The following is a 72,089-nucleotide window of genomic DNA, read 5'->3' on the forward strand; positions in this document are numbered from 1 at the left end:
CTTGACATTAAAAAGCAGTAAAAACACCTTAAATGACATTCCTTCAGCTGGAAATTTTTTTACCTTAAATGAAAAAAAACTGAGAAACTGAGGTATTTCCAGCTGCTGCGCTTTTCATATGTAGACACTGTCACGTGTTTATGTATTTTTCAGGTCATCAGATGGGTCAAAGTAAGGTTCATGCTGTACTTTAGCACTTGTGTGTAATTTTATTATTTACTGAAGTAGTGGGAATTGGGTTTAAGGGGTTTAATGAGTTTCTGTGTCTGGCCATAATGTTACTTTTGTATTGCCTTCCATTGGGGAACTATTACTGTAAGAAAACAGAAAACCCCCGGACTGCAAAACAAACACAACTTCTCCCATTTGTCAAAAAGCCAGAGACTATTTTGTATTTTGTACTTTGGTTTTTGTTGCAAACTATAAAGTTAATGTTTTATGTTGTACAAATATTTTTGTACAAAAAGAAAAAAAAGCAATTTTTGTACAACGCAATTAGAGCTAAAGGATAGAAAGTGTGGTACACTGAGCACTAAGGACATTTTTGCCAGGCCTGGAGCACTTGTTTTAATCACTCATACATGAAAACATAGATGTGTATGTTATCTTATCATGTTATTATTTTTATCCTTATTATGTCATTGGCTCCCTGTTAAATCCAGAATTGAATTCAAAATCCTGCTCCTCACACAGGGAGGCAGAGCCTTCAGCTTTCAGGCCCCTCTTCTATGGAACCAGCTTCCAGTTTGGATTCTGGAGACAGACACTATCTCTACTTTTAAGATTAGGCTTAAAACTTTATTTTTTGTTAAAGCATATAGTTTGGGCTGGATCAGGTGACCCTGAATCCTCCCTTAGTTATGCTGCAATAGGTGTAGGCTTCTGGGGGATTCCCATGATGCATTGTGTCTGTGAAGGTTCTCAGTCATCCAGGTCATCGTAGTCAAAGGAGCTTGTAAAGAAAAGCGTCTGGACTTCTTTAAGTTGCTTGAAGACGTTTCACCTCTCATCCGAGAAGCTTCTTCATTTCAGTTCAGTTCAGTTCAGAACTGAAGAAGCTTCTCGGATGAGAGGTGAAACGTCTTCAAGCAACTTACAGAAGCCCAGACGCTTTTCTTTACAAGCTCCTTTGACCCCCATGATGCATTGAGTATTTCTTCTTCAGTCACCTTTCTTATGTGTTAATAGACCTCTCTGCATTGAATCAAACTTGTTATTATCTCTGTCTCTCTTCCACAGCTTTTTTTAATCCTGTCTTCCTCCTCTGTCCCCAACCAGTGACAGATGGCCGCCCCTCCCTGAGCCTGGTTTTGCTGGAAGATTCTTCCTGTTAAAAGGGAGTTTTTCCTTCCCACTGTCGCCAAAGTGCTTGCTCACAGGGGTCGTATGATTGATGGCTTTTTCTCTGTATGTATTATTGTAGGATCTACGCCACAATATAAAGCACCTTGATGTGACTGTTGTTGTTATTTGGCGCTGTATGAATAAAACTGAATCGAACTGAATATACATATTGATAGGTAGGTAGTATTAGCAGCACTGTTTAATAAATACTTACTTAAAGAAATGCAAGGCAGCAGATTCCAGTGATGCCAAAGTGCCACTTCACTAAAATGCATTTAGCAAAATGTATTTACAACGCACATGTAACGTACACGTAAACCTGACACCTTACACGTAACGTAAGCGTAATGTCACTGTTCATTTTGAGATCAGCTGTTACACATAATATATATAATTTGTGAGGAAGTGAGTGTTATAAAATAATTCCCGAAAGCTGTATAGATGTTGATAACCCCTGGTGCTCTTGGCAGTATATATAGTAAGTTTTATCCAGATTGAAAATATGTGTAGGAGGAATTAGGGAGCAGACATACAACATATGCAACAATCATTATAGTACAATAACGATCTCTTTCTTTTTATATACTCGTTTCTTTCATCATGTGACCGTATAAATCTGAATGCACGTCAATGTCATGTTTAAATGGATCCAGTTTAAAGTTTAACAGTTTATGCAGTTGTCATGCTGTTAACCATCTGAGGTGTAAATCATCATGGGAGATAAACTTTACTCTAAATCAACCCTAACTGTGTATATACTGGAAAAAGGGAAAGCAAAATTATTGGAAAAAATGTGAATATTTTTTGATGTATGTCAATTAGAAAGATTATTTTTGTTGTTCCCTGGTTGCCAAGACTTGGGAGAACAATGTAATAAAAACAAAAATGACATATTCTGATTTCTCAATGCAGTTGCTGACAGAAACGGACAAAATTTGATGGCAATATAATGACAGGTTTGCAAAATACGTGGTTTTGTTAAACTCAACTTGCACAACTGGGGAAAAAAAAACAATTTGACCATCTGAAATAAATGTCACCACGACCTCCCAGAAAGGACACGTTTCCACTGCGTGTACTTACAAATATCTACTGTGGCTACTGGGCTTAACCTCCTAGGACCTGGCGTTCACATATGTGGACATCACATTTTGGGTTATTTAGACCAAAATATTCAATTTTGCTCTACAAGGGTCTAATATCCACTTACGAGGACATTGTACTGCTACTGTTCTATCGAAATGTAAAACGAACATCCTCATATGTGGCTCTCATTTTTCTTAGAAACAAAAATAGGGTAAAAAAAAAAAATCTGGTGATTCTTTGTTTTTACATTCATCAGGTCCCAATCAGCCCAAATATCAAAGAGAAACTAGAAAAATTTGCATTTCCTGCGAAAATGCTGTGTGGATGCTTTAAAGCTGAAGCTGTCTGCAAAAACTAGCTGAAAAAGCTGAAAAGTTGCAGAAATTGTAAAAACTTTGCAGAAGCAAAGGAACTTTGCTAAAATGGAATAACTTAGCAGAACTGCAATATCTTAGAGGAAACATAATACTTGGCAGAAATACAATAGCATAGCAGAACTTGTTGTAACTTACCAGAAACATGATAACTTCTCAAAAATACAATAATTTAGGAGAAATAGTATAAGATAACAGAAAGAATATATTTAGCCAAAAATACTTAAGCATTACAGAAACACTATGATTTAGAAAAATAGTACAACAGAGCAGAAATACTGTGATTTACCAGAGACACTGTGATGAACTATGAATATTGTAATTTTAAATCAATACTATGTTTTAGCACAAATACTCTGGTTTAGCACAAATATTATAACATAGCAGAAATACAATTATATAGCAGAAATGCTGTATTTAGAAAGAAAAATATAATATAGTAGAAATAGTGTGATTTAGCAGAAATACTCCAATATAGCATAATAACAATGATTTAGAACAAATACTATGATTGTGTCATGATCCTGGGTCCTTTTGACCCAGCGTTTTGTGTTTTCTCTTCGATTTTGGTTCTGTTCTTCCTCTGGTTAGTGTTTACTCTGTTCTGCCCGTGTGTTCCTGTATCTAGTCCGCGTTTCTTAGTTTGTGTCCTTCATGTGTAAGTTCCTGTTTTATTGTGAAGGTCTGTGTCTTATGTGAGTGTTTTCAGTTTGCCTCCCTAGTCTCGTCATGTTAATTACTCCCAGCTGTGTCCCCACCTGTATGTAATCCCCCTGTGTTCTCTGAGTGTATTTAAGTTGTGTCTTCTGTCATAGTAGTTGCTGGTTCGTCTGTGTTGTTTCCCCTCGGTCTCCCTGTATGTATTTCCCCGGACCTCCCTGCACCGTCATTCTTGGTTTATGTTGTTAGTTTACCCAGTTTAGGTTTCAGTTTCATGTTCCTAGCGCCTTTGTTGTTTGCATTTTTGTTGTTAATAAACACTCACCTGCACCAGAGCTGCCGCCTTTTGGTCCTATATATATTCCACACGGCTTGCCCCCGCAAACCGTGACAGATTGAGCAGAATAGTAATAACTTAAGTGAAAATACTAGAAAAGTAAGATGACAAGCTGAAAAAAAAAAACGGAACATGGTTAAGTTCCCTCAAAACTAATTATTGTTCACCTGTGAAAAAAAAAAAAAGAAATAAAAATAAATTTAAAAAACAAGAAGGAACAGCCAACAGATACACACAAAATCAAATATGTATACACAAATGCACAGAGAGAGAGACACACGTATGGGCAGAAATCTGTGCCATCAGAAACTGAATTTGAATAAGTTCAATTTGAATTTGAATTGCTCAGATTGAATCTGAATTGTAACTTGAATAAATGCTTTTGAAAACTGAATTTGAATTAGTCTAAATTGAAATTGAATTTATATTTTGAAAATGAATTGATTTGCTTTAAAACTGAATTTTATCCTTTAAAAATTCAGCTCTCGAATAATTTCAGTTTCACTTCTCACCATTCAGTTTCAGTTCTACAATTCAATTTCAGTTCCAAAATTCAGTTTTTTGGAACTTACATCCGGTTCCGGTTCAAGCACTGATTAATAGAACTACGTTTTACTAGCGGACCGAAAGTGTTACTGACGGGAATCTACAGCATGTTGAGCTGAATTAAGACTTCAGAAGTCATTCGTCATGTCGAATGACCAGTGGATAAACTCTCAGGTTGGTAATAAATGTATTACATGTATAAGAACAAGCGTCATGTTAACAAATGATAGCCGTAAGGTAACTTTTGTGCTTATTGTAGCTGCTAGCTAAAAACGCTAATTTAGCGTAGTTTGCCCTGAATTCAGCTTTGACAAACAAATATGATCGACTGTTTCTAGTAGAATTCCAAGGTTGTCATCTTGTACCCTCTCAGAGTACCCCCTCTGTATGCTTGCAGAGACCCCTACAGTAGGGAAACATGCAAAACAGTGTCCAAACCTTTGTGTTTTAGCTTTATTTATGTCTTGCACAGCATCCCAACTCTGTAGCTAACTTAATAACTTTAGCTAAAGTGAATAGTTAGTCTAATTCATTAGTGCAGCATTACTGGATCACCTCTGTTTGAAGTGATATACAACTATCACTGTGTTTAACTACCATAATAATTCTTAGGGTACTGAATGCATGCTTAATTTGATTTTTTTTTTTTTTTTTTTAAAGCATACTGCTCCATTAATATGTTTGACAGGCTGAAGTTGTCGGGTCACCTCCTAAATCGACCATCTTTTACAGGTGTTTTGTGCCAGAAATGGAGTGTCCACTGAAGACTGAAGATACTGAATCTCTACGCCTTGCCATTGATCCGTGTTGTGCCTTCATCTAGACAAGAGACATTAACTTAACCACTCTCATATGCTCTGTACCTACACCACCTTCCCTGACAGTTGTAGCTTGGCTCATCTGAGGGTGAAATTATAAGAATGTGTTATTTTGCAAAGTGCTCTCTCGGGTTCCTAAATAAAATATGGCATTGTGGTCATTTCTTTTGAATTAATCCCTTCTTCTGAAATATAAGAACGTCTCCTGGTTTTAATGGCACTTTGGATTTCTTTACTTTCTGTTCCACTTCCAAACCCAAATAGATCCTGACAAGCTGACACAGTAACATGGAAGAGGGAAAGACGTTGGAAAGGACTACTACAAATAAACCTAATGCCTAACAATGAAAAGTGTAAAATAAGAACAATAATAATAATAAAGATAAAAGATGAAGTAACAAGTTTTTTGTTTATTCCAAATGATCATCCAGATGTCTGTGACATGTGATGACAAACACCATAATGGAAGGCCTTAGTCATCACATGCTTAAACTCATCATATATTTTGCATATGCTGAACAGGCAGTCAGACATGCTGTAACTGTGTGGTAGAAAACAGCATGAACACCATACGGCAGGGGTCTCAAACTCCAGTCCTCGAGGGCATGGAAAAGTTGCATGACACCGGCCCTCGAGGACTGGAGTTTGAGACCCCTGTCATATGGAATATGACAGGTGTGGTTGAACTGCATGAAGACTCTGAAGTTTCTCTTCTCTTCTGGCAGGACAAGAATGTGGCCTTGTCCTGAGATCCACTGTAAGGATGTACTTAGAGTAGAACTGGACTGTCACCGGCCTCAGGCTCTTCACCCTTTTTAAAAGACAAAGCAGTCATTTAGATAAAATATTAGATATTGTTTACCTGTAAATGCACAAAGAGAATTTAGAAATGTAATTATTGTCAAGAGTGAACAAGCACTGATAGTGTAATCTACAGCTGTGGCCAAACGTTTAGAGAATGAGAAGTGTTGTTTGCTTATTTACAAAGTTTGCTGTTTCAGTGATAGTTGTATATCACATTATATCACTTCAAACAGAGGTGATCCAGTAATGCTGCACTAATGAATTAGACTAACTATTCACTTTAGCTAAAGTTATTAAGTTAGCTACAGAGTTGGGATGCTGTGTAAGACATAAATAGAGCTAAAATACAAAGGTTTGGACACCGTTTTGCATGTTTCCCTACTGTAGGGGTCTCTGCAAGCATACAGAGGGGGTACTCTGAGAGGGTACAAGATGACAACCTTGGAATTCTACTAGAAACAGTCGATCATATTTGTTTGTCAAAGCTGAATTCAGGGCAAACTACGCTAAATTACCGTTTTTAGCTAACAGCTACAATAAGCACAAAAGTTACCTTACGGCTATCATTTGTTAACATGACGCTTGTTCTTATACATGTAATACATTTATTACCAACCTGAGAGTTTATCCACTGGTCATTCGACATGACGAATGACTTCTGAAGTCTTAATTCAGCTCAACATGCTGTAGATTCCCGTCAGTAACACTTTCGGTCCGCTAGTAAAACGTAGTTCTATTAATCTGCGCTTGAACCGGAACCGGATGTAAGTTCCAAAAAACTGAATTTTGGAACTGAAATTGAATTGTAGAACTGAAACTGAATGGTGAGAAGTGAAACTGAAATTATTCGAGAGCTGAATTTTTAAAGGATAAAATGCCGTTTCAAAGCAAATTCAGTTTCTGATGGCACAGATTTCTGCCCATACACACAGAGGGTCTATGCCAGTCAACCAGTCTGAATATATTATATTTTTTTCCAACAATGAGATGCTGCCCTAAAGAGGGTCTCTCTCTCTCTCTCTCTCTCTCTCTCTCTCTCTCTCTCTCTCTCTCTCTCTCTCTCTCTCTCTCTCTCTCTCTCTCTCATACACACACACACACACACACACACACACACACACACACACACACAGGAGAGAGAAGCAAGCTGCTGAATTTGAATCCACCAATCAGAGAGGCTGTGCACTTTTTCCCGCCAAAACAGGTGCACGCAGCACAGAGAGAGACAGGATTTTTGCAGTCTATTTCTCATAATGACGACTCCCCTCAAACAAATGACCATAATTTCCTAACCGTAGGGGCTAGAACGGTCATTCTTACACCGTTTTGTTCAGAAGAGATGGGGGAATCTTAAAGTGTTGACAATTTATCATTAAAATATGAATTATTAAAGATATTTGACTTCTAATGCACCATAACTGAGTAGAGCAAAGCAAAAACTGCCTTGACTTGCCCTCAAACAACGCTTTCTAACTCTAAATCTATTTGGAGTATCAATATCATTCTTTCACCATAAGAGACAGCAGGCTTTGGTAAACAATCATGGAAATTTTCCGGTCTCTGTGGAAATCCATTAAAAAGATATGACGAGAGAAAAAAGTGGTTCATTTCCAGAGTTTGAAATCTGAAGAAATCTGAGCGAAGGACGAATTTCCTACCCTCAAACAAGTCTAACTCATTTCAGAACGGTAATAGGTGAGAAAGAAATTCTTGAATTGTGAGCGTCAGGAGTGTCTGAAGATATACTGGGACAAGCCTCATGTCTTAACTTCGCTTCGTTAAGGAGATATGACGATTCGAAAATGCCTCTCATTACAGAAATCAAGCGGTGATTTTGAACAAACTCTCCATTGACTTTCTATGGAGAGTTTTCCGACTTTCTGTTGGTCTGAGGAGATTTGCCAAAATTCTATAAATTCCACAACAATGATAGTGACATTTTCAGAAAGCCAGCAAAAATACCTACGTTTTGATGTATAATATGTGGAAGTTGAGTGAAATTTGAGCAAGTAGCAAGAAGTTGTTTGGACATGAAGAGAAGACTGCGAAACCTTCAGTGGCACACTGGAAGCCAAGTGCATAGCAACCATAACAACGCATGTATTTTGTGAAAAATCACAATTTTGCAACTCAAAACTTTAGGAGGCATAAAAGTAAAACGGTAAAAGATTTGAAAAAGCTGAATCATACCTGAATAGCCCAATAATTTGAGAACATTTTAAAGTTTGAATGGTTGTTCTACGTGAAAATATGAGGAAGTAGTTAAGTTTCAAAAACAAGCAAATTTTAGCAGAATTGCAGAAGTTTCCCATTCATTTCAAATTAAAGGAAAAAAGCTTAATATTTTAAAAAGTATAATAGTGAAAAATACCAAAAGACATAGCCATCATTAGCAGAAATAGCAGAATAGTTTAAAATTTGAACGGTGAAAATCGGCTGAAAATTGTGGAAGTAGATCCACGGTGAAAAGTGTACGGAAACACCAAGAAGGAACTCAATAGTGTGGATGCTTAAAGCATCCACACAATTAAAAATGCATGCAGTGGAAGAGTTTGGGTCTTATGAGGTTAAGTGCAGTATATTTCAAAATATAGATATTTCATCATATTACCACAAACCATCCAGCTTTACTGTTATGTTTGACCATAACCATGAAGGTCCTCTTTCTTAACCAAGCTTCTTTTGTGTAAGTGAATTGTTTTATTCCTGTGAGTATTATTCAAAAGTCCAACACCATAAACAGGCTTGCTCAGAAGACTCACTCATCATTTGGTTTAATGTCCCTTAGCAAGTTGCACCTTGGCCAGATGCTTTTGGTATCTATCACCAAGATTCTGGCATAATTCTGGATCAATATTTGATCACTACTCTTGGCAGAATTGGGTGCTTTTAAGCACAGTTCACAAATTTTTAATAGGGTTGATGTCAGGGGTTTGGAAAGCACCAAACTATGTTCGAGTTCCAACCGTCTAGCTCACTGGTGTCGAACTCCAGGCCTCGAGGGCCGGTGTCCTGCAGGTTTTAGATGTGTCTTGATCCAACACAGCTGATTTAAATGGATAAAATACCTCCTCAACATGTCTTGAAGTTCTCCAGACCCCTGGTAATGAACTAATCATTTGATTCAGGTGTTTTGACCCAGGGTGAGATCTAAAACCTGCAGGACAGTTCGACACCCCTGGTCTAGCTGGTTTAGCTGTTGCTGGTCTAGCTGTTGATTTGAGTAGGTGAAGTTGAGGAATTTAGAGGTAGTTATCTTCCTTCATTATTCCATCTACTGTGTGCAATGTACCGCTGACAGCAAAACAGCTCCAGAGCATGACGCTACTACCAGCGTGCTTGGCAGCTGGTACTGTGTTCTTAGGTTTAAAAGCCCCGCCTTAATTCCTCCAAGCATAGCTCTTGTGTGGTCAAATAGCTCAATCTCTGTCTTGTCTGACCATAAAACATAAAGCAAATGTTAGTTGAGCTTGAAGGTGTTGATTTTGGAGCAGGGGCTTCTTTCTTGGTGGTATAAAACTGGCTTTACTGTGGACGGTGATGCTGTTGTTCCTGCAGTTTACAGGAGCTTGAGCTTCAGTAATTCCTGTGTTGTTCCTAAACATCCTAACAAATTTCCTCTAATGTGACAATTTGGCTTTTTTCAAGACCTCTGCAAAGTTGTGACACATCTGAATGACTTGTACTTGCACACAGTTTGAATCTGGAGTTGTTTAGAAATGGCTCCAAGAGACCTTCTCAGTTTGTGTAAATTTGCAGTTCTCCTTCTTAGAGCTTCACTGAGTTCCTTGGATTTTCCCATTGTTCTGAGTATTTGTCAGTCCAATAGGTGCCGTCAAACAAATCCTTTTTATACTGCAAAGAGAAACTGCCAGCTGCAGTCCATTATGATCACTAACTAGCGGTTAATAGACTTCAGCCTTGTCAAGTTAAAAGACATTGTTTTGAGCAGCACTTATTGAGTGCATGTATATATTTGAGCCTGTAAGTATAATTTTGACCCTGTTTGAATGAGAGAAAATCCAAAATAAATTAAAACTCAATTCTTGTTGTTTGAAGCCATTAAAGATGTATGCTGTGCAATTATTTCACTCTGGAAAAATAACAGTCCAAAGAAGTCATTTAAAAGCCCCAAATGACCATGACTTTCATGCCCATGATGAGTGTATGCAAATTTCAGACAGCTGTTCAACAAACTTCAGACACCACTGTGGATCCACGTGGCTGGCTGTTGTATTGCGGCTGCTTCTCTGTGCGATAAGCAGCTCTGCTGTTGTCCCAGTGTTAACTCAACATCCTGTGTCCACACTCTCTTCCTGGCCTTATCGTACACTGTGTATCTAGACGGAATTACAAATACTTCCGGAGGTCAGTAGATAAAGTAGATAAAGTCGACCAACAAACACTGAACTAAACATAAAATGACAACAGCCAGTTACATGTAGTCCAGGGTTCAGTGCTGCTGCAAACAGTTAAACTTTAACCCGTGATAAACGGAGGATTTGCTCCATGACTCTTGTGTGTTTATTGATCAGAGTGTTACTGCAGAAGTCCCATAAAGAAGTCCAAGTTTTGTCCCATTTAAGGTTTAAGACACTAAAGGCACAAGAAGGAAGACGTAGATCATAAACGGCCTACCTGCAGAGCGCTTAAAACTAATGACCACAAAGTGCTGCAGACTATTAAAAACTACTACAATAAAAAACAGAGACAGCATTATTCAAACTAAAAGCAGCAGCATTCAAATTGCAAATGGTTTACAGCCCTGACACTTGAGCTTTGAGCTGAGCTCCTCTGTCAGTGCATCATATTGTACTGTTTTAGTGTGTCAGATGCATTAAACACAGGTCTGCCTGGAGTTCCACGTTGTTCAGATATACTCAACCTATTGTCTTTCAGAGAGCATCAAACACTGCTCTGCTCTCCAAGGTGTTGTTTGGTCACTCTGTGAAGTAGCAAGATGTGGCAATAGCTAAACAAGCCTCTCACGATCTGTTGGCGTCACGTTTAAATGCTAATTCGAAGTACTTTTGGCAAAGGGCACCTTCTGCGAGTAAACATCTGTTAGCCATAAAGATTAATCCAGTCAATTAAATGAAATATTTATGTTTATATTTCCAGTTTTAATTTTACAACAGATTTGGGGCATTAGGATTTAAACAATTTGGGACTGCTGTCGCCGAAGCTTTCCCGAACCAAATAGAAAGCAGGCGATAACAGAGACACAACTCCTCAAACTAAACCAAACGTTGAAAAACTTAGTCAAACATTTCTCTCTTCTTCTTTGAATTTCTGCCCGTCAAAAAAATTCTTTATCCCATTGAGAATTTGTTAGTTTATATCTCTCAGGTAACCAGGAGACTTTGAAAACTGGGAGGCTGTTTGGAGTTGATATGATACCATTTTTGGGACTGACAGCCTTAAATATTTAGGCTGCTCGAGATGAGAGAAGGTTATACAGATGACGAGTAAAGAAGGGCGAGACAGATGTTGACAACAGTGTAGTTTATTTTGCCGATGAGACTTTTTTTGTCTCCTTGTGGAGTCTTAGTCCCTTCATAACAAATATGATCCTTTGATTATTGAACTTTGCCAACCGATGATAGCTGCTGTTTATTTAACAAATACAGACCGGAATTTGCTGAAAATGTATCCTGAAGATGTTGTGCTTTCTGTTTAAAACGCAGTAACAGATGAGGATGTGGGTCACAGTTGGCACGGTGGAGCACAATCACAGCTGGTCTCTTCAAACGTTGGATTTTCCTTACTTGAACAGAAGATCTCTGACATTTCAGGAAAACTGTGGTTTGTGAGGCGTGTGAAACTGGAGAAAACAATAAGAAATAAAGGAGAAGAAAAGAAATTGCTCTGTTTATAAACCACAGAAGAAAAGCTGATGCAAGCTCGACATCCTGTTGAGATAAAATTACAGAAAATTACTGACTGGAATCAGATAATGCGTTAGATACTCAAGTACATTGGGAACAACAGTTGGCAGGAACAATAAACTTCTGTTTGGTTTCCTCTATCCTTATTTTTTATATTGCTTATTCATCAACTGACTTCAGGAAACTTCATCTTTCATCTGAGCTGAACTGGTTTCACATACTGAGTAGAATAACAACCCGACTGCTTTTAAAAGTTTGCATGTTAAGTTTTATTGACTGAACTTTCTTAAGTTCAGTTAATTGACTTGGTTTTATATTTCCACGTCATGCAGGGCAACTTTAAATATTGTTTTCTAGTTCACTTACCCAGAGAAAAATAAGACAATAGAAAAGTTTTGCAAGAAAGAAAAATGAACTTTGTAATACATTTCAGTAGCAGGAAGGTCATTCTTTATGAAAGGTTCTCGGCTCTGCAAGCTGATGCTGTGAGCACTGTGTTAGCACAGCAACACTCTCAAAGTTGACTGATGCTGGTTGCTCAAGCAACTAAAATCTCTTGAAAAAAAAGTGACATTTTTGCAAACAATCCTTTCTCTGTTACTAACAAGCAGCGCTAAAGCTGATGGCACATTCTTACCCTTCTGAAACTTCCTAAAGGAAGTCTTTCTACAGCTGCAGCCATTACTTAGGGTAAAAAATTCCTTCATTGGGAGACAGTTATAAAAAATGTTGATTTTATGTAAATAGCTTCAGAACGAGCTTACTGGAATGGAGAATATGTGCTTTAGGGAAAGATGGATGATTTAGAGAAATTTAAACAGCTCTTTTAAAAAGACCCATAATTGCTGGTCTGACACATTCACCTCATGGGAAACAACATGTCCATTGCCCAAAAAATAAAGGGAACACTTGATCATCACAGTATAACACAAAGCCCGTTAAACCTAATGGATATCAGTCTGTCCTTTTAGGAAGCAGAAACTATTGTGAATACATTTTAGCTGTTTTGATGCAAATTAAAGCAATAACAGTGTCCTGGAGAGACAACAACGAGACAATCCGATGGGTTGGCACATCCCTATGTTCCATCAAATTGTTTGCTGTGTCTTCCAGTACACTATAAAGAGTGTGGTAAGCTGGACAGGGACATAGAAGGACACAAACCCAACAGCAGGACTGACCTCTGCTCCTTTTTGCAAGGACGAACATAAGGAGTACCGTCCTACAAAATGACCTCCAGTGGGCTACTCATTTGCACGTTCTTGTCCAAAGTGTCAGAAACAGTCTCCATGAGGGTTGCGTGAGGTCCAAAAGTCCGTTAGCTGCTTGTTGAGCTGCATGGTATTGGCCTGCGTTCACACATCCTGATGAAGTCTCTCCACAGGTTGAGAAAGAACACGCTGAAAAGGGTAACATGTGCTGTAGGGAAAACATGGAATTATAGAAATCTGAACAACTCTTGATAGCACATACACAACAGCTGATCTTTTAAGTTGTTATAAGCTGTTACACGCCTCTTTAAAAACAGGTGAAATGGATTCATAATTGTTTACATAACATGATCTGTGTAATATCCCTGAAATATAACTGACCTGGCGTATAGTGCACCGATCAAGTGTTCCCCTAATTTCTTTTCGAGCAGAGTAGACCTCCAAGCATCCTGCATCTTGCCTTCTTATGTGTTCATAAAGTTAAGCATTTGCTTATTGTAATGAGAAGCCAAGTAACACTGGCCTTGCTTAGCAGCACCTAAAAACATGATTGTCAGTAAAGCTGGAGCCTGGAGCTTTCGCATTAGCAGCATCAACAGTTTATGTGGCTGAATGGAAGCTGGATTTGCTGTCAGAGTAACACAGCGCAAGCTGGACCCTTGCTGACTACCGTAATCAGACAAATGGAGAAGGAAGTCAGTCAGCAGATATGCTGCCCGCTGAGTCTAACGCTGCACTCACACCCAGTAGAAAAACCCACCAGCACCTCTATTTCAAATCCATAGTGTTGGTCATGTGGAAAGTTAGACAAGGTGATGACACCACAGATGCCAAAATTATCCATCTGCTCTTTCTGCACTCTTCTAACACACGCTCACCAGGGAACCCCTGAGCAGCAGTGTCGCATATTTTAACTCTAATGTAAATACAGTTGTTGTTTTTTTGTTTTTTTAGGTTCAAACGTGATAAACAAACATTCAGTGACCCCAACAGTTTTCCATTGATGCCAGGTCAATGAAGGTTACACTGAAACACATGTACACACACACACACACACACACACACACACACACACACACACACACACACACACACACACACACACACACACACACACACACACACACACACACACTCAGATATCAGGAGTTAAGCAACCACAAACCACAAATTGAACAGATTGTACTGCAGTGATAAGGAGTTTCTGTTTGTTTGTAGCAGACATGTAGACGTGTTTGCCTGAGTGTGTTTATAGTTTATGTGAACCCAAACGTGTCACATTGAAGATATTAATGTAGGAACATAATTCAAGAAGTCCTTAACACACCCAGAAAGCCTGAAATGCTGACTTTAAGAAATTTGATTGCATGTAAAAAATTTTGTCATTTTGTTGCACAAAATGTTAAATTTAATGCAGTCTGGTCAAATCAAATGTATACATTTACATCATGTTTGGAGTTCATCTTTGTCCCTAATATTGTGACAAAGAAATAGAGCTAATTGTGCCTTTGCGCATTTGTGCGGTCATATCAAGCAAGCTGCTAAACTGTAACTGTAACCCGATGCACTTTGTGCAGGTCTCAGGCCTGTGTGATGATAAATCTGATGAGATGCTCTAAAAGGCCTCAGCTGTCTTAATTTCTTTCTAGAAGATAAAAATGTGTCATTAGATACAAAGAGGATGAGCTTGACCGCATTTTCTACTATAATGCAATTCTGACTCATCCATTGTTTCCTCCAGCAAAGCAACACATAGATACAATAGTGCTACTTACAGTGGATGAATTTTTATATCTTAATACTATGATGTAGATAAACCTTACACCACAGTGTATTCGGCCCCCTTGAACTTTTCCACATTTTGTCACATTACAGCCACAAACATGAATCAATTTTATTGGAATTCCACGTGAAAGATCAATATAAAGTGGTGTATACGTGAGAAGTGGAATGAAAAGTTCAAGGGGGCCAAATACTTTTGCAAGCCACTGTATGGTAACTTGACCTGCATCTTCATGGAAATGTCACTACAGCTGAAAAGAAGTATAATTCATTGTTATTGGTTCACATGTCTGAGGTGCTTCTGCTGCTTCCGTTTCAGGAACTTTTTTGCAGCCTAAATTTTCTCGTTCATTTGTCTCAGAGATTCATACACAAGCGCTCGCCAGCACTGGCGCCAGGCTCACAGAGCACAGCAATGGTGAAATGGGTGTAAATTCCAAGTCATTACATAAAGACACTCTTTTATGATCCCTTAGTGTTGCATTTAAATGGACTGGGTATTCTTAAGTGGTAAAGGGGTGTATTTGAATCTAAACCACAATGTTTTCAGAACCCGAACCAAGCACTTTAGATGCCTGAACCTAACCAGCAAGTGAAAAAGCACAAAGCAAGCTCCCAAAATATGTCTCCTGGTTGAAAAAGAAAAAATTTCTAATTCATCTCCTTTAAACAGCTAGAGGACCTTAAGATGACAAAAATAATTTCCACTAACAAATTCCCAATGACTGTTGTCTTTGAAAATATACTAAACAAAGCTAGACTTTGTTCTTGTGAACCAACCACAAACAAGCAAAATAATGCGTCTGTAGTTGGATATATGTTTAAATGCTAGCAATAAGCCTTCAAATCAGATGTGTTCAGTGGAGGAAATGAAACCCCTAAAGACTCTGAACCTTCACAAAGTACTACCCGCTTTGGAGGACATTTGTGGAACAAGGATCTAAACATTATTTAGGTTTGTCCTGTGAAGGTCCTTCAAACCAAGGAGATCCACTAGAAGTGAAAAGAATAGTGAAATAATGCCTCGTTGCTCATAACAGAGCAAACAAATTAATAGTTGCTGTCTAAAGACAGTTTATGCTTTATTTCTTAATACTTTATATGCTAGTATTATATTTATATATATAAATATATAGGTGGTACATAGCACACCAGACCCTCAACACAGAAAATTTGCTATTTTCTTGTTCTTTGCTTCAAAAACACACATGAAAACCAAATTCTCTTCACAACTAATATCACACATGGATAACAGCCCTTCAGCCAGAGACGCTTATCCTGCAGACTGAGACCTTTATCAGCCGGAGCAGGAATGGAGCTCAGAGATTACAAGAGACTCAACGGGCGATCGCGATTTATTGTACACAGGAGATAAGACGCACAAACACGACTGCATACATGCACGGACCACACACAGTGTACACAGCAGATATCGCACACACTGACACATAATCATGTTCACACTCACAGACACAGGAATCACACACACACACACACACATGCACACTTCAAAAGCCGTGGCTGGATGGGATCAGCGCTGCCCTCGCCTCCCTCCTCTTAACCTTTAACCTCCATCTCTTCATTCTTCTGTCTCGCCGTCTATGTTCCCGTCTCTGTCTTTCATCTTTCTCACATTTGTTTCAATTTGCTGTCGTTTTTGCTTTTCTCAGTGTCTATAGCATATTCCACACCCAATTTTTTTGTCAAAGTTATTACTTTATTTTTTAGTTTAATGAGAATCGCCAACTCCTACAATGATGAGATCAAGACACTCTTACCCCTTTCAAGTTTGCAACAAATTGCACAAATTCATATGGGGATTTGGTGGAAAGTTCTACTTTCATATCAAGGATCTTGATTTAGTCTGAACTAATAAATGTAACAAGTTTATTTCTTTCACCCAGGAATGCAGTGACATCAGTAAAACCAAGCACTTTGGGTTTTCATATAACAAGTACAGCCTTCATCAGAACCAAAAGGACATGAGGATAAAGAGACAAATTTGCATCCAACTGTAGGAAAAAAATGTAACTTTAAAGCAAATGCAGAAAGTCTTGAAAAGAAAATAGTTTTTACAAATGAATGAATTTTATGATTCTGAATCTTCAACACTATTAACGCACTGCACAAGACGAGTGGAAAAACGTGTTTTTTAAAGAATTTATTTAATGCAATGGTTAATACTGACATATTTTGGGTCTCTATGATGTGTTGATGACCCAGACCCAGTTTTACAGTGACTGTTTGAAGTTTTCTTGATTCATTCCACCTTGACGATATTCATGGTTTCAGATGCCCTGAGGCATTCCCACAGCATAATAGTCCCATCACTGTGTTTCACTCTGGGGACAATGTTCTTTATACGCCTCTGGCTTCTTTCTCCAAACATAAGCAGCATCTCTGACACCAAAGACCCCGAATTTTGTCTCATCTTTCCAAAGGCCACACTTCCAGTATTCATAATCTTTTTCCAGGTTGTCCCTCACATACTTCAGTCTGGCATGAAGGTGTCTCTTCTGCAGAGGTTTTTCTTGAACCTCACAATCCCTTCATGTGCAGGATTCTGGTGACTCTCTTTATTAACCAGTGTCTCTGCATTTTGTTGTGGAGTATTTAGACACATCTAAAGGCCTGGTATGAGACAACAAAATACATCTGCAACTTAAAGCGGGGACAAATGTTCCCTCTTCCCTGAAATCATCTCCAACTCTAAATCAAAGAACTAAACCATTTCTTTATACTCAAACATCTTAAGCACAGTGCTAAATACCAAACATACCAGTGATTAAGCTGTGGGGTAATAGGATTAAAATGGTCAGACTAAATCACTAAATCCCATATAAGATCCAGTTTGTCACACCAAAGGGGCCTTTACTTAAATGTAATTTATTACAATTAAAGTTCTTCCTAAAATGAGATGTGGGAATCAGCCACGTTAGGAATGAGTGAGTGTAATGCGTGGATTTTAAGGGTGTGTCTTGGTGCTATGGCACATGCTACAGAGAAAGCGCTGCACAGCTATCACAAGAATGGAAAAAAACTCATTAGAACATGGGTCAGCCTTCCTTTGCTCGACCAATTATCCTCCGAAACACTGGTTTTCAGCATTTCTGGTTTTGTTTTCAGTCTAAACCGATAAAATGAGGTTTAGGTATAGTTTGAACTTCCTTTCTGTATATAGTTCCTGTGATTGCATGGATTTCCTCCACTGTCCAAAGACATGTCTTTTAGATCCAAACTGGTAGCAGGTGTGAATGTGAGGCTGTTTGGTTGTCTTTCTCTTTAGCCCTGTGATACACATACTGTCTGGGATAATATCTGCCTTCACCCTGGTGTCAGCTGGGATAAGCTCCTTTTTCACCAAAGGAAAGTGATGAATGTCAAACCTAAAATCCTTAATGGAGTTCTTTAAAGTTAAATAAAGAAACGAGCACACAGAGCTGCTTTATTTTAAATTATACTTTATTTCATATAAAAACAAAACAATAAACAAATAAATTAGATATTTCTAAAATAATTCTCTTGAGGAAATGTTTAAGAATGCCATGATTGTTTACAATTGGTATTTGAGAGAAGAGCAGGTAACAGGAATGTAAAAATATCAATGCTTTTTGAACACTTTGTGGCTAAAACGTCTTTTCAAAATGACGTAGAAGCTGAGCGATAGCTTAACATGAGAAGAGGCCATACATGAATCCTTTGCTGACAAGATGGTTGTTTTTCTTCAAAGACAATAAAATGATTGATGAATTTACAGCATCTTTTTAAAGTAAAACCCTCCTTTTTTCTATTTGAACATATTAAAGATATGAAGGTTTTGGGCTGGCGATGCAAATATTGTTTAGGTTTGTCTGCAGTCAGCTCCAGGAGGTGGGTTGAGAATCAGTTGGCATTTTAGCCCACAGGGGAATTGTCTACAGCTGGTCCTGGTGGCAGTGGTGGGGCTGCAAATCTGAATTAAGATTTGTAATTTAAAAGATGGAGGCTTTGTGGATAAAGATAGGGAGAGAAGAGGAGATATTACCATAATAAGAGCCTCTTCATTTGCACACAAGCCCAAGCTATGCCCACAACACCACCCCCAAACTCCCTCTGGTCTGTAGTCACACCCATTAAGCCTGCAAAGCTTTCATTGTCCAGCCAGGCTGCGGACCTGAGGACCTATTGCCAACAGATCTGGCTGGGTGAAGGGTTACACGGAGACAATAGGTGTCCCTCCCCCTCCTCCCTTATTTGAAATCAATCACACAGGCTTTCACATTCAGTGTCCCCCACCCTCCCCATGCTGCTCAGCAGTGACACTGGGCTTGGGCCAGCTCCCAACAGAGTCCTCATGCTAAAATCGTCAGTGCTCCTTTCAGAACGAGTCCCACCCTGGACACACTGTCCCTCACGGAGCATTCATGTAAGAGTAGAGCTGTTGTTAAAGGAGCACCACGTAATGTCGCCTCAAAGGTCATGTGGTAGCTTGTATGAGTAAACAAGCCACACTCGCAACCTCTGCTTCTTTGAGACACGTTCAAAACTTATCTCAACTGTCTTCTTGTGGTTTTGAACCTTGTCTTCGACTTGAGATTAAAAACAAAAAGAAAAATTCTGGGAGGGGGGGGGGGCGGACTTTGTTCCCAAATTTCCCAAGCTGAGGTCATGCTTAAAGGCCCAAGCTATCTATTTTTTTTCTTGCCACAAAAGCACTTAAGGCTTTAATTGTTAATGGATTTTTCATGTCTCAGTCAATCAGTCATAATTCAAAATAAGATCTGCTTTTTTAGATTTAGGGATGCTGTTGGAGATAAATATGAATAAGCTGGTATTTTGGAAAGAAATAGATAGCCCATGACATGACAGGTTTGGCACTTGATTAAATTCCTCTCTTCTTTTGCCCCCAATAGCCTTCACTTGTTGTGTCATTCAGAATAATTTATAAAAGGCAATTGTCTTTCTGTTGTTGATATGTACATAACAATAGTTTAATATTCTAATATATTCACAGGAAATCATCGATTCAGGCACTTTGCTGCCACTACAGCAACTTCTTAGCATGAGAGATCCTGAGATTTAAGACTGTTTTCTCCTTAAATAAGCAACACAAAAGTAATATAATCTTATATAAACAGATTTATATTTAACAATCAGTTTCTTATCTTCTATCATAGCAAAATAAATCTTTTGTTTTTTTGTTTTTGTCAAAATGTCTTTATGACCGAGGTTTTCCAGCCCTGGTTGTGGGTCGAGTTTGTGGAGGAGATCTTTGTCTGCTGCCTTAAAAGAGAGAAAGCACTTAAAGGCATTTCAAGTACCAGGGTCACTTCTGTTGAGCTTTATGCCTCCAAAGCTAAAACTGTTCTTGGGCACTGTTCCACAACTGATAGTCCAAAGTACCGTGATTGGTTTGTCTTCCTTTCTTCTGTCCATGATGTAACACTTCAAAACTCCACCTTGGTGTCAAGCGTAGTGTCCTTGGTGCTCCATGTGCAGAGGTGTGTGGCTGTGCATGTATTTGTGTGTGTACGTGTGTTTACAAATGCTATCTATATTCCAGGGCTTTGTCGGATGCCATAGTGGAGGTCCAATGAACAACATCGCATGAATAAATCTTTAATTTACCTTTAGAAAGGAGCAGCAGTCCTTCAGTTTGGGAGCCAGAGGATGTTACTTCATTCAAAAGCCCAAAGTAGTGTTTCCCAACTGTAGTGTTGTGTTTGTACGTGTGTGGTGTTCGTGCGCCTATCGAAGAGCCGTCTTCGTGTCTATCCGAGAGTGCACGTCCTGGTAGCCCAAGAGGCAGGGGTCGGTGGATAAGGCATCATGGGTAAAAACTGAGTCGTTGTCAGAGGAGCAGGAGCTGGATGTGTCCTCGCATGAAGGAGAGTATTGTTCAAAAGGCGTTGACAGATCCAAGTACTGAGGGGAAGAGGAAGTTGAATTAATAAAAAGAAATTCTAGAGAAATGCACAATTAAATGTTTTTGAAAATTTTCAGTAAAAATCAATAAAGATTGAACTTGACTGGCTATCACACTGCTATTGAACACATTTTGGAGAGTTGTTTTCATCATAGTTTTGGACCACCAGGTCAGCACAGACTGGTTTTGGATTGGTTGCTTTAAAGATTGTTATGAATGTATCTAAGCTCATGAACACCTAAAAGCAAACAAATCAAACATGTTAACTTCTGGCACATCTGCAAAGGAATAACAAAAAGTGCTGCAATTTCAGCAGCCAAACACTGTTTGATTTTGTGTTTATTGCTTTGAGTTTATAGGATCAGAAATCTGCTCAGCTCAAGCAGTCTGCGTGCTGAACATCTGGGCTGCAGATTGTTGGTGTCAATGAAAATGTGTGCACACATCTTTATGGTTGCAGACGTTACTGTGTGTTTGTGAATGAGTCTGAAACCTATAGGACTACCATGAGTTTTATAAAGTGAACAGAAGGATAAATTGTACAACAGCAGACTTACACATAACACAGGAACATTTACAGGTGGATAGATTGGTATATATGTTTGAAACCTACCTCGTCAGAAATGGACAGGAGCACCCTGTCCAGTTCCTCAACCAGCTGTTTGAAGGTTGGTCTCTGGGTGGGAACAGCATGCCAGCATTCACGCATCATCATATAGCTGCAGGAAAAAAAATAGAAGGATTGTTTAAAAATCCACATAATTTACCATAGGGCACATGTTACCACTGCATTCTTTAGAAAAGATCTGGACAAAAATGTGCTACACTAAAGATATGTAGTTACTGGTGGTAGCTTTAGTGGATCCAGTTTATTTACTGCTCTTTACTTGTCTGCTACAATGTTTCTTAGAATAGATAGGCATGTTTGCTAACAGTTGAGAGTAAAGTTTAAAAAGAAAAGAGGGCTTGCTTACAGTTCGTGTGTGCAGTTTGATGGTTTGTCCATGCGATGTCCTTCCTTCAGCAGCTTAAAAAGTTCCTCAACAGGGATACCAGGGTACGGTGAACCGCCCAGTGTGAATATTTCCCACATCAATACACCAAATGACCACCTGAACACAGAAAGGACGCATCGGTGATTTCTTTAGTATGAAGCAATTGTTCTCAACTGGATTCGTTCAGTAGTAACCATGGGATAAGTGGAAAGATTAACTCCACTATTAAACAACTGGGCTCATCTGAAGAGTTAAATATATATTTAGTTTTGGCTGCTCCCTTATTTCCCAAGGGGTCGCCACAGATGGATCTTCGCATTTTGTTTGGTGCAGATTTGATGCCAGATTCCTTTTTGAAACAACCCTCCAATTTATCCAGGCTTGGGATAGGCAATAGGGGTATTGAGGTTTTGCAGACACGTGAGCAGTAACCACATGTGTGAATTGTGACAGCTATGGTGACAATATAGGATCAAGTGAATAAAGCCACAGCCATACATACTTAGAGGCTGATCCATGGCTACCTGTCAGCAACTTGTCTTGAGGGAAAAACAAAGATTCCCAAACCTGTTGCAAGATGTTGCTGGAGGTTGATGGCAGTTGCTGGGAAAATAATTGCTAAAGGCCCAGTTTGTGCCTATTCCCAGAGTCAAAGTAGCGATCTTTCATAGGTAAAGTGAACAGGTTAGCCACTATACCGTGGGCTCACTATAATGCTGAGGAGTTAAAAGTAGAAAAAAGCAGTTGAAACAGCTCACTAAAGCTAGAGATAATGATAAACTGTGAAGACACAGTAGCTAACTACATTTTTAAATAAAAAAATCTTTAGTTAACATTTTTGCTAGCAGTTACATTACTAGCTAAAAATACGTATTTAAAGATGAACAGTTGAAATGGCTGACTAAAGGTACAAACAACATTTTTAAATTAACAGTGAATACAGTTAAATTGGTTGCTTATAGATCATAAATAAAGTAGCAGCTAAAAGTGGCATATAAATAATAAGCTAAAACTTTAATAATTAAAAAGAAAATGTTCTAACTACAACTAAGAAACTTGTAGTTGTGGGCGATCGTGGCTCAAGAGTTGGCAGTTTGTGTCCTTGGGCAAGACACTTCACCCGTTGCCTACTGGTGGTGGTCAGAGGGCCCGGTGGCGCCAATGTCCAGCAGCCTCGCCTCTGTCAGTGCGCCCCAGGGCAGCTGTGGCTACAATGTAGCTTGCCATCACCAGTGTGTGAATGGGTGGATGACTGAATGTAATGTAAAGCGCTTTGGGGTCCATAGGGACTAAGTAAAGCGCTATACAAATACAGGGCATTTACCATTTAGTTGTCCAGATCTAAAATGATTTTAACTGAACACATTTGAAAATGAAAGGTTTTCTTGATGTTGCTGTAAAAACATTGGATATCACTCGTTAGCCTTACGGAGAAAAGGTTTCAAGGAGTTTGAGTACAAGTTTAGACAAGATGTGAGAAGGAAGGTATAACACTGATATTTTTGAGACTTTACTGTGATGAGTTGAACTTACACATCACTCTGGTGAGTGTAGACTCTGTCAAACAAAGCTTCTGGTGCCATCCACTTCACTGGTAGTCGTCCCTGAAGAGCAGACACGAACACGTTAGAGCCTCTCACTACCCAAACTTAACCAGAATCTCATCCTAGTTAGTTGCGCCATGCTCCTGCATGTCTCTCATATGATCTTTCCCCTACTCGCTCTTCATCAACTCTTTTCTAATTAAGTCCCATTAAGCCTGCTGCCAGTCAGAGGAAAACATCAAACATCTGGTTTCAGGAGTATTAAAACTGTAAAGGAAACCAGTCAGTAATAAAATGACTAAGGGGCAGATAGGTTTATAAGCAGCCGTAGATATATATGTACCTACCATGTACAGTACTAACGGGAAAGGGTTGTACAAACTGATTGCTAACAATACTGCAGTAGTATTTCTGAGCAAAAAGACATTAGATCGAGGCACTTAAAAATAGTATTTTTCCTTTGAAAGTTGATTTGAGATGTCAATATTTTAGCTAGCTATGCTGGAAAATTTAAAAGAATAACGACAGCTTAGCTGCACCCTAGTCTGGGTGTTAGAGGCGCAAATTCCTAAAACAAATGCTCCTTAGAAATGTTACTCACATTGGTGGTTTTCTTGTAGTAGTCAATCTGGTGGACTCCTCTGGCCAGGCCAAAGTCAGCAATCTTCATCACATTGTCCTCGGTCACCAGAACATTCCTGGCTGCCAAATCTCTGTGGATGCACTGCAAAGAGAAAAGAAGGGGATGAAAAATTCCCAACATGAGCTGTTGAGTCTCCAGATTAAATAAACAGATTTTAAAAATTTGGATAAAAAAAACACACACACACAATATATATATAGTTTCTAAATATATTGCATGTTTCTTTTGATTTTTAGATAACTGTACGACTTATTTCTCCCAATGCATGACAAGCTCTCAGATTTGTGGCGTGACATTTCCCTGTCTGAAAATGCTGAGGTAGGGGAGGTAAAAATGACTGACTGCAGATTTCCCAAAAAGTTAAAAGACGCGGGAGCCTAAAATCAACACACGGTGCCTCAGTTTGGTGAGGTCCACAAAAATATAATGTCTTTATATAGAAATCCTGGAGTTTTAAGAAAAACAACCCTTTGCGAGGAAAAAAGAAAGCAGTGTTTGCCCACATTGAATGGATGTCATTAAGTTTATTTTGGTTTTCATTTGAAATAGACGTGGGATTTGTGGGGACGTGCGAAATGAGCCAGTCTTGGTTTGTGGGTCTCCCCATAATGGAGGGTTAGATTCAGGCTCCTGCATTCTTCGGAGGCCTTATAGCCAGAAACCTGATGCCTACACCCAGACGAAGGCTCTGCCGGCCTGTTTGCTAACAGATTTATGGCAGCGCTAAAAAGGACAAAGCCATGCAATGAAGGGACGGACAGATGGATGGAGAAGAGTAAACAGGACTGAAGCTGCAGCAGCTCTCTGCTGAGGAATGCCTGTCTGGGAAAGTGACTGGCAGACAAGGAGACATGTTGATATGAAGAACGCAAACATGGTGCATGCTGGGAAATTGAAAGGACAAGAAACATGTGGATGGGGGTAGAAAAAGGAGAACCGACAGGAAGGACAAAGAGAGGAAGCACAGCTGGTGCTGCCTCAACCAGACTAATCAATTTGAAGGCCAAGTCCCAAAATACGATGAATTACATGAAGGAACCTGATCCTTTCAATCAAAACCACATTTCTTATATTACAGCCTCTTTGGGGCATATATAACTCTGAAGACCTAAAGAAGTTTAGTTCTGCCCTCATGCCCTCATTTTATGTCTGCATTACTCTGTGGGGATTCAGACACACTCCAATAGACAGGCAACCTGTCCAGGTTATCAGGGGTTAGGAAAATAGATGGATCAATATGGATACACATCAGTTGGCCCTGTCTCATAAAAAAAGATGTTCCAGTACAGCTAAACTGGATTTTCAATCACATTTTGAGGGAAGTCTGTTTTCTCCCGGACTATGACTGCTTGTATTGTTTAACTAATATGTCTGTATTAGCATATCTTTGCATATCGTTACTTTGCGTTCCTACTGTTGCTGTACTTGTGATACTAATCTGGTTAGTGTCACGAAAGTTTCTACTTTAAGGTGAACAAATGTTTTTTTTTAGAAACCTAAACAAACAGCCAGTAGAAATATTACTGAAAAGTTGGGGAAAAAATCCAGAACTACAAAAGAAATAAGCTATAGTTACTACTTCTAGTACATTTCAACTCTTTATAGAGAGCTTACTCTTTTAGAGGCCAGGTACTCCATCCCTCTAGCCACCTGGTAGGCACAGGACAGCAGGTCTTTAAAGGTGAGCTGCTCTTCAGGCACCTTAGTCACATCAAAGGTGTAATCCATGCCTGGAGGTCGTCGGGCTCGCAGGTACTCCCTCAGACTTCCTTTGGAAGCATACTCCACCAGCACATACAGAGGGCCTGGGTGGGGGCAAGCAAAAACAGGATGAAGGGCTGCAACCACCACAGCTGAAACAATCCCTAAATCAGGCAGATCTTCATTAGATTAATGATAACAAAATGACTTGGGAGGAAAATGAGGAAATGTGTTGGTTCTTATCCAAAATAAAGGTTAGACACTCACCATCCTGTGTACAGACTCCCAGCAGGTTGATAATGTTCTTGTGCTTGTCCATCACCTTCATCAACTCCATCTCTGAGATGAGGTCTGCCAGATCTTTGTCTGTGGCGTCATCTGAGAGAGACATGTAGTTTTATTTAGTTGACATGCTGTTATAAGTAAGATCTGCCAAGTTAATCTCAGGAATTATTTCGCTGGTAGTATTCCTTTCTTACCTTTGAGCATCTTGACTGCTACAGTAGTGGCTTGTTCTGGACAGTCCTTGTTGATGCCGTAGGCTTCAGCTCTGACCACCTGACCAAAGCAGCCTTCTCCTAGAGGTTTACCCAATGTTAGACTAGAAAGAGAAAGGGAGTCTTAGTGAAAATAAGTATGTCCAAAAGAAAACTGTACAAATCCATAATTTGAAGCTCCGGTTTCTAAAACTATAGGTTTGATGGAGCCAAAAATGTCTTGCGGGCTTGTTTCTTTTTTGGTTCACACATGATGCGAGCGCTACAATGTTTAAATGAGTACAGATCCCGGCAGCCAAACTAAACTCAGTGAAGAAATACTTTTAGCAAGGAGCAGACGCTTTAAATGTTGTTGAGACTTAACAGTTCAGATTATATATATATATATATATATACACACAGTGTTGGGGAGTAACGGAATACATGTACCGCCGTTACGTATTTAAAATACAAAATATGAGTAACTGTATTCCGTTACAGTTACCGTTTAAAAAGGTGGTATTCAGAGTACAGTTACTTTGTTGAAATAAATGGATTACACTGCGGTACTTTCCTGTTTCATTTTGTCGCGGGTCAGGACTGTTTGGGTTTTGTTTGACAGCTACGGTCTGTTGTTCCAGGCGGCAGCGCTACGGTTGCCATGGTTACAGGTCGCCTTTTCGTTGTTGTTGTTGTTGTTGTTGTTGTGCTAAGCTAACAGGCAGAATGCTACAAGCATAGCTCTAAAGAATGTAGCATCATGGGCAGTGTAGTCCGTGTTGCAGGGAGAATGGACTGCCATACACGTTATGGGTCTGTGAGCGCGAGGAGGGAGAAAAAGGGGAGTGGAAAGGTACGAGTTGTCATCGAGGAAAAACGGGAGCTGGAAGCATCTAAATATAATAATAACCACTTCAGCCAAGAAGAGTGCCTGACGAGCCCAGTTGTAAGTAAGCTATTAAGACTCGACTGTACACCGTGTTCGTGTTTTCCTCCGAAAACAATAAGTTCCGTTGGAGCAGTCTTTCAACGCCTCTCTCTGTCTCTCGCAAGAAAAGTTGACCCACACAACAAAGTAAAGCTATTTTTCGGCTACGAGCCGACAGGGACCCCGCCGTATTAGTCAGAGGTCCCTTTACTACAGCTCGGAGTCGCGGACCTTCAGTAATAGTAATAAATCACACAGCAATAGTACATTCACGTTGTTGTAAAAAGCATGATAATATATTAAGTAATCCAAAGTATTCAGAATACGTTACTGTCATTGAGTAACGTAACGGAATACGTTACAGAATACATTTTGGGGCATGTATTCTGTATTCTGTAATGGAATACATTTTAAAAGTAACCTTCCCAACACTGTATATATATATATATATAATACAAAGCATTTGTGATTGATTATCATCTACAGCTCAATAAATAATGACAGATGACTTACTTCTCCCTGGGGAACTCCCAGTCTGGGTCATAGGGCAACTCAAACTCCATGACTCCAGCCAACATTGGTGAACAGCTGGAAGACAGGCGAGCCACCCTCATCAGAGATGCGCTGGACTTCCCTGACGAGTTGGACTCCACTGAGTACTGAAGAAAGAGATAAAGATGTCAGGTTTTAAGAGGTTTGCCTTCAGATGCAGTTGGATCATCCATTGTGTCATAGCAGGTTATGAGACGTACCTGTCTGCGAAGAGGGAACTTGGAAAGCTTCTGCACTGGGAGTGCATCAAATGGCTCCCTTCTGGGGTTGACCTGCATTCGGCACAACACCACGATGACAATGGCCATGATCAGAGCCAGGAATCCACAAGCATAGATAATTATGTCACTATATTTGGTCTCCATTGTTTCCATAGCATCTGCTGCTTCTTCCTCTGCAGGTACAAGATGAAAAATTAGAGGAAAAAAATGTAATTCAATAGGAGAGGGAACTCAAAACAAGAAATGATTAGTTGAAGGTTTGTGGAGTATTTGATGGAAAAAGTGCTATATATCAATGATTAGCTGACCAAAGCAATGCTAAAATATTTTGAAAAGACCATGCAAAGTAGTGTAGAGTGACTTTTTTTATATAGTTACGTTGCTTCGTTCTTACCTGAAATGACAGTGAGCCAGGCAGACTGGTGGGCATAGCCAATTGAATTTCCAGCCAGACAGGTGTACTCTCCAGCATCCTCCATGGTAACTTTGGACAGGTAGAGGACCTCCACCTCGGACATGTTCAGACTGCCAGTCTGCATGACACAAAATGCAATGATGGGGCATGATAAGAGAGCTAGGAAGAAGTTAGGTTTGGAAGCTACCAGAGGAGTTGCTGTTAACAACACGTGAAAGGATAGCATCTCGTTGTATTACCAACCTTGAGGACCTGAACGTAGGGGGTCCCGTCAGGACCATAGCGTCTGCCGTTCCTTTCGATGTGCTTGAGCCACTGAATGTGAGGTTGGGCGTCACTGTAGACCTTGCAGTGGAACTGGACATCACTGCCTACCACTGCTGTGGTGTTGGCTGGCAAACCTGCCTGCAGGATCGGCCTGTGGGGTGAACGCTCTGTTTTTGGAGGAAATCACACGGAAGAGGTAAGCAAAGGGAGCAAAGATTCAGACTGAAAAATTGTTCAAAGATCAAGAGAAACCACTCAATGCCTTTTCTCATCTCAAATAAACAGCAGAGCATATGGAGACAAAGGTTAATTTATCTGTTAAGCATGTATGAAGTTTTAGGCAGGTAATGGGTAATCACCTGACTGCCTCTTAAAGACATTCATTTATTTAGTCATTTAAAGCCCACAAAAATGCATGCTTTGCAAATAAGCTCCTTAAAATAGCCAGCAATTGTCATTGTCACCCTCAATATGTTTCTATGCTGGCAAAAGACCAGGAAATGTCATTTTGGAATGAAAATTGGTTCCATTAGCATGCCTATTTGCCGCTAGTCTCTTTGATCTGTGGTCACTCTCTCTCTCTGATCTCGTTAGCTGCCTCGTTAGTCTTTTCCCCCTGTCAGCAGGGACGGAAACTGACCCTGCGGTGGAGAGATAGCGAACAAACGAACAAACAAACCGCAGCACTGCTCGATCTCTTGTCACAAGTCAGGTAGAAAACTGGAGTGGAAGTCTGACCATCCACATCCTGCCCACCGCAGCCTGACACCAGGCACCCCTGTCACCATTTGCTCACTCGCTCAGTTATCTCCTCTCTCAGACTGGAGCCTTAAATTTGAAGGAATTCTGCTTTTTTGTGCTGACCAATGCTTTTCAGCCAGATTGTATAATCCAACCAATAAAGATTTTCTGTTATTTATGGCTTTACTTTAGTGCTTACTCGTGTAAGGGTTGTGTTCTTCACTCTAGATGTCACAAGATATGCTTTTTTGTTTATTTTACTTTTTAAATATGAACATTAAATATGAGAAGCATGATCTTTCATGTCTTACCCAGAACATCAAGAACATAGCTGTGACTGATGGAGCCATACTTGTTCTCTACCACACAGGTATAGTTTCCTCTGTCTGAGGGCACAACACTTTCCATCACCAGGCTCCAGTGCTGGTGTCGTAGCTGGCAGACAAAGTACAAAATGATATGAATAAGAGAGCAAATAAAAACACAATCTGTTTATGTCGCACGAGATGACAAACTGAAACCTTCGTCACCTTGATGCCTCCAATGCGATGCTCTCCTCTAAATTCGCGTCCATTTTTGAGCCAGCGGATGCTCGGCATGGGGCTACCCATAGCTGGACAACGAAACTTCACTGTGTTTCCTGCAGGAACAGCATAGAGTTTCTTCTCCATACGCTGGGGATGTGTCCAATACGGTCCTGCACAGACAAAGAACCGCAAATAAGCCGTTAAAGCACAAAATTCAAGAAATGCAGCTGCTAAATAAACAGCAATTTTACCTCTGTAGAAGTAAACTTGGTCATTTTCAATCTCAGCTGAAGAATCCTCCAAGTCGTTGTCCTCATCGTCGTCCCCAGATCCCAGCGAGTCTGAGACGAAGACATGTCAAAAACCATTTACGGCTGCCTCTAATCCTCATTACTTAAAAGCTTTTTTTTAAAACCAGTGACTTTATATATAAAAAAAATCCAGTAAAGCATCAAAACTGCACTGCGGGTGCTCTTACCTGCCACAGTGATAGTGAAGTTCCTCACAGGCTCTTTGGATCCCCGGAGAACACAAACATAAACACCTGAATCTTCATATGTTACGTCTGTGATTTCCATGATGGCGCCTCGCATCTGGATCCGGGGTGTGGGCAGAACACGTGCACCCTCCTTGTACCAGTTTACAGCCATGCCGGGCCGGGTGCTCATGTCACAGCGCAGTTTTAGGACGTTGCCTGGCTCTAACAGGAGATGCTCTGTGGTGTCCTCACTCAAGTCCTCGAGAACATCTGCTAAAAGCAGGCATGGTATTAGCTTGCGGTGCTGAAGGCTCTTCTCAAGTTTTTATGATCAGTCTGAACACCCTTTTCGAGCTCTCCTTCTCCTTCTCTTTATTTCTTTTGTAGCTCTGATTATCTCACCACAGAGCCCAGTCTAATCGCTATTCCTTCAGTTATGACCTTCAGCTCCTCAAACTCCATTATCTCCAGTCCCCACATACACACAAGCACAATGACATTGCCATGGAGACAGGGCCTTACTGACCCGAGCCACCTCCACTCCCCCTTCCCCTCTTCATCTTTTTGTTCCCCTGTGAATTGTTATGAGACTGAGAGCGATCTGGCTAGCTCTGCAAACTCCCTCAAAAAGAAGCAAAGAAAATAAACAAGAAGGAAGGGAGACTGAAGCTGATGAACATGTCGCAATGTGACAGCGGTCGCAGAGTGAATATAAGGGGTGGTAAAGGCTCACTAATGATCTAAGAGACCAAAGAGAAGCAAAATCTGTGGAGGTGGATGCCAAGTTTAGAGCTCTCACGGGTGGCAAACATACCACTGTATGGTAAATGTATACTTTCACTTCCTTCTCACACCCAAATAGATTTTATTTATTTTTAAAAAGCTCTAAGTGTAAAAGCTCCAGAGTGAGGTTACCTGAGGGGATTTTAGTAGCAGGCATGTCCTCAGTTTGGGAAATGATAATCCCTGTGAAAGGGAAAAGTTGTCATTTAAAAAAAAGTAAAGATGTGGGATGTTAAAAATTGACACTAAGCATTTCTATCTAAACAACATAAAAAAAATCATATGCCTATAAATCCGAAATATTCATATAATGATAAGTCTGCCTTACCAGGCAGGACCTCCAGCCATGCTGACTGCATGGCCTGCACTGTCTGTCCCGCATGGGTGTTCTCAGCCATGCAGATGTACTCGCCAGCATCCTCCAAAGTGATGTTGGACAGATGGAGAGTATTCACCTTGGATGATATGTTCTGCAGGGGCTGCGTGACAGATTATTTTAGAGTGATGAGAAGAGAACACAGTGCAGAGGACAATAAAACTGCTGACGTTAGCAGATCTGTTCTCACCGTCAGAGCCCTGAGGCCAGGGGGTCCTCCCTGGTTCTGACCTGGTTCGCTGACATTCACCTTCAGCCACTGCACCTTTGTGCTTCCTGGTCTGTGGACTTTACACATCAACTTTGCCTGACCACCAACCACTGCTGTGGTGTTTTCTGGGTAACCTGGAACTATCAGAGGCCTAGTGACCCGAAGATCTGGAAACCAAATGTGGAGATGGAGGAGAGAAACTCAGAAAAGACAGATGATCAGTCATATCTTTTTCCTGTTATTGAGATTTGTTTCATTGTTATATTTCAGATCAGTGACAGCCTCCTTATTTACTCTTTCTCTCAATCTTGAACCTATTTCAGGCTTCACAGTACAGCTATTTTGCAGAATAAAGGAATCAGTAAACTGCTACAAGTCGTCGTAGTCTCAATAACCAAGTGAACAAGGCAAAAATTGTCAAAACACATCCTGGCGGTTTCATTTTACCTCTGAAAGGTCCGGCAACAGAAGCACACCATGTTCCTAAACAACCACAGACATTTAATGCTACCAGGAACCGGTGATAGAGTGCCCTGATAACCCAGCCACTATGGTGTCACCCTCAGCTACAGTGCCATCCATTCAGTGGGTCACTCACCCACTCACTTGCTGGAGCATATGTGCGCCCTGGCTAGGGACCTCGCTTTCTGCTCAGTCACTCAGAACGAGCAATTTTCCAGGGCAATTTTCTGTCTGATTGCTTCCTGCGAGCGCTTAGTGAAAGGCAATCTGTTTCCCTGTCGGAGTGAAGTGCTATCTCTTTTTCCAAACACCAGAGTACATGCAGGTAATCCTTTCAGGAACAAATATACAGTCACTACCTTCTGAGTGGAAAATGAGAAATGGCAGTTGGTCAAAAGCAAATGAAAGAAACACCTTGGAGGCAAACAAACTCAACACTTCGTTTGTTTACAGGGAGTCAGAAACGTGAAATCCCAACAAGTCACAATTTTATCTAGTTAAAAAAAAGTTAGGAAAAAAACCTGTAAATCAGAGAGCTGAAGCACACACACTATACCCACGCTAATGAACTTGCAGAGACAGCGACGGTGCCCCAGAGATGAACTCGCAGCAGAGTGTGAATTGCCACCCAGAGGCGAGGGGGCAAACAAAACACAACACAACACAAACAAACCTGCTCAGCTGGTGCGAGCCAGCCAGCCAGCCAGCCGGTCGGCCGGCCGGCCGGGCTGGCAGCAGAGCCTCATATGGTACAATGAAGAGGCATTTGTGGCCCAATGCAGGAACGTACAGCAGCAGAGCCCTCAAATATGTACTTTTATCCAATTAGGTTTACTTCCAGCAGGCTAAAGAACTTCCCAGAATTATCCAGTTTCTGATTAACCTTCAAGGAAAATTGCTGGAATTCATTACATTGTCAGTTTGCAGCTCCCACTTATAATTACAAAGCTATAATGGTTTGGGGGCACACATGCATGTAGCATACGCCACCACAGGAAGTATGCATTCAGCATTATTTTATACAAAAGCTGCATTATAGCTACTTCTTATGATGTATAAAATTAATGTCGCTAACAACTGCTGCATTTCCATTTCATAGACATTTGATATATATATATATATATATATATATATATATATATATATATATATATATATACATTTTATTTTTAAACAAAATTGATCATCCAGTCATCCTCTAATCTGTGACATGTGTGGTTGAATTATGTCTTATGTTTTATTTTTGGTGATTTACAGTCAAGTACAGAGTTTATAGTCAAAAATCTTAACTTAGACTTTTATATAATCTAATGATGTAGCAGGGAAAAAAATCTGGACTGAAAATGAGTTTTCCTTTTGCTGCAGCATACAATTAGCAACATTAGATATATAATTATATTTGACATGCGCTCGGAGCGGGTTTCAAATTAGTAACTGAACATAAAATACCCACAGAATTGTTTCAGGTGATTATTAAAAGCTTAGTTAAAGTTTGTTTATAGCCTACTACAAGATTTAGTTTGGATAAATAAATAAAGTTGGCAGCTTGGAAGGTGTAGATTCTATTATATACCAGAAGTTAGGAAAATGCCGGTCACTGTTTCAAGGCCAGTTGCTGCTTTTACAGCTCTTGTTTTTCTTGACTTTGGACATTATGGTGACCATCAATCAAAGCACCAGTACATGAACTGGTGCAGACAATTTATGCATGTAAAATACAAACCCTGATATCCGGTGCATGCTATTAAAATCTAACTGCTTTTATAACTGTTTGACTATTTACTCACATCTCTTGAGGGGCTTTTTTTGAAGCCCCCTCTTGCACACTGTCGTCGGAACAACCAGTCCCGGCTGGCCTCGACAGCCCTGCAGTCTAAACTGGAGCCACAGAGACGGCTTCTGTTCTCTGTGCCTCAGGGACAACCATCCACCTCGACTTTCATCAATCTACACACATCCTCAAAAAGAATGTCACCCCAAAGTCCTCTAATCTTAAGTATTAAGCCAGTTTATTTTGCAGCAGAAGATAAAATTATTATCACACATAATAGTTTCGTTTTTGAAAGCTGGCTGTATAAAAGGCTGATTGTGGCTTACCTCAGTAGAAACATTTTAATGGCACCTTAAACTAACAGTGCCTGGTGCACTGCATTGGCTTCTGTTTATAAAGCATCAGTGAGAAGGCCCTGCCACCCCCCCCCCCCCCCCCTCCTCCCCATCCTCTACAGCTGGCACGCAGCCAGGCAGATTTACACTTCCGTGCCTCAGGGCCCCGGACAGATCGGGTAGCGCCGTTTACAAACGCTGAGAGCTTCCGACTTCTTCGCTCTTTCTGACTCTCGCCTACAAGCTCTCGTAATCATTTTTCTGTCACCCTGCCTCCCTCTGGACTAAACTTTCTAAGGAGGGAAGGTGGACTGGTCCACACAATTCCAGATACATAACATATTTTTAAGAATTTAAAGCAGCTTCACTCCTAGTCAACAGATGAATAAAAATGAGACCTGCTATCTGGCTGTGATCAACCCCCCCCCCCTCCCCAGCCATATGCTTATCTAAGGTTTACCAAACCCCAAGTGATCAAGTTAATACTAACTGTGTGATATCAGAGCAGAATTTCCTGACTTACCTTTTATTCTTAAGCCATCGGTGGTTCTGGCCGTGACTCTGACCACCAAACAGAGCAGCAGAATACAGAACAAGCAGACCCGCATCATCTTCTGTGGGTGACGTGCGTGTTTTGTGGGCTAAAAGGGAAAATTAAACGTTGGAAGCCTATTCCGGGCCTCACACTCCACTCGCTGGCATTGGCAACTTCAGAGACCCCCAAAGTCTGTAAACGTGGAGCCTGCTGGGAAAAACAAACACATGGCAGACAGTTATCTGCTGATCAGAAACCTGATTCTCTGAGGAGATCTAGCAGGGGAGCAGCTAAAGACACAAACTTTTCTGTTCACTTTTAAGCCAGATGGCAAAAACACAAACAATTGTCAGGCCAAATAGTTAAAGAGAGAGCCTGTATTGACTGTGAGCAGCTGTATTCTTAACCAGATGTCCTGCTATCTGTCCCACTCGTATGCCTCACATTGTCCAGGCTCTCCTGCGTGATGAATAAGGAGCAGGGCTGTTACTGCCTGTTGTTTGTCAGTGGATGGTGCTTGGTCTGTCCCGGGATAATGGGCCCTTACTAGGAAAACACTTGAAACTTGCCAGGAAGCTACAGAATCTGAAGGAGCAGCAGAGAGATTGGACTAAAAGTTGATGAGACTTCAGGTTCAGGAGGTGGAAACCCAAAGACAGGAGGAAAACAGTGAAATGGGTGATGGTAGTGGGTTTTCAAAATCTGAAATGCACTGGTGTTCTTACCTAGACCCAGATCTGGTAACAGGGCCAGCTACAAAGGCAGTTTTATGATTGGTCATTGTATTTTCCCTACTTAATCTGTGAATCTATAAAATGCTATGGTGCCTTGAAATGTTTTTTTTAATCTAACAAACAGTCCAGAACCACAGTGATATCCAGCTTACTATTAAAGAAGTCAATGAAAAGCAGCAACTCCTCAGAAATAATGGGGGGGAACAGAAAAAGCAGAAAGTTGATTACTAATGAATTAATAATATTGACTTTCACTTTATGAACTGAAGTTTCAACTCAAATAAACAATTGCAACTATTTTTCAGCTCAAAATAATTTTCACAGTATTGTTAGCTGTGAGTTTTACCTCCAGATGTTGTTATACGTTAGGAATGATCGATAAACCTGTTTCAAACATTTTGACTCGCATAGAAAGTGATATTGAAGTACAGAGGTTATTAAAGCGGTCTAAGCATCTGAATGCGGACAAACAGTAAACTGACAGTCTGTAGGAACGCTAAAGGAATAATACACTGGTTTTCTTTTTTCTGCTGCAAGCACAGCAAACTGAGCACAGGCGCCAGATCCTGGTGCGTGCGCTCCATGTAGGCAGGCCGCGCCCACACACACACAGATACGCACGCACGAACACATACACACACTGTTTAAAGAACCAGCTTGCTGAATGAAACGTATTCTTTCTCAATTAAGGACTGGAAAACATTTTTCTCCTGCTGCTGCTAATTCCGCTGGCACGCAGCCTTCCCGTATTCAGCTGGAGCCAAAACACTTCTGCTGTATTGTACTTTTATATTTCAGTACCATAATCCACGCTCAATAAAGCACCTAAGAGCTGTATTAATGTCACACCGTGCGTGTAGTTTACAATCAACTCAAGAACCGACGAATGAGAATCGTTGTTTGTTTCACAGTTAAACCTAGAAGTTTGTAATTTTGGAGCCCGCACGTGAGCCCCCCCCTCAGTCAAAAACTTTGATCTGCAGAATAAAGGAGCTGATAGTGTTTAGATAATGTTCCTGAAAAATACTTTAATTAAATGTTAAAAAGGATGATCAATCTTTCTTTCACGCGTTAATGGCACTTGTGGTCTGATGAAGTTCAAACTCCGCTTTGGGCGATATAAACAATCTTTTCTCCTGACAAGTGGAAAGTTCAGTGTCTACTAATTGATCTGTTTTGCTTTCATTGGGAAACACACATAAAATTATAAATCTTTCGTCTCTAAACCCCCCGATTAACTTAAAATTAACTCGTTGGTGGGTGAAATTACACTGTGTGTTCTATCAGTCCTATTCGGTTTTTTTCATGATGGATGGTGGCATTATATGATCTATAACTCTCTGGTAATCTAGCCCCCGGTCCGCCGTGCCTGCTGATAGGACAAAAATGAATGAAACTCAAAGAAGCTCCAGCTGTCTCTGTCTGTTTTCACCCACCTTTGCTTTGGGTCTGTCCTCGCAGTGATAATTGGCACCGGTGTGGAAATCACTCCTTGTCCCGGTTGATCCGAGCGAATATTGAAATCCTCATTTGGAGAGCCACTTTTCCCGGTGTATCCTTCCCAAAAATCAGTCTGTGAGCGTGTTTCAGCTTATGTGTATCCGACTAAAATCGAAGCTGAGCCTTAAATCCATCAAAAAACAGTGGCCTGTTACACGAACGACAGCTGTCGGGCTCTTCCAGTGACCCGGGGGAAAGCGTTGCGATCCCCGGGGCAAAGTCCACTGCAGGCTGCCGCTCAGAAGGCTAAATCCACGGAGATAAAGAAAAACAGTCAGGGAGCGAGGAACCTACGAGTAAGAGTTGTATGAAAATGCTGAAAATGATCCGATTTATAGAGACGGGTACAAAACAAAAACAAACAAAAAAAAACCGTGCCCCGTAGTTCAGAGTCCCTTCTTGGTTACACTGCAACACCGTTTTGGATACGCGCGTCTTTACGCAGCGCTTCTTCAAGTTCCACTGCTCAGTGTGTTTATCCCAATAAGCTCTGCTGATCAAATGTGGGGCTCAGCCTCCCTCCACAGTCCTGTTTCGTTCAACTGCTGAGAGAGAGAGGAGCGAGCGACTGCGACCTTCGCACACCAGCCCTCGTACAGCACCCTGCTGCTCTCTGGACGGCAGTCACAACAACAATGGTCTGAGAGCGGCCAGGGGAGCAGGAGGAGGAGAGAGGAGGGGAGAGGATAAGGGAGGGAGAGAGAGTGAGAGAGGGGAGGGGTACATCCCTGCCAACCCCTCACAAAACAGCCCCATGCTACCAAAGAGCTGGCAAATAAAACCCAAGACTCTCTCCCCCTCTCTCTCCTCTCTGCAGAGTTGAAATCTAAGTCTAACGGTATTCGGTATTAAAATTGCTAGAAGCATTTTTCTCTCATACAGTAATTAGCCACATAAATCACGCCACTGATGAGTTTTTTTTAAGGTGTCATAATTTATTGGGGGTTAATTGCCCTTTTGAAGACACAAATTCAAATTAAGTCGTTTTTGTGAGTGAATGTGTGAGAACTGCCTCCCTGTTTAATTGCCTCAATGAAAAAAAAGCTAAACAACACAAAACAAGACAATGGCATTTAAATAAATACAGGCCCTGCTTTAAAAAAAATCTGGTTGTCACACTTTGTCTTAATGTTTCCCCTCATTTGGAAGTTTTGATGCATTTTAGTAAAACATATGTGGTAAATTCTCAGAGTTATTAGACTACAGGTCCCACAACTCTTTAATCTTGTGAAGTAAAATGAAGTATTAGCATGCAGCAAAGAAATAGGGTTTCTCCAGGATCAGCATAACATCAGAATTCATGCAGAGATAAGGATAACAACTGATATGACAACAAAGTCAGAAGATGGGAACATAAATCACACAAGTACGCTAATTAAATCATTCCTTCTTCCAGATGCAGTTCAGTCTTCAGCCTCCGTGTCCTATAAAATGTCTTGTGTGCCCTTGGCAGGATATCATCTGCAAACTTTAAAGTAAAGGACAGTGCGTCACTTGAAGCTTTTTATCTCACTAGCAGCTACATATTCTGGTAAAGTCTAATAAATGTCCAGGTTCTTGGGTGTTAGATCCCCATCACCCTCAGAAAGTTAATGTCAGAGGTTTATAAAGAGGTTTTATCCATCTATTCTCACTTAGAAATGTTAGGATAAGATTTGGAATCCTCTCATCAGGTTTCTTTTTTCTGTTGATGTTGAGTCTGTTCTTTCACCTTTGTGTTTCACTTTTTCCCTGCCATGCCTTTACTACTTATAGCAATCTGTGAGAGGCTCTGATCAACAGGACAAGAAACATGTAACCTGCAGCCCATTCCGATTTGTTTTAGTTTCTTTTGGCCAGTTTATTAAATATATCAGATGCTGACCAACATGCTTTACAGAAAGCAGTTAAAACAATCCTTTAACCTAGTGGAGAAAAATAAGGTGTATGCTAATAACATCAATTTCTAGGAGTAATTTTGTGTGTAATCACAGTGCATTTTTTGCTTTTCACACACCATTGTACACAATATGTTCTGGAGTAAGAAAAGCCTAGCCCTGTCACTAACCCTTGCCATTTTGGATGTCATGCAACAGCCATACCCTATCCTACCCTTATGTGTTAAATCTGGAATTTCAACTATGAGCCAGTAAGTAAAATTTGATGGAAGGACTGGATCAGCAGCAGATTAGACCCCATGGCTTTGGATAATACATATGGGAGCAAAGTTCAGCTGTCTGCATATTTTTAACCTTGCGGAACATGAAAAACTCAAGGAAGAGCCTTCAAAACTCAGTTATGTCTTATCACAATATGCTGTACATTTATCATAACTGGTTTTGCATGATCAGACTTGCAAGCTAGCTAACCTGTTATCCTATAAATCCCCAAAGCACTTAAACTCCACCAATAAATTCATTTCAGCCTCGGAGAAATCCTTTAGAATTACTGTTTTTTTTTTTTCCTCTGCTGCACAGTTTTTATTGTGAAGAAAGACAGGAAGGGCAAAAGAATAAGGGGGCAATCGCAAGCTGCGAAGGTCCTGGCCCGATTCAAACATGGTTACATGATACCTGCTTCAGCCAGCAGGATGATTAAAGAAATCTAAGACTTTAGCTGTGCCTCCAAGAAAGCTCTGCCACCTTCAAAATATGAGATCCAAATAAATCACAAACACAAGGAAAGGATCAAGCAGCACACTCCGTTTACTTTTATTCGCAGGTCAAACTCTTCCAGTGGCCCAAATATGAGCGTGTTTAGCTGAAATTTATGTGTTGAAATAAATTCCAGATTTGACCTTTGACACTGCATGCTGCTACGTCAGGTCAGACTCAGCTTTACAGCGAAAGGCAAAGTACACAAATAAACGAGCTAGTGTGGAAGTCATAAAGCAGATAAGAGCTGTGCTAATGCCAACTATGTGGTCAACTGGTGGGACAGCCTCAAAATGTGTGTGTGCGTGTGTGGGGAGATAAATCAGTTTACACGGGTACACTGGGTGGGAAGTTTGGGGCACCTTGTTTGGTTTTTGTGAACCAGTAGCAAGTCGGCATGACATAAATCTTTAAATCTAAGTGTAAAGATGTGATAGGATAAGAAGGGATCATGCAAGATCATGAAGGTAGACCTTGAGATAACAAATAAAAGCCAATATAATGTTCTCTGAGGTAGAGGAAACACAACTTTGTTTGTGTAACTGTTAGCTTGCAAAGTACAGCAGCACAGCCCAGATCCCACAAATGATTAATTCGAGGTCGCCCTCCAAGTTTGGCTTGATCTGGGGTCAGAAAGTGAGGTGTGTATGTGTGTGTTTAGGCCTGTGATACCTGTGTTTTGGGAGGGAATAGCAGCGTTAATGATAATGCTCCTTGTTGTTGTGCTAATGAGATACAGTTGGTATTGCTGCCACTTCAATTGCTTCACACACTCACCACACAGTTCTTACAATGAAACCCATTGACACGCCCCTAACTTAGACGCTTTAAGCAAATGCACCGAGTTTGGAGGAGCTAACGTCCGTTTGCTTGGCCGAGCTGCTTCACTTTGAACACAGCACAGTTATCAGTGTCCCCCACAGAAGAAAGAGAATTTGTGGCAAAAGAATTGAGGACTGTTAAATTATAAATAAGACTGCCAGCAGTACACAGACCAAACATTTCAGCCACATGTATTCTATTTACACTAAAAGTCATTTAAAAGGAATTTAAGTTCTCTCTCAGTTGGCTGTTCTACAGTCAAAATTACAGTGGTTCAGGTCAAAATAAGAGGCACCATTTAGATTTTAATTGGAATATTTATTATGCTTATATGATTATTCCAACCATTTAAAATGTGCTATATAATTAGGTCAGTGATTGTGGATGTTATTTACAATACATGTGACCTTTGAGTTTGTGGGTCTTTTCCACTTCCACTACAAGAATTAAAATATCTGTGACCTGCAGTTTCCAAAGAAAGATATAATCTTTTGTAATTGTTATATTTTACGTATTGTGTCTTAAGCCAACTTGTATTTCTTCATACTTGAAAACTGAAGCTTTAAAGTCAGTATTTGGTATGACCACCATTATTCTTCATCACAGATTGAACTCTCTTAGGCAAACTTTCTAGCAATTTCTTTAAGCAGTTTTAGGGAATGGTCCTCTGGGGTTCTCCAAGGGCATGCACAACTTTACTCTGGATGTTGGCTGGTTTTGTTCTGTTCTCTGTCAAAATGATCCCACACTGCATCTCTGTGCTTGTCCTGCTCTCACTGCAGTGCTCAGTACTGTTGACCATAATTTTGTACTACAGAGATTAGAGTATGCTGTAGTTATTAAAGGTACTGTGCTGAAGGGATTTGAATAATATCTAATAGACACAGTTTTGCTCATGTAAATGCAGAGTTCTCTTCACACACTTTGATTAATTATGGAGTTCCACAGGGTTATGTGCTAGGAACAACTCTGTTTACATTATACATGCTATGCATCTTCTATGCAGATGATACGCAACACAAGTCAAATGACACACACCAATTAGTTAAACTGTAGGGATGTCTTAAGCACAAAGAACTGGATGACCTCTGATTTCCTATTTCTAAATTTAAGTAAACTGAACACTTTGCATTTAATTTTTAATTAGTGTATCTTTAGTTCTGTCTTCCTCACCTCCTCAGCCGGTCACAGCAGATGGCTGCCCTCCCCTGAGCCTGGTTCTGCTGAAGGTTTCTGCTTGCTCATAGGGGGTCATCTGATTGTGGGGTTTTCTTTGTATCATTTTAGGGTCATTGTGGCCAAATAGTTCAATATTTGTTGTGTGTAGACTCTGAAGCAGGGCTGCTTCATCGTAGTCCCTCACAGTCCATGCGATGTAAAACTGGCTTCACTGTGGACGCGGGCATTGGTGTTCCAGCAGTTTCCAGTTCAAGGTTTGAGCCTTTGTTGTTCCTGGGTTGTTCTTGAAGATCTTAACTAATTTCTCATCTGAGGATGACAGTTTGGGTCTCCTTCCAGACCTTGACAAAATGGCTTGTACTTACGTACAATTGTTTGAACAGATGAACTTGGGATCTGCAGTTGTTTAGAAATGGCTCCACGAGACCTTCCCCACTTATCTTAATCTACAGTTCTCCTTCTTACATTTTTACTGAGTTCGTTGGACTTTCCCATTGTTCTGAGTATTGGTCAATACATTGAGTGCTTTCAAACAAGCCCCCTTTATAATGACAAAGAAAAACTGCTAGTTGTAGTCAATTATGATCACTAATGAGAATTTAATAGCCCTTGGCATTGTCAAGTTAAATGACACTGTAAAACCTTCATCGCCATAAACGATTTAAGTGAGTGTATGGATGTATTGAGCCTGTATGTATACATTTGAAAGGTCGTGTGCAGAGAAAACCCAAAATAAATTCAAACTTCTACACCCAATTCTTATTTTTAAAGTCATTAAAGAAGTATGCTGTGCAATCATTCTACCCAGGGAAAATAACAGCTCAAAGAAATCTTTAAAAGACAAAGTTACCAGGACATTCATGACCATATTGAGTATATGTAAACATCTGACTACAATGCACGCATGTCCTCTCAGGACAACTTTGCACTTAGCATCATATTCAATTGTTTATGTCTACTTTAATTTCTAGACATAAACAAATGTAATGTAACACATTACTCTGAGTTTTTAGTATGCGAATACTCATCAGCTGATAGAATTGGATACCTCAGATAAGGACTCCATCCCCCTACACAAGGAACCTGACCTTCCATACCACCTCTTTATCTGATGACATCAGTGATACAGCAGATCCCTCCCGACTCTCATGGAGCCTCCAGGTTCAGATAACTTTGATAGCCTGTTGCCTGAAGATGTTAATACCAGAGCTGGTTGGTGCCTGACAACTGATAACAGATTGGAAAGGAGGAGGGGCCATGTTGGGGTGAATGCTAATCACTTGGGTGAGGTTAAGTTAGGAGGGTGCATGCGTGTATGGAGGGAAAGTGAGGTGGAATAGAGGTCAGGAGGAATGTGCTAGGTGTGGCTGGTGGCTCATTAGGCTGTTTCACCCAAAAGGGACTCATCATAGGAACATCAGGTCCCATTTAGATTTAAATTTTGGACTATTTAACTGATGCTTCTCTTAAAAAACGACACTCTTAAAAAGATAGTTAACCTTAAAATCAAATTTACATATTTTTCCTTGCAGTGGCGTTTACCCATTTCAATTGTTTTGAGTGAAATGGTCAGCTTTAGAGATGAAAAATGTTTGCCTTCTTTTGAATATAACTGGGATTAGATGCCACTTACCAAAAATACATTTTAAAAGGTCAAAAGAAATCATAGCATAGCTACCCAAGGAAAAGAAGAATCCACAAATTTTGTTGTGAGCATTTCCACAAAACGATACCCACCAAACGCATCACAGTGATGAGACTTTACAGTGCCAAGATGTAAACATTAATGAGGTGTAATAATTGGTAGCTGCATGTTTCCTTCTTCTACATGCCCGTTGAAAAACCATGTATTTGACTCTGGAGTGAACTGCCTCTTTAAGTTGAAAAGCATATCTTTTACTTCTAGGCCCTGCATTCAAATTAAAGGCTGGATCATAATTTCAGGTTAAAAGTTGCTGTTTTGAGGAAAAGTGGAGCAAGAAGCCAGAGGCTGAAAAAGTGTTGACTCAAAGGATAAAAAGATTCGCCCACATATCTGGTCACTGAAGGCTCAAAGTATAAAGTGTGTGTTTACAGTGGAGAAAAACACATTGATGCTTTCTTTTCTTTTAGAACATTTCATAAGAACTTCTTCATATTTTGAAGTCTTTAAACTGTTGAAATGGCAAATATGTTGACTTGTTTCACGATGGTAGTAGAGTGCTGTCATTCTGAAATCTCCCATAGGTGTTGTCATAGGTGACTGCCATGTAGGTTTTCTATTTGCTTAGTGTCTTCAAAAAGAGCCTTGAATATAAAGCTAGAAACACAATAGATGTGAACCACATAGAGAGGATTTCGTTTTTCATTTCACATAGTCTTCAACTAAACAAAGGACTAAATCATACAGAACTGTCGGCTTGCGGCTTCAGTACAGGTCAGCTCCTCTCACTAACTCCCACACTCGTAGACTGCTGAAGCTTTCATTGTTGTGTATTTTTGTTAATCATTACCTGCGATGTTTGCAACACAATGGAACGAGCTGAGAATATGGGCTTTGTGATGCAGGGGGAACGTTGCTTCCAAAACACAGAGCTGAAAGGGAGAGAGAGCAGAGAAGCAGAGAGGGAGGGAGGGAGAAGAGGGGAAGAAGAAGAAGAGAGTGGGCAAAGACGAGAGTCTCTACAGCTTAATACATGCCATCTGACATATTGGTATTCTTTGCAGTTTAAACACATGCTTTGCATCAAAACTTTATGTTGAAAGTGAAGATTAAAAAGTTTATAAAGACACAAAGCTGTGTTGGTTTTGGTGAATCACATGTAGAGTGCTGTGCAAAAGTTTCTTTATATTTTGTGTCCAAGGCGCCTGACGTTCTTGTAATATTTTTAAGGCGTTATTGTGCAATACAGGACAGATATAAATAAATACAGAGATAATAAATTGATCCATTAGAAAATATTTTACATAGTGACAAGGGAAAAGCTAAGCTTAAAAAAAAAGATTGTGGCTGTAGTTCTTAAAACAATAAGATGGACATTTATGCAGCTAAAAACACATGAATGTTCATGCTAATCTGTGCAATATATATGGTGGTCCGAGCGGAAGGTGGCTAGAAATTCACACGTCGCTAAGTCTGTGGTTTCAAGCAAAAGTCATAGTCTGACTTACAATGTGAGAAACACAGTAATCTCATTACTTAAACACAACTGAATGTCTGAATCATATTTCGGGCATTTGATTAGCTGATTGTAAAAAAAGGGGGTAATTTCTGAACAGATTTGAGCTCATTCAAACCAGTTTCCAGACTTTAGCTAAATATAAGTCTTTCTTTAATAAAAAAAAAAAAAGAGTGACCAAAACAGCTGCAGTGGCATTAACCTCTTCACCTTATTCTTATTTGAAGCTCAATAGAAGGCTACTCAATGAAGAGCTTTCCTCCTACTCCCCAGCCCCACACTACATACACCCAGCTGTTTACATGAAGATGGATATCAATGACAGCCACTGTTTTCCCTTGCTTCTTCTCCCTTTCTTCTTGGGTTCCCTAATCGCATCCAGCAGGGAACTTCTGTCCTCCCCTCACACACACACAGAAGGCTGAACCCTGCCTGAACCCCGCTGCTTTAATTAATCTCACTGACTTTGTTAATTATTTGTTTGGCTGGCTGACTGCCTCTCTCTTTCTCTGTGTGCGCGCGCCCCTCTTTGAAGTATTTGGGACGTATGCCACAACTGAGAATAGCCTAACCCCGCCGGCCCAGCACTGATAACCTCCAGCAGAGGAGGATAGTTTCCACTTTTTCTTCCCTCTGCTCAGGGCCAGAAACAATTGAAACAATTCAATTCAAGCTGGGAATTTGACGTCATCTCAGGCTGCTCTGTCCTAGAGTATTTTAATATGAGAGGAAAGCTATTATAAAATATATTAATCTGGACCAAGAAGCTTATCTAATTCCAGAGTTTTCATGGATTGTTATTACTATGAGTGCACCAGCAAAAAGGGAGCAAGTCATATACTAATGTCACAAAAACACTGAGCATCAAATTAACATGAATGCTTCCTGTAGTCACACAGCACTTGGCCATGTGCACATCTATGACTAGAACAATTTTAGAATCACCACTTAATCCAAACTGCATGTCTTTGGGCTGTGGGAGGAAGCCAGAGCATCCGGAAAGAAACCACCAGGAGAACGTAGAAACTCCCCACAGAAAGGCACCATTAAAAGTCTCTTAAGTTTAACAGAAAAAAAATCCTTCCAACGAGAAAATTAACTGCATTTAATCCAGCCTCACCCTCTGTTCCACCGTTTTTCACAAAGCGACGTGTTCAGCGTTACCTTAAGAGATGCATAAGTGGCAGCCTTATTCCCACTCGTCACATCGCTGCCGGTTTCCCACCTTGGAGCCGTCATGAAGGATGTCAAGTGTCTCGGGGTGTTGTGATCTCACAGCATGTGTTATTCTATTAGGTGTAAATTTTGGCACACTGCTAGTCAATCAGGTGACTGAAGAAGCTCATTAAACACACTCTGTATTGTTCCTGTGTTAGAGCTCTCGTTCTCACATCAGGCTGCGACATCGTGAACCTTATAAACACATCGAAGCCTTGCTAACAAGAATACATGAGAAGGGAGGGTTTTCTTATTTAAAAATCATTCTTTGTGGAGGTTGTCTTGATTATTCTCCTCAAGTATTAGAAATATTAACCTTATCTAGCATACTCATTACTCCAGCATTTTAAGACCTCTAAAAGAAGGTTTCTGAAATCAAAGCTGTTTTCATTTTGAAACCTCTAGGTGACTTACTTGCTGCCTAACAAAAGTTAACATTAAATGATTGCTTTAACAGTGTGAATGCTGCCTCACTATCAGGCTTCTCAGCAGCAATCAATCTAGTTATAGTGACATGGAGAAGCAACTACAGAAATTAATTGTTGGTGCAGTTTCTCTTTGTGTTAGGGACTATAGTGTAGTGGTTTACACATTCACCTAACAGGCAAAACATTGCTAGTCTGGTTCTGGGAGGAGGAGACACAAATCCCTTGTGCGTGAAGCAGGGAGAGCATAAAAAATTGCAAAATCAAACATGTGGATCGAGACCTTGTGAAGAAGGGAGCAACTGAATGTAGCATCTATTCTTTGTATTCAGTTGAACTGATTTTTCTTTCAACATAAAGCATTGTAAGAAATATTTCCAAAGACTCACCAGAGTTTTGTACAGTTCCTACTGTGCACTAAGGACAATATCTGCTTAACGAATGAAAAGTATGATTAACTTCTTGAGTGCTAAATGTTGCCAAGTCAAACTGCTTGGTTGGTATTGTATAATACACAAACCCCTTTGGCATCTACTGTATCATATTTGTGCAAATTAATATATATATTTTATAAAGTATTACTAAGTTAATGAGGAACTGTTTTATTTCTACTGCAGTGCAGTACAATATTAACTATAAGCATGTCAAATCTGTAAAAACAAACAAATAAAAAACACTTAGGACTGATTAAATTAATAAAATTAATTATTCAATATAAGCAATAAATCACACAGAGGAAGTGCATTATTGAAAATTATATTTTAAGAACAACTCAAGTTATCACGAGCAATTTTTTTCTCGGTGCAGGCTTTAAAGGATTAATGCATTAGCTTACATGATAAGTGCCAGACTGCAGATCTCTGCCAATATTCCCTCCACATGAAGTGACATCTGGATCTGGAAAAGTTCAATATGACATGAAATGTCCAATTACGTCCTGTATTCAGGGCCTGCTCGACACCAAAGCATGATTGCTTCTAAGTTTTGTGCACTGAAAATATTTTTTATATAAATCTTTTAACTTTTTGAATGAACTTAATAAACCGTTAACTTGTTTACTACTTTAAGCAGCTTCCTTATTTACTTGGGGTCACCACAGCAGGTTGTACCACGTGTTTGATTTGGCTGATTTTTTACGCATGATGCAACGCCAAAGGGATCTTTCACTTGTTAGGCAACTATGTAAGCCACTACACTATGAAACCACTGAACTGCTAACCTAGAGGATGTAATTCTTACCATAATAACTCAAATTATTTGAGTTATTAATACCTTCATCCTCATCCAGCCCCAGCACAACGATATCAAATTATAGGCTAACATCTCCACACAGTACTGACGCAGAGCCAGTTCTGACTGGGTTACTAGAGATCCAACATTTCCCACATTTCCGTAGGAAGAAAATCGTGGTGAGCAAAAATGTCCGAGCTACATCTGCAAATCATCTGTGAAGTTCTTCCCTTCTCATTTCCACAACTTTGAGCCCATCAGTTTTATGGTGCCATGCTGGTGCTACTGGTAATTTCTGTACTTTTCATTCCCATCATCCAAAACAACCATCGTCCAAAAACTTTTATGAGGAACAAATGTGACACGCAGCACTTTAACATTTCCCTTCTGTAAATACATGTATTACAGCATTGCTAAAGGCTTGCACACACTATATATGGCTTACTTTATAAAGAGAAATATGCATGTGTGTGTATGTGTTCATATAAAGACATATTTTTATGTAATTAATAGACTGTGTTGTTACTGTTTGGCTGGCAACAGATGGATTACTGTCGCCCCAAACACACACAGTGTGATATACCCAGGATGTACGTGCAGAGACATGTTTGGTTAACCTCAACACTCGGGCTTGAGTGAACGCAGACCCCTGGCTGCTGTATTCTAGAGGAAATCCGGTAACGTGTTACATATGGGAGGTATTATTCATGATTACAGTTCAATAAACAGAAAGAGAGGATGGAAACGGATCTGTGGTCTGGCTCTTCCTCCTGACCTCACTTAACTGGAAATCATTTACTGTCTCTTCTTCTTCTCCTCTCTTTTTCTGACATCCGAATCTTTTTTCTTTAGCAGCCATTTTTCAAAAATATCAAATCATTTTTGTGTCTGTAAGGCACGAAGACATGTTTGAATTATAAGGTGCCCACATCTCAGCTTTACTCAAACTTTAAAGTTAATAAAGCTTATACATTAGGTCCCATTAAACTAAAAACAAGCCTTGCTTTTTGAACCTTTTGTCATGCATGAAGACAGAATCTCCTGTTTTCTGACAGATAATGCTGTGAATTAAAGACACACCAGGTTTCCTCTTTGAAACCTTGCAGGTCTTTTCTCCTGCACCACTGCAGCCTGCTGCTATGAAGACATCAAAGGTGTTGAACACTCGGTGTCACAGTAGCTTTTGCTAATGGGTCCGCCCTCTCCATTGGACCAAGAAGCGAGACGCCCCCTGTTTCACATTAAGAGGCACGCTCTCCAGCCCTCCAGTGAATGACCCTCACACACCATGCAGTCCACGTTGGCCTCCATTGACCTAAAGCCTCAATTTAATACCCAGGATTCATTATTCAAGGAATTTATTTAACTGGTCAGAAAAAAACCTAAAAAAAAATACTTGTAACCAAAGATGCACAGATTCAATTATATCGTTTTAGTATTTGGAGTAACCTTTTGATGAATTCTGTTAAGTCGAACATTATCTTTATAGTTTTATACTGGTTTAAGATCTGTGGATTGCTGCACACTTCCAAAGTATCGAATAGGATGACAAGAATGGGGGGGGGCAAAATGGCATTTTTGTGTAAAGATGGATGGTGTTAATTGTTGGGAAGAAAAGGTTTGAAACTGAGAGGCTCTGAGAAGAAAAAGGAGAAAAAAAGAGTTGTAGCAGTGGGACATCTGTAACTATTAGGACTTCTTTGTTTTGCCTTCGTGCTTGATACTTCATGCGTGGCTGGCATGATTCATCCTTTGCTCAGTACTCAGAGGCCAAAGCATGCAAAGCACAGAGCTTTTGCAACTTTTTGCAGTTGCTTTTTTTAATGCTTTTGTGCAGAGAAAACTCATCCACGGACATGTAAACACCTGTTAAAGTATTTAAGTGCCTTTGCACTGTAACACTAGGTGTCTTAAAAAACACATTTTGCCATTGTGACACATACACGTATAAACACACTGACTAACAAGGTGAAAACAATACTAGCCACACAGTTGCAACTTATAAAAAACATTAATGCTTATTTTTAATGGTTACACATGCAACCCCAGTAGCAACAAAAACTCTGTATGTCTCCTCACCTTTCTCCTACCTTCATGCACAAGTTAATGACCTCCTGTTAGTTCTAGACAGGTGTTTTCATCCCTGTGCATTTTTTTTACACTGCTAACGCACACATTGTTCTCCGAGAGTAACCTTACACTGCAGCAGGAGACTTAAAACAGCTCTGTTCAACATCAGGTTTGGCAGGTGGTCGTTTCTGCTGCATGCATTTGATAAGTGAAGAGAACAGTAGCCGTTATAATATTTGTTGCACTCCACCAGGAATATTACAGATTTACAGAGCACTAGAAATTAACTCTACAAGTTACCAGGAGCTGTTCTCCGTCTACATGAGTAAGTGTGCGCAGCCAAGTGTCACAGTAAGATAAACTGATTCTAAACATTTTACGTGTTTGTCTAATGGGTGCCCCAAAAGTCCCATGTCATGTTTGGAGTGTGTTAAAGTGTGGACACAAAAGCAGAGACAGATAGAGGCAGATTGCAAACTACAGAGAAAACTAAAACCATAAGGCAGAGACAGGGAACTCCAGAAAAACTGAAACAGTACAGGCATTAACACACTAAGCAGACTCACGGTTTAAATAGACACTCGAGGAACTCAGGGAGATGCGAAATGCCTGGGTAACAAATCCATGATGACAACACAGAGGAAGTGAAACTAAAAACTTGACACAAAAGACACAAGCTACCAAGATAAACCAGGCAATAATCAAAACACTGAGACAATGACACTAACATATTGAACTTGACACCGGGGGGATACCTAAGTAAAGTAATAAAAGATATATCTAAAACTAATCCCTGAGCAAAATATTAAGTGAAACCAATTCACTGAAACTAAGAACTCAAACTAAAGACAGCGTTCAAGAATAGACAAACAAACCAAGAAGCCCAATGGAGCATTAAATAATAAAGAATTCAAAAGTCCAAAACCTACAGGGATGACAGGGCAAAGGAAATCTTCTGAAGGCAGACCAGCAGGTGTTCCTACAACACATCCAGGTGTGGCTCTGCACCGAATCTCTTATTAGATAAGAAGAAATACTGCAGCAGCACAAAGTCGAATACAGGCATGCATAAAATGTGCATTTCATTTAATTTTTAAATTAAAAATTAAATTAATTTTTTCATTTAATTTCATGATTGTAAGAAACTGTTGCTCTGTATATGTGAAAGATTTAAGGCTTAACTTTTTCTTAGCTGGAACTGCTATATATAGTATATTAACTAACTTTAGTAAATAGTTATGTTAAAAAGTATGTATTTTATTTTACAGCACAGCATAGAAAAGGTAAACATTGCTAAAAAAAAAAAAAGTATAAAATAGTGCTGAGCAGAATAACATATACAGTGAAAAAATTCTAAAGTAACAGGCTTATGTCATGTATAAATATCGTGGATGTCCATAAAGTACTGCAACTAAAGAATTAATGTGTCTATTTGGGCATAAGATATTTATATGTCTGAATAAAGTTGATGTGATATACCCAATAAGTACACGAAAATTGTAAAAAAAAAAAAGAAAAAAGAAAAAAAAAAGAATAATAATAATAAAAAAAACACTTAGAACTGACTTAGCAACCTAAAAGAGGAGTAAAATTATTTATTCAAAATAAGCAATCAACCACACTCATTAAGTGCTTTACTTAAAAGTACATTTTAATAACAACTCTCAAGCTCTCAAAAGCGAGCACACGTATGCTCTTAGTGATCAGATGTATAGCTTGCTATATTGTGCCATCTTTTAAACATTATTGATCTCCTCTGTGTTCATTTGCAAACGTACATATATAACAATAACTTAATAATAATAACTTAATAATTATTATTATTACCATTTAAAAATTTACATAACAGATCTACCATACCTGAAATGCAAACTGTTATTAGGCTATGACAGATCGGTGAAGCCAACAATACCAAGTGTAAGAAAAGAGCTATTTGTTAACACTTATATCGCTGATACTCTGCTCATTGGCTTCATAACATAGCTGTTTTGAAGAATCTGTAGAGCATGGTTTTGCTAAATCAAAAAGTAATAAGCACCGAGCATGAGGCCCAAGGCAGCTCAGATTCTTGATTTTCTGCAAAACAAACTGCACGATCAAAGAAATTCATCAAACATGGCCTTTTCTTGCATTCTGTGTAATGTACTTCTTTTGTTACAACACACATATCCACCATCACTTCACCTTCTCCATCTTTCCCTCCCTCTCTGTCCAGTCCTTCTCACACCCTAACACCCCCAACCACCTTCTACACTATTCAGAAGCCCCTCTACAGCATAGATCCTTCTCAGTAATCCCTTGGATCAGTCCATCCACCCCCCTCATCTCAGCCATCCTTTGCTTATTAGATCAGGCCCTCTGTCAAAAAGCAGGGATCTGGGGCCTCATTGTTTGGCCCCTGATTAAGAGCTTCTCACACTGGAGGATCAGGCCTTTACACTGAGTGAAGTAGAAGGAGTTGGGGGTAAGAAAGAGAGAGGATCTTTCTTTCTTAACGTCTTGGGGCGGTCTTACGGGTCACATTGTTGCAGGGCTCAGAAGGCTTCTTTTAAAGGTAGGCTGGATTTAAAGCACAATGGGATGTTAGACGATGAGGGATTTAAAACTTAAGCTTATATTTTTTCGGCCCGAGGCCTTACACTTGTCCAGAGATTGGAGATGTCCCTGTTCATAAATGTGAAGTGAGCTGCTTTGGCAGAAACTGAAGGCAACATCTTAATACAAAGTGATTAATTATGTAAAATCCCGCAAACCGCATTGTTACATATAAAGAATGTAACAACATGGACCACCAACTGCAAAGTATTCATTAAACTCAATGGAACACCGGAACAAGCCAAAGTGTTGGTCATCAGAAATATGGAAGAGCTGGACAAATACTGAGGTCAACTTACTCTGGAGGTATGAATACACATGTGACGTGACACACAACACAACACATGGCACAGTCCAAAAGAACTTCATCTGCATCCGGCAACAATATCAACATAACTCATTGGAATTCTCTTTATGATAATCTGGAACTGAGAACATTTCGATACACAGACCATAATGTTCTAGACTTAGAAAAGGATATAGACCCGGAAAATAATTTCTTCTACAACATCAGCTGTAACTGCTGCTACTTCACTGATGAACAGTTTAAGCACACCATCAACACGGAAAATAAATTATCAATAATCCATTTTAATAGCAGAAGTCTGTATGCCAACTTCAACAATATAAAGGAATATCTAAATGAGTTGACAAATCCATTTGGAATTATTGCCATTTCTGAAACATGGATCAATGCGGAGAAAGGAATGGACTTTGGACTGGAGGGATATGAAGTGAATTTTGTAAATAGAAGGAACAAGAGTGGAGGGGGAGTAGCTGTGTATGTGGATAAAAACATAAACTACAAGGTGGTAGAAAGTATGACAACTGTAATTGATAATTTACTAGAATGTATAACAATTGAAATTTATAAGGAAAAAGAAAAAAATGTAATAATTAGATGTATATATAGAACACCTGGCTCTAGTATTCAAGTATTTAATGACTTCATAGAGGAAATATTCTCTAAAACAAATCAAAAAGTTATGTTTATCTGTGGTGATTTTAATATTGACCTGTTGAATCCAAAAAAGCATAAAATGAGCGACGAATTCCTAAACACTATGTACAGTTTGAGTTTACATCCTAAAATAACCAGGCCTAGCAGAATTACACCACATTGTGCCACCTTACTTGACAATATTTTCACTAACAATATGGAAAACAACATTGTGAGCGGATTATTAATTAATGACATCAGTGATCACCTACCAGTTTTTGCAGTTTATGACACTAATTATAAGAAAAATCAGCATGAAGAACAACTGAGATACAGACGTGTAAGGACAGAAGAAACTATGACTGCATTTAAGAACGATCTATTAAATCAGGACTGGGACAATGTGTACAAAGAAGCTGATATTGATATTGCATATGGCATATTTTTAAGAATATTCATGGAGTTGTACGATAAAAACTGTCCAACAATAAAATACAACAGAAAGCACAAATATTCAGATAGACCATGGCTCACTAAGGGTTTACAAAATGCATGTAAAAAGAAAAATACACTCTATAGGGAATACCTAAAACAAAGAACAAAAGATGCTGAAAATAAATATAAAAAATACAAAAATAAGTTGACCAATATTATACGTGTATGTAGAAAGGAGTATTATAGTAAAATATTGAACAACAATAAACATAATATGAAAGGAATATGGGATGTTTTAAACGGTATCATTAAAAATAATTCTGGACAACAAAGTTATCCACAATACTTTATCGATAATGGCAATATTATGGAAAACACTGCTGATAAGGTCAACAGCTTTAATCATTATTTTGTAAATATTGGACCAAAACTGGCAGAACAAATTCCTGAGTCACTGCCATCAGTAGACTGTAGTGAAAACCTGATTGATAGGAACCCTAACTCAATGTTCCTTACATCAGTGGAGGAAAAAGAAATAATTGACATTGTACACATGTGTAAATATAAAACATCTACTAATTGTAATGATATTGACATGAAAATCGTCAAGAAGGTCATTGAAGGAATTGTAGGACCTCTAACATATATTTGCAACTTATCATTTCAGACGGGAAAAGTGCCAACCAAAATGAAAATAGCTAAAGTTGTGCCGCTGTATAAAACCGGGGATAGACGCCACTTCACAAATTACAGGCCTGTTTCTTTACTACCACAATTCTCCAAAATCCTAGAAAAACTGTTTAATAAACGATTAGACAAATTCTTAGATAAATATAAATTACTCTCTGACAGTCAATATGGATTCAGATCAAAAAGATCAACATCTCTGGCATTAATCGAATCAATTGAGGAGATTACGAATGCTATAGATCAGAAACAGTATGCAGCTGGAGTATTTCTGGATCTCAAGAAAGCATTCGACACAATCAATCATGACATATTAATTAATAAACTGGAACGGTATGGGATTAGGGGGGTTGTACTGCAATGGGTGAAAAATTATTTAAGTGACCGGAAACAATTTGTGAAGCTGGGTGTCCATTCCTCATCATGCTTGGACATTGCTTGTGGTGTTCCACAAGGCTCTGTACTGGGTCCAAAATTATTTATTATTTATATAAATGATATTTGTAAGGCATCTGATATATTAAAATTAGTATTATTTGCAGATGACACAAATATTTTTTGTTCTGGGGGGAATCTAAAGGAGCTGCTGGATACAATTACTTCAGAAATGTGCAAAATTAAAAAATGGTTTAACAGGAACAAACTATCGCTAAATCTAAGTAAAACTAAAATTATCTTATTTGGGAATTCCCTTAGAAATGCACAAGTGCAGATTTATGTAGATGGTGTGGAAATTGAAAGAGTACTTGAACATAAGTTTCTAGGTGTGATTATAGATGATAAATTAAACTGGAAGTCTCATATAAATCATATACATAACAAAATTTCAAGAAGTGTCTCAATCTTGAGTAAAGTAAAACACATTCTGGACCACAAATCACTCCACATTCTCTATTGTTCCCTGATTGCACTGTATTTGAATTACTGTGCAGAGGTTTGGGGCAATACTTACAAATGTTCGCTATCATCAATCTTTATTTTTTTTTTTTTTTTTTTTTTTTTTTTGCCTGTCCCATTTGGTTCTTTAGCCATCAGAATTGTTGTCTGAAGACCAACAAGGATACCCAATGGATTTACTTTGCCAAATGGATCATCGTGGCATTGCCGTATTGGTCCATTTGGTCGATCTTTGTTTTTATTATTTATTATATTTTATTTTCAGATGTTACAGACGGGACAGACATGAGTGAGGGATAGGAAAGGGAGAAAGAAAGAGGAAGGAAAGGAAAAACAGAAGGGGAGAGGGACAGTGAGAAAGGGGGGGAGAAAAAAAAATCTCCTGGATCACCTGTTGAGAGAAGAATAGAAAACAAGCAAAAAAAACAAAGCAACATACTAAACACAACACCATCGCATTAATCTAGCTAAGTGTAAACAGCAGTAAATACTAAATATTCAATGTTGTTGTGCAGCACGCAGGACAGATGTGCTTCGAAGTAGCAGCCAAGAAAAGTGTAATTTGGGTCTACGAGCAGTGAACACCCGTGTGCATACCTGTGTGGATCAGCGCGCTTGTATTCCAAAGGTTTCTCCATGTAACGATCTGCTAGGGAGTGTGGGGGGGCCACAGCCCCGTCCTCCAGGGTGTGAAGCGGGTATGGAGGAGATCAAAACTCCAGACATCCAGAGGCCCCCAGAACACAAGAGACCATGGAAGACCAACAGAGGGGCAGCCGCGCCACTGTTCCAGTAAGAGCTGAGGAGAGTCCCAGATGAGGGTTCACTCAGCAGCCGCGGAGCAGAAGCCAGGGGGAGTTGCAGTGACGCGCCCGTGAGCTCCGCCGGCCGCCAGCTGTGCCTGAGTGACCGAGCCCCAGGCCGAGAGGCCGGGGGCACCCCACCTCCGAAGGGGCCCAAGCGAGCCCCAGGCTCCAGGCCCCGACAAGCGGCCGCCAAGGAGTGAGCCGGTGTGTACCTGGACGCCCACCCCCAGACACAAAGAACCACCAACGCACCGACACCTGAGGGAGTCCGCCACTGGCAGGGGAAGTGGTGGTGGGTGGAGATAGTCCTCCAAACCTTGGAGGGCCTGAGGTGTCCCCAGAGAGGTGGCGTCTGATACCCAACCTGACATATAGACACAGACATACAGGCACACACAGACACAAACATCCATTCCCCCCCTCATGCTCTCATATGCACTCACTCCACACTCAACCAACGTGGAGACAGACATAAAGAGACGCTGTACACACGATCACACTCCCCAAGCGTACTCTACAAACCGGGTCTAGGTACCCTTGCCCCTGGAGGGGGGAACTGCACCCAGACCCAGGTGGTGTTACCCTTTTCCCTGCGGTGGGGAGAGGCAGACCACCCCGACTCCGTAGCAGCAGGGAGGCCTCACACCCCAGACCGCAGTCGGACGGCCAACTCCTCCTAGCCCCCCACTCCAGCAGGCCGCAGAGAATGGGGGTGGGAGAAGACTCCAAACCTCCCTCCACCCGCTCATTGTAGTGTTGATGCATGTGTGTTCTAAGGTGCAATTAAAACCCAGGAGGGCATGGAGCTACCTGCCAAGGAGCAGCAGGTAAGCGCATAGTCCCTCCTGATAGCCCTCAATGTCTAAGTGTATTTAAAATTGAGAGGCGGGCAACGACGCCAGGGGTGAGGTGTACACCCTGATGGTAATTTGGACTCCGTGATTGTGCCCACCCCCAAGATCCTATATGTATGTGTAATGAGAGTGTGAATAATGTGAATGTCTAAGTTGTGGGATAAAATTGAGGCAGAGGCAGCCAGAAGGGGACAGAGGGGGGGGGGAGGGTAGCCTCCTCTGCACCCTGGTGACATACCCCTACTCCAAGGCCCTGCATGTGTGGGTGGTTGTGGTGGAGCGGGAAGAGGGAGGCAGCTGGAGATGGGGAGGGAAGGAAGGGAGGGGCAGGTAACCCCTCCCTGGGGCCAGCTCCCCCGCTGACCCCAGTAGGCACTCCCATACTCCGCGACCCGCCAGGGAAAGGGTGCCCAGGCCCATCCAGACCGGGGCCCAGTGCAGCAGCGCCCCCCGGCCCCACAGAGCCCGGGACAGTCCACCCAACCCCACCACAGAGAAAACTGCACCCACCCCACCATCCACTCATCTTCCAGACTACATAAGACAGTAAACGCCCAGGCTGAGATCTTCCTCCACCTCTCCTGTATCTCCCCCTCCTGCAGAGAGAGTTCCTGAAGAGAGGAAAGCTCCTGCAAGATGTGACCATCTCCCCCACCAGTTGAAGAGCCCCCCAGGTGGCTCGACGCACCGGTGGCACCCTGCTCCAGGGCCGGGCCCCCATGCACCCACCCGCCCACAACCCCGGCAACACACCAACCAGGACCCAAGCCCCCAAGGCCCGGCCCGGGCCCCAGCCCAGAGACGGAGCACCCCCAGAACCTCACGCCCATCCCGGACCCACCCAGGGCCAGCCAGCACAGACCCTCCCCTAGCCCCGCTGCACGCAGCCACGAGGAAACAGTCACCTGAGAGCCAACAGAGTGTCATGGTCCTGGGCCATGTGGGCCCAGTATTCTTAGTTTTCATGTATTTTTGTATTTTGTTCTTTATTTAGGCCATGCTTCCTGGGTTGATCTGTTACGTTGTTCCTTATGTGTTTTCCCTTCGTGACTCTTACCCCCTGTGTGCCCCTCTGTGTATTTATGAGCCCTCGTCTCTCTTTGTGTTTTATTCTATGTTTTTCCCCAGCCCGTTATGTCTGCGTTCTCCCCGTGCTCTCTCTCCTCCTGTTTGAACCTCTGTGTACTTCCTGTTTTACTTTGCCCATCTCCCATCAGTGTTACGTTCACTCCTGCCGTGTCTTGTTATGATTATCAGTGTCACCTGTGTTCCCCGTGTGCATCCACTTCCCCTGATCATCCCTCATGTGTATTTAGTCTCTGTGTTTCATACAGTCTGTGTCGCGTCGTCTGTGTTCCCACCCTCCATGTTTCCATGCCCGGTCTGTTGTATTCATAGCCTTACCTTAGTTCATTCCCAGTTTAGGTTTCTGTTTAGTTATTGCTTTTGAGCTGCCCTTATTCTTGTTTGTTTCTCTTGCGTTACCAGCCACAATAAAAGGCTCGCTTTTGTTTAAAGTTTACTCCCGTGTCACTCGTGTCCGCACCTGAGTCCTCCACGCACTCTCCACACGGTCTGTCACAGCGGACCGTGACAGTACGACGCGACCATGTCGGACTCAGCGGACATTTCAGAGGAGGTAGGGGAGGAGCTGAACCGGCTCTGCCGCATTATGGATCGCATCATCGGATGCGCGGATCCAAGTGTGGTTTCCACGGGATTGGCGGCCGTGGACGCCGTTTTGTTGCGGGAGCCTCGGTTGCGACAGCTCCCCCACCTCGTCGAGGCGTTTGACTCCCTGGGCCCCCTTAAGGAGGAGCTTCGTGCCCGTGCGCTGGCCCAGAGGGTCCTGAATGCCGCCTCAGCACCCACACCTCCGTCCCGTGGACGGGTGTCATCGCCGCTGCCTCATGAGCCAGAGGCTGTGAGAGGTGGAACGCTGAGGTTCACTTCCACTCAGCCATCGCCTCACCGTGGATCGGCTTCCTCGTTTCCGCCACAGTCAAGCTGCACTGACCAGCACACGGAGGCGATGGAGGCCATAGATTTTGGTGACGATGAGCGTCAGCAGGTGTTGCGGGCTTATCGGGAGGAGGAGCTCCGTTGGAAGCCTTGGCTCATTCCCGAGGAGGAGCTCCCACCTATCGCCCTGCTTCAGACCGGCCGCTCACCGTCACCCCCTCGCGAGGACTTTACGTCTCCGGCCGCTTGTCTGGCGAGGATGTGGGCAGAGGAGGAAGACTCGATCCCAACAGTTAACGCTGCCGTGCTCGCGGCCGCTCCGAGGAGGAAGCGGCGTCGGCGTCGCTCTACACGGCACTCAGAGGTTAGTGATAACGTTCTGTTGCCACTGAAACGCCCTGGATGTAGTGAGGGCGAGGGCCTTGGAAAGACAATTAAGGTCTCGGAGATGGAGACACAATTTACCTGTACTGTTAACTCTGTCACCCCCCCATGCACCTCATCACGGTCTGTTTTCTCGGGGGCCAGTGAAGAAGCTGCCTTTTCCATGCCTCTGACTGCTAATGTTGAAGGTGTTAATCCTGTGCCCACGTTGTGTTTTGACAACAAAGCTAAACTTTCTGGTGTTGGGCACGCTATTCTTGGGGAAGACACACTGCCATCACCGAACTGTGAAACCGACACTGCCAAACCGACCATAGACTCTTCAGTCCTGAGAATTAAACCAAGTGATGTACTGTTAAACCCTGGTATTACGTATGAGCAGGATGAGGGGGACATTAGCGAAAAAGGATGTACTAATGATTCTGCACACCCAGAACCTCCATCTTCCACTGAGAGGGCTTCTTTTAAGACCGCTAGGGCATTTGGGGCCTTATTTAAGACCGTGTCTCAGCCCCTGCTGTCTGTTAACCGCAAATCAAGTGAGAAAGCTTCTGATCTGACCAGTAGTAAGACTGTATTGCCCTTGGCTAGCACCCCCATTTCCGAGTCAGTTTACTTTGTTCCCGAGTCAAATAACAAATGTTCTGTTTATATAACTAGACCAGCGAAAGAAGAAATGTCCAGTGTTGATCATGAAAATGTCTGTTATGATCCTGTGCTGATCGGTCCCCATGTTCCTCACTCTGCTGATGGTTTGACCAGAGTGAGTGCTTTGGAGCCCGACATCAGCGACTGCTTTTCTACACCAGTCCATCGGGCCGGGACGATTATTATGGGTCTGCCAGGTTTCCCTATGTCTGTGAATGACATTGCAATTTCCGTTAATACAACACTGAAGGACTGTTTAAGTTATGCTCCCGCATTATCCAATGACAAGGCTGAATTTCATGTTTCAAAGGCTGTCGGGGGGGAGCGCCATGCTAGCCATTACAACCCAGCTAGCCCTTTAACTGCACCCCTGGGCCAGGACCTTTTGACAGCAGTTAATGAACTGGCCGATCTAAAGACAATTCAGCCGGATGGCTCAGAGCCAGTCCACTATGTTTTCTGTGCAAAGCCAGGTCCATGTGCATTCCACTCACTAGCCTTCCACAGCCGATTAGTGTGTGTGGCTGAACCCCCCCTTAACTCAGTCTCGCCTACGGGGGGCTTAGACTCCAATAAGCGTAGTTATTTCCTATGTGACTGCCAAATTATTATGTTAAAATCATCTGCACATAGTCCTGGTTGTTTTATGTGGGTTCATGAATCATGTCTTGGCCTTAAGAATCATGCTTCCTGGGACAGTATAACTATCACTTGTGTCACTGAGCCAACTTATTTCAGGTCTGAAATGTTGTTTGAATCATGCTCCAAGACAGAAGATGTGTTTAGCTCCCCAAGAAGGGCAACTAAGGACAATTTGGACTATGTTAAGGGCTTAGAGACTTTAAGGTCTTTGTCTGTTGTTGCTCCTCTGCTTGCACCTGACAAAGTCAATATCTGGAACTTTGTGCTCACTCCCAGGGTGGCTGTGGCGTTGCCTGACCTCTCACCTGCGTCTGATCTCCAGGTAGAGGCAGGGGTCACCCAGCCAGCACCTGAGCTAGTTCTCACCACTGGGGTCAGGGCAGCCGTAGGTCAGCCATATCCTGCACCTGCATCTGCACCTCAGGTGGGAATGGCTGCCGTCCGGTTTGTTCCTACACCCAGGTTGGTTCCCAAGGTTATGCCAGTCAGTGCACAGCTGAGCTCCGCACCCAGCCTAGGCACTCGGGTGGGAGCGGTTGACGCTCTGCAGGCGCCTGCACCAACTGATGCTTCCATTATAGGCCCCAGGGTCTCATCACCGCCGCAATGGCCTCATGCCTCGTCCGCTGGAGGGCCCGAGGAGCCCGTTCAGCCTCACGCCACGTCAGCTGGAGGGCCCGAGGAGCCCGTTCAGCCTCACGCCACGTCCGCTGGAGGGTCCGAGGGGCCCGTTCAGCCTCCTGTCTCCGCTGGAGGGTCCGAGGGGCCCGTTCAGCCTCCTGTCCCCGCTGGAGGGTCCGAGGGGCCCGTTCAGCCTCCTGTCTCCGCTGGAGGGCCCGAGGAGCCCATCCGGCCTCATGCCACCGCTGGAGGGCCCGAGCCGCCCGTCCAGCACCATGCCACGTCTGCTGGGGGGCCCGAGCCGCCCATCCAGCCACCTTCTGCTTCTGCTCCTCCTGGTCCAGCTCCAGCCTGCGCTTCGTCTGCTGCAGCTCCAGCCTGTGCTTCGTCTGCTGCAGCTCCAGCCTGTGCTTCGTCTGCTGCAGCTCCAGCCTGTGCTTCGTCTGCTGCAGCTCCAGCCTGTGCTTCGTCTGGCCCAGCCTCAGAGTCTTTATCCTCGCCTGGTCCAGCCTCAGCCTCTGCAGCGACGCCTGGTCCGGCCCCCGCATCGCCATCGTCTGGTCCTGCCTCGTCTGGTCCTGCCTCGACTGGTCCTGTGCCCACCAGGCCATGGCCAGCACGCCTGAGACTGGAGAGCCGCCGCTGCCTTCCGCGCGGTCTGCCCCCTGAACTGCTCCGTCGTCTCCTTCGCCGCCGCCGCTGCCTTCCGCGCGGTCGGCCCCCTGAACTGCTCCGTCGTCTCCTTCGCCGCGCCGCCGCCGCTGCCTTCTGCGCGGCCGGCCTCCGGACCAGCTCTGTCACCTGTGCCACCCGCCTGGTCGGCCCCCCGACCGTGTGACCCGTGAACTCTTGTGCCTGTGGGCTCTGGGTCGGCCCCCTGAACCTTATTTGGACTATAGTCATGTGCTCCTGTGTTTTCTGTTGTTTGTTTTTTGTTTCCCGTTCTGCACAACAATAAACGTGATACAGTTTTAAACCATCAAAGTATAAAGACCAGAGCATAAAGAAAAATGAACATTCAACTAGAAGCCCTGTAGATACCACATATACCATATTGACTTTGTGTTTGCTGTTCAGTAAAGTGAAACTTTACCAATCAATAGCTTGTCTTATGAGGATAGAGGCAAACCCATGATCTTATTGGGGATTAGACCCATATACTAATTATTCTTGAGTGTAAAGAAAGACATTCGTTTGGAGGGACAGTGATGCAGCATTCCAGAGGGATTGGGAGGCTATGTGGGAAAAGCAAACCAAGGTGTTGCACTCAACAGTCTGTCTTCCCTTTATGTTCCTTCAGGGGGATATTCTTAATCTCACAGTCTCTCCCACATATTCTTAAATGACCGAGCCTTCTTTGCTATCACCAGATTTATAAAAGGGTTCATTAAAGCTGGTTATTGTGGAATGATAGTGGATGTTAGTGTTATTCTTAAAGGCTTATAAAGCTGGACTCAAGTCATGAGAAGTGTCTGGTGACATCCCTCCACAGTGTCCAGACTCAAGGTGGCACATCAAGTAGAAAGCACTGCTGGTGAGCACGCATGTCGGGGCACCATAAATTCATCATCCAGGGTGACATCATGGTGGAACTCTTCTGGAATAGATAGAAGGATCTGAGGACCTTTATCTGCCACCCTGCCGTTGATCCCTTCTTACATCACACTGAAAAGGCTGAAGGTTTTGTCAGGTTTATAATTGTAATGTAAAAATAATGATATTCTATTAAAACAGTCAATTTAAATATTTTATTTATTTATTTATTTATTTTTACTTCAGTTTTTTTTTCCAGTTCAGATCACCAACTGATCCTTTGGATGACACGAGTTAGTTGGCCTTGCATTGTTTCTCCTCCATGTCCTAAACAGCTCAGGGCTTACCTCGGGACAATTTTAGGCTAAATTTGCATTACAAAGGCCTTTGTTTGTCTGACTTCTACATTTGTTTTGCAGTTAAACTAATCAGCAAAGGAGTGGATTAAAGAGCAATACAGTCAGTAGCCTTTGTCTTTTGCCTTGTTGCTGTCATGGTACTGGGTTGTTGACCCAGTGTTCATGTTTTGGACCTTTTTAATCTTGTTAATTCATTTTTGATTTTGAGAAGTGAACCTGTTTTCTCTGTCGCTGTTCTTCTCCCTGTGTTTCATCCTTTCTCTCCCCCAGTCTGTTGTGTTTCCATGTTTGTTTTTCCAAGTCTTAGTGCCAAGCCTGCATGTCCTTATCTGAGACTTGGTGTGCATGCTACTTCCTGTTTTATTTTGAGAGTCCCTCGTCTCATGTGCATTCCGTTCAGTTTTGCTTCCCCTGTCTCTTTATGCCTAATTTGACCCTCCTGTGTTCCCATGTGTCTCCACTTTCCCTAATCACCCTCATATGTATATATTGTGTCCGTTCCCCTTTGTGTTTTGCCGGAACGTCAGTTTCAGTTCACCTCACGCCATGGTCCATGGTTCATGCTTTATGAGCCATGTTCTGTTCTTAGTTGCATGTTAGGAAAGTCTTCTTTTTGCCTTTTTTTGTGTTTTGTGCAGCCATAAATAAACGGCTCGCCTTTTGTTAAGATCAATTCTGACTTCAAGCATCTACTTTTGGGTCCAAACACACGATCTGCACACGCAGATCATGACAGTTGCCTTTGTTATACTGCATACTAAATGTGTGGCATGATTACAGGGCATATGTCTGTATCTTTCTCTGTTTGTGAGGACGTTCCAAACCATCATAGGGAGGACATTTGTGCATTGTAAGGTCATTTTAGATCTTTGTCACAAGTTCAAAAGGGTTAAAACTACCTGTAAGGCTGAGGTTAGACCCAAGATCAGCTAAGAATGAGAGCATGGTACAGGTCTGAATAAAGCATTGTGTTCTCAAAGTAAAGGTTAAAAGAAGGGAGGTTGTGAACGCATAATGTCAATGAATGTCTTTACAAGAATAGAAGGTCTGTATATCTGTGTAATTGCATTTCTTTAAAACACACACAGACACAGGTGGATTCCCGCTCACTGACAGACAAAGAGTGGGTGACAGAGACAGTAACTCATACAAAGAGAGATAAACATGAAGCAGGATTTCTGTGGATGTTTAGATTCTGCTGCTCAACCAACCATAGATAAATACAGTCCAGAGACACCTGGGAGGGTATCAGAGCCTCCATCAGGTCTCCAGGAGCTACGCTCAGAATCACCTCATTCTCTCCTCATATAACCATAAAGCATGGTTGTAAATACGGTGGTCAGATGGTCAGATTATTGTGACAAATATCACACAGTCTACTAGAATCGCAGCTTACCTGTCTATCTTAGGCCTCAGTTACACAGGCCTAGAGACCAGTTGGTGACCACCTGGCAACAACCAGTTACTAGGGAAAAATGAGTATTCACCAATTGGTTGTGAGTGGGCGCTGGCAATAACTTGAAATTGATTCATAAGTCCCAGCTACACAGGCCTAAAGACTTATCAGTGACCGCATGGTAACCACTGGTCGTTAAGGAAAATGTGTATTTCCCATCTATTTGGCAAGTAGTTGTTGTTGCTGCTAGGTGAAATTGGTTGTAGGTTCCCTTAGAAACTCCTGTAGTTTGTATGGAAGACATTGGCGTGTCTGAAAACTACTTACTAAGTGATTCTTGAATGTTTACAGGTAACTGCAGGTTTGATTTTGATTTTTTGATTTTTGATTTTATTGATTAGCATTCAAATTCAAATCTCAGTGAAAACAGTGAAAAAAAAAAAACAGTGAAAACAGAACAAAAATCTACCATAAAGAAAGAAAGCATGAGACAAGGCTAATCAAAAGGTATTGGCTGAAGCATTTGCTTATTACGCCAACCCTTTTCACAAAATATCTTTTTGTATGCAGCTCCTGTACACAGGGCTTGAAGAAAATAATAAAACAAAGCAAAAACCAAACAAACAAACAAAAAAAAACCAAAGAAAAAAAAACTTTCCACCTTAGATAAGTAACTACATCAAAGCAAAAGAATCAAGAGGTTGTTTTTTTTTTCTCCTTTTTGCTCTTTTCATTCTTGATTTATATATTTTTCTAATACTCTATTTTTAAACATGTTTTTAAACAAGGAAAATGAACTACACCTTTTTAAATCACTGTCATTGACTGTGGCCTGATAGTGATTAAAACAACGGTTAGCGCCGTCTTCTGTCTGTACAGAGCGTATTGTCATGTGGTTGGTTGCAGCTAAAAGACTTAGCATAAGCTAGCTGTCACTAGCTAGTGACAGAATCGATAACTCAGAGCAGAATAAGGACATTAAATCTAAAAGTCAGTTCAAGGGATTCACCTCTGGGCTGCCTTGTGTGTGCTTTTGCAGCATTTTTCTTATTGCTGGTGTTTTCTTAAGTTGCAGTCCGTTTCGCGTCTAAGGGCCACCGTACCAATAGCTTGTTGATAACACAGAACTCATGGAGCGAGACTGCAAATGGACAAAAGTGCCGTAACAGTTCAAGTGGAAAGTGGACGCGGCTTTGTGACGATGTCATGTCGGTGTGTGAGGTGACCTATGCGGTGAGCATAGACAGACCATAAAGAAGAAAATATCTACTCTCTCGCTTCATCATTCCACGCCAGTACACAACGCATAGCACACACACAAGGGTTACGCTATCATGATAAATTAAATTTGTTTAACATATTATACATATACTATATTCTCATAGAGGAGCTAGAATGAATGTCTTTAGGTCCAGTTCACTAACAAATGTGACCTATAGTAGTCCTGTGAGTCCATTTTAACAGATATTTGCAAACTTTTCACTTCCAGATACTTAATGTTCAACTGGACAGCATGAATACAGTATTTCTGTAATTGTAGCCACAGTGAAGCTCCACATGAGCAGTAGGGAGTAAAATACTTTACTCATTTTTTCCCACTTTTCCCTCAATCTATTCTTCTCATGGCTCACCAGGGTATCCAAGCTTGAGAATCATCATTTCTTTCCCATCCCTGACAAAAGAAACCCGTCGCTTCCCTCCACACCACCATCATAAATATCTCAGTTCAGAGGTTGACAGCTCAAGCTTGATTCATTTTCACGCATGTACATATTTGGACTGGATCCCTGTCAAAAACAATTATAATGGTCCCACCAGGATTTCAAACCAACCCCCTCCCTCCTGAGAGGCGTCTGCTGTCAAGACTCCTTGGATGATTTTCCGGAGTCGGGGTGTCCACATCTGTGCCTGATTAGCACAACAATAAGGCCCAGCACCCCCGACTTAATGAGAAGGCATCTTCAGCTTGGACTCGAGAACCCCTCTGACAAAGATGCCATGCAACCACTACACACAAGTGTTTTCCTCCAGATCCATTAGGCAGAAACCTGCCATCGCGGGAAAACAGACATGTAACCGAAGCAAAACACCCTCGAAGTATGAGGCTGTAGTAAATCTCCAGAAAAAAAAGGTTCTTTGTGCTCTCACCGGACAATAATGTAAACTGGAAAATAAAATTAGGCTACACGTGGGACCAAGTGAAAAATGAAAACATCACCCATCGCCAAAATTAGAGGGGAAACCTGGCTCTGCATTGTGCTACCCTCGGCCTTTTCATTTAAACAGCAGCTTGTGATGCTCTGTTTTTCTAAAACGAAATTACCAAAAAACTTTCCCATCTGTGCAGCGTGTAGTTAAGGCTGCCTGAAATGCCTTTTGTGTAAAAGAGAAATAAAATTACACAGGAGATGCTCGCAGACTCACAAATATACAGACACGTAATGTATGTTTAAATTCATGGTGTTCCACTGAAGCTGTGAGAGCAGCTCACTCAGTGGTAGACACAGACAACAAAGGCCTCTTGTGTGTGTGTGTGTGTGTGTGTGTGTGTGTGTGTGTGTGTGTGTGTGTGTGTGTATTACTCATGTTTGGGAGACATGAATCTTTTTATGGCGTAACAATGCTTTCCTTTTGGGAAAAAAGAAAATAACATTAAGGATGAAGATTTGTTTAAGGTTGCAGTTAGAGTCGGAGTATCGGTGGCATGTGTGTGCTGTGGTGTGAGTGTGCGTGGTGGTGAGGGGGTCTCTTTATTTTGGGAGTAAGGCTGCTTTATTTCCTAAAAATTAAATTTCCATTCAGTAAAGCTGAAAAAAGAAGCAAATGAGAGGAAAATGAAGTGCCTAATAAAACCTTCATTCTTTCTAATGACCAGCTGGGGGCAGCTCCTCTTGTTTTCAAAAGATATCAGATTGCATAAAGGTCTATGGGAAAACAATCCTTGACCTGTGACCTCTGCAGAGTATCTTGGTTTGACAAGCAACTCCCACGTAACTGTGCTGTGTCCCTTACTTTCTCCTTCGAACCCATCTCATGCTCATGACAAAAGTTTCAAAAATGTGACTTAACAGTTTAACTTGTGATGTCACTTTAATATGTCATCTTTAATATACAGTTCATGGTTTGAAGGAAAACCTGAAATACGGGGGTTACCTGGGAAAGGCTCCAGCCCTGTCCACAATCCTAAATGGATGGATGGATAGATTCAAGGAAAACATTTTCATTCCCACCAAAAAATCTTACAAGAAGAGCACTTAGAGCAAGGGTTACACAAAGACACTAAAACTTTGAGGTTTATGTTGTTTTTATTACAGTGTGATGACGTAAAAAGATGCATTGCACAGCTTTCTCCATGCTGTTTCATATGATTTGTTACTCTGTATGTTTTTTGTTTTTAAATTCCAACTTTGCCATTGGGTGCTAACAATGAAGGTCAAGGTCAAATGCTTAGCCAACCATAGGTACTCATGTACCCCCAAGACTTCATATATTCTGAAGTTTGAAGACGATCCATATCGTCAGGTGCAAGCTGTGTAAAGATGCCCCTGAGACAATCCAGTACATAACAGCAGAGTGCGAGATGCTACCAGCGGAGCATACATGTAATGCCATAATCAAGTGGCCGGCATAGCATACAGGAACATCTATGCCGAGTACGGCCTGGAAGTCCCGAGGTCAAAACGGGAGACGCCCCCTAAGGCGGTCGAGAATGCCTGTGCTAAGATCCTGTGGGACTTCCAGATACAGACTGGTGATGGCTAACTAACCGGACATAGTAGTGGTGGACAAGCAGCTGTAGTGATAGACGTAGCGATACCGAATAACAGCAACATGAGGACGAAGGAACCCGAGAAGCCGGAGAAGTACCAAGGGCTCAAAGAAAAGATATACATTATATGCAGACTGTTTTTACATTTGGTGTGGCCTTGACTTGATGAGACTTTCACCAAAATTAAATCAGCTCAATATATGTAGACAAACAGACTAACAAATGGAACCGATTACATACTCTTTCCCTTTGGGGGAACAATTAAAATTATATGTTTTATTTAGTTTTGTGACATCAAGTTAAGTTTAAGACTTAAGCTTAATCTATACTTCTTTGTTTAATCTATGCAGAGTGTGCAATGTAGCCTATACAAGAGGCCAATGCCATTGCCAGTATTTATACATATATGGACAATAGTAGCAACAGTCTCTTAATGTCTGAATTCAGGTGGTTTGAGTCCCATGAGAGTCCCTTGAGAACGGATCTTTGTAAAGAGCTCGGTGAATATAAGCTTGGTACTGTAATAACATACCACTGTGGTAACAAGTTAGTTTGTGAAATATCTTCCCTCCTAAATATTCCACGATCAACTGTGCTGGGTGTTATTGCAAAGTGGAAGCACTGATGAAACACAGCAACTCAGCCACAAAGTGAAGAGGCAGGGTCACAGAGTGCTGAGGCGCACAGAGCGTAAACATCGCCAGTGCTCTACTAACTCAATAACTACAGAACGCCAAACCTCCTCTTCTAGAGCAGGGGTCTCCAACTCCAGGCCTCGAGGGTCGGTGTCCTGCAGATTTTAGACGTGTCCTTGATCCAACACAACTGATTCAAATGGCTAAATTACCTCCTCAACATGTCTTGTAGTTCTCCAGAGGCTGGTAATGAACTAATCATTTGATTCAGGTGTGTTGACTCAGGGTGAGATCTAAAACCTGCAGGACACTGGCCCTCGAGGCCTGGAGTTGGAGACCCCTGCTCTAGAATCTCACATAAAGATTAAGAAATACCTCAAAAAGGTTTAGTTATAGTTTGGGTTTAAAATGAGGGTTTGGTCATTTAGGAGGAGGAGCGTTTGCTTCTTTGTTAGTGAATATTTTACAAGGAGATAGCTTTAGAAATCCTCTTTTATAATTTTCCCAGTCTCCTCTGTCTCTGTGTTTCCTAAAAAAAAAAAGAAAAGAAAAGAAAAGAAGAAGAAGAAAGTTGGTACTCCTACTCAAATGAGTACGAGCACAAATATCAAAGGAATAAGGTTGATAAAAAATTGACAACAGTAACAGTGTATAAGGCTTAATCAGGAAAAGGTAAGTGTGTAGCTCTCTTTTTAAATGACAAATGTAAGAAATGTGTGAATTTGATTTCTCCATCAGGACTGTTTTAAATTATTGGATTCCAGTCATGTTGCATATCAGGTAGACCAAATGTCTCCTGAAAGTAATCTTTCAAAGCTGTAGAGTGTCTGCCTTTACGTCTTCAACTGTACTGACATTCACTGACATGGCAGAAAAGGTTTAGAAAGTGATACATCATGTAATTCTGTATAATAGTACAAACTTCAAATTAGGCTTAAACAATGATACCCTAAATGAAAAGGTACTGGGTAGGTTTGTATGGTGGCAAGTTTGTTTCTGAGGGAACGCACCAAAACAAACCAAAACATCTTTACACAATGAATGTGCACAACCTGCTTTGAATGTTTGTGAAGAGGAAAAGTAAGCTCTGACATCTGTGGTGAATGTGCGAAGGCAAATCGTAAAGAATGGAGACGAGACAAAACGTAAACATGAGTATTATCCCTTAAACTTCCACAAGACGATAAGACATGGAGCAGATTTAATATCTCTGCACTCTCACTTCTGTAACAGGACACTGAATGAATGAATGAATAAGCCATCAAGTGAGCAATGCTTAAGAAGTGAGTTTAATATCTACTATAAAAAATAAAGGTATGAAATTCTTTTTATTGGATCCTTTCACTTTTGTCCCTCTTGGCTTGTAGTATTTTGACATGGTATTTTAGAGGTGAGGAGCAGGGAGCTCAAGTCATCCCAGCTGATTTAGTGAGCAGTGTTTACCCAGCCTGCCTCCTCCCTTGGTTGTAAATGGTTAATTAATCTTACTCTCTCTGTGTTTATTGGTCTCTGTTGGCTATATGAGACTAGACTTCTCCTCCCTATTTGGGGCTGTAAAATGAAAAAAAAAATGGTGTTAAAAACGAGACTTGCTGATTGGCACTGGCGCCCTGTGTGGCCATGGAGGAATGAAGGGAGGTGTGTGTGTGTGTATGTGTATGAGAGGTGGTGGTGGGGGGAGGGGGCTTCCCTGTCATAAGGGATTTTTATAAGCCCTTGTAATCACCAGACGTTAAACTCAACAATTAGGAGCTGCTATTTTGTCGCAGGTTTATGGCAAGAGGCTAGTTAATGGCTCCACCAGTTCAGCAGGAAGGTGGGAGGACTGTCTGAGCTGTAGTATGTGCAAGAGGTGAAAACACTCCACTTAATTAATCAAATCTTAGAATCCATTTTAGGCTGTGGTCTTATAAATACACCGATGCACTGATGCAGCACATGCACACCTATTGTTTACTTTAAGATAAATAATAGGGAAATTATTTACTAAAAAATTCCTCCATCACCAACTCTCAACATTAAGACCGGTACTATGTCTAGTCTTACTTATTAGGAAAAATCCTGCAGACAGAGAGGGTTTTATACTTGTTGAAGCTACACTAATCTAGATTTGTATTCATATAGATCCATATGTAATATAAAAAGTGTTATTTATCTCCTAGCTACACATAAATACCACCCTCAGAAAACCCTACGTGAATTTCTAGTGCATTGATTTTGGCTGCCAGGTTCCTCTTCCACTTTCATCAGTGTCATCTGCACACTACCAACGAGGGAGAAAGGTAGCAGTTAGCCTCACCTTACGGTAAAATCATGATTTAGTCCTTCTTAGGACACCAGTCATGCATACACCTTGCCTACTACCCAGTTGCCTTCAGACCTGCCTTAATTCTTTGTTGTGTCAATCCAACAAGGAGCTGAAAACATATCTTAGACACTTTGCTGACTGGTCGTGGACTAATTTTGATTGAGCCGGTGACTGTGGAGACCATTTTGAGAAAAATGAACTCACTGTCATGTTCAAGAAACCCGTTTGAGATGATCTGAGCTTGGTGACATGGTGTGTTATCCTGCTGCAGCCATCGGAAGATGGGTACACTTTGATCTAAGTCCACAAAGGGATGGACACGATCAGCAACAATACTCAGTTAGGCTGTGGCATTTAAAGAATGCTGAGTTGGTACTAAGCGCCCCAAAGAGTTCCAAGAAAACGTCCTCACACAATTCCACCACAGTCAGCAGACTGAATGGTTGATACAAGGCAGGATGGATCCACGCTTTCATGTTGGTCACACAAAGTTCCGACACTGTTGCCCAAATATTACAAGAAATCAAGACTCGTGCAACATTTACATAATCTTCTATTGTCTCAGTTCCCAGTTCTTAGCCAAGTAGCACCTTGTGGATCTTCTGCTGCTGTAGCTGCTTTAAGGCTCAATATGTTGCATGTTGAGAGATCATTGATTATAAAGACTGGTTAAAAGGGTTATTGCTGCCTTCCTATCATCTCCATGCAGTTTGGCCATTCTCCTTTGACATCAACAAGGTTTTTTCACAGAGAGAACAGCTGCCCACTCAATATTTTATTCTTTTTTTTTTATCTCCTGTTAATCCTACAGCTTCAGTCACTTTTCCTTCCTATTCTGCTGCTCAACTTGAACATCAACAGGTTGTCTTGTATACCTAAATGCATTGAGTTGCTGCCGTGTGATTGGCTGATTATATAATTTTGGTTGATTAG

At 41.2% G+C, this 72,089-nt stretch overlaps 1 protein-coding gene across 2 annotated transcripts; it reads right to left on the minus strand.

Moving 5' to 3' along the window:
* Positions 1 to 18,376: 18,376 nt before the first annotated feature.
* Positions 18,377 to 37,469, minus strand: fgfr4 (fibroblast growth factor receptor 4). 2 transcript variants are annotated; one of them, XM_085364674.1, is made up of 21 exons: positions 36,887 to 37,469; positions 34,705 to 34,923; positions 31,593 to 31,780; positions 31,355 to 31,505; positions 31,159 to 31,209; positions 30,244 to 30,513; positions 30,017 to 30,106; positions 29,769 to 29,935; positions 29,550 to 29,673; positions 28,474 to 28,664; positions 28,210 to 28,348; positions 27,795 to 27,988; positions 27,556 to 27,701; positions 26,118 to 26,239; positions 25,906 to 26,016; positions 25,552 to 25,742; positions 23,896 to 24,018; positions 23,284 to 23,354; positions 21,730 to 21,867; positions 21,369 to 21,474; positions 18,377 to 20,754 (listed from the first exon to the last, which is right to left on the minus strand). In XM_085364674.1, exons 2-21 carry the CDS (start codon positions 34,790 to 34,792, stop codon positions 20,578 to 20,580), a joined length of 2,838 nt encoding a protein of 945 aa, XP_085220800.1. In that variant the 5' UTR covers positions 34,793 to 34,923; positions 36,887 to 37,469; the 3' UTR covers positions 18,377 to 20,577. The 2 variants fall into 2 exon arrangements, with proteins under 2 accessions (XP_085220800.1, XP_085220799.1); XM_085364673.1 differs by having other exon boundaries at positions 34,705 to 34,926.
* Between the last annotated feature and the right edge of the window lie 34,620 nt (positions 37,470 to 72,089).

The sequence above is a fragment of the Diplotaxodon limnothrissa genome, linkage group LG10 (genome assembly GCF_057381915.1).
Source record: "Diplotaxodon limnothrissa isolate DT_005_m linkage group LG10, D_limnothrissa_male_GT1.1, whole genome shotgun sequence".
Lineage (NCBI taxonomy): Eukaryota > Metazoa > Chordata > Actinopteri > Cichliformes > Cichlidae > Diplotaxodon > Diplotaxodon limnothrissa.

Coding starts and splice junctions, on each gene's coding strand:
- fgfr4 (XM_085364674.1), bottom strand. CDS start 34,792: ATGATGCGGGTCTGCTTGTTCTGTATTCTGCTGCTCTGTTTGGTGGTC. Junction 26,017..26,117: donor AGCAGTCAAGATGCTCAAAG/GTAAGAAAGGAA, acceptor TGTCTCTCTCAG/ATGACGCCACAGACAAAGAT. Junction 23,355..23,895: donor ACTACAAGAAAACCACCAAT/GTGAGTAACATT, acceptor TCTGCTCTTCAG/GGACGACTACCAGTGAAGTG.